Source organism: Peromyscus leucopus, chromosome 15, assembly GCF_004664715.2.
Source record: "Peromyscus leucopus breed LL Stock chromosome 15, UCI_PerLeu_2.1, whole genome shotgun sequence".
Lineage (NCBI taxonomy): Eukaryota > Metazoa > Chordata > Mammalia > Rodentia > Cricetidae > Peromyscus > Peromyscus leucopus.
In genome coordinates, this window is record NC_051076.1 from 9389875 (window position 1) to 9461963 (window position 72089).

A 72089-nucleotide genomic window follows, 5' to 3' on the forward strand; every position below is an offset into this window, starting at 1 on the left:
AATTCAAAATAAGGCTTCTAAGGCCTGACAGTAGTTTGTGTTGGGTAGTCTTTGTCTCTTGGGGTGTAGCATTGTCATCCCAGATGAAAAAAAAAAACTTTATTTAAACTATATATGTATATTTATATGTGTGTGGGGTATATTCATAGACTTAGATGTATCATAGGTTTTTATGTTAAGTAGTTAATAGTATGATTCCTTATGAATTTTCAGACATCTTTACTGTTATTTAACCCTCTTTCCTTCTTCCATATTTATCTACCCCCCTTTTACCATCTCCTTGAACAGACCTCTTGCATCCTGCTATTTTCCTCTCTAATCCTCTCCCATCTCCCTTACCCAGGCAATGGTCCCTTTTTAATTCCTGGTTTCTGAAAGTAGTCCAGGATATGTATTTACATCCGAAGATTTGGAGCAAGGAGCCTCCAATTAGGGAGAACATGTGAAATTTGTCTTTCTGGGTCTCAATTACCCCACTTGGTATGTATTCTTCCAGTTCTAACCATCTACCTGCAAAGTTCATGATTTCATTTTTCTTTACAATTGACTAGTACTTCAGAGTGTATATGGACCACATTTTCATTATCCATTCATCGACTGATAGACATTTAGATTGCTCCCATTTCCTAGATATCGTGAATATAGCAAGTAATGCACATGACTGGAAAGTAACTGTGGAGTAGAATGGCAATCTTTGGGCATCTGCAGGGAGTGGTACAGCTGGGTCATATGGCAGAATTGAATTTTTTGAGAATTCTCCACACTGATTTCCATAATGGCTGCATTGGTTTGCAATCCCACCAACAGTGAGTGAGGGTTCCCTTTTCTGCACACCCCCTACCTATGCCATATTTGCTGATGGTTGCTTTGTTGGTCTTTGCCATTCTGACTGGAGAAAGATGGAATCTCAAAGTTGTTTTGATTTGCACGTCTAGAAGTTGTCTGGTAGAATTTTAAGTTTTCCAGCACAATGGAGTACAAGTTTATAAAGTATTCACTTATAATATTCCAAGTTTCTTTGATGTCTGTTGTAATGTTTCCCTATTCGTTTCTGATTCTTTTAATTTGGCCCCCTCTTTCTCTTTTGGTTAGTTGGCCCAAGGATCTGTCAATCTTGTTTATCACCAGCTCTTCAATTCACCCATTCTTAGTATTATTTTCTCTGTTTCTATTTCAATGATTTCTACTCTGATTTTCCTTCTTTCTTGCTGCTGACTGGGTTTGGATTTGGTTTGTTCTTGGTTTTCCAGCATTTTTAACTGCATCGTTAATCCATTTATTTGTTCTGTTTCTGATTTTTTAATGTGGGCACTTAGAGCTATAAATTTCCTTTGTAGGACTTTCAACCTGTCCCAGAGATTTTGTTGTGTTGTTCCAGGAAAGTTTTACTGATTTCTTGATCACTTCTTTGGCCCATTCATCATTAAGTAGTCAGTTGTTTAATCTCCATAGGTTTGCATATTAACTAGACATTTGTTTGCTGTCAATTTCAAATTTTATTGCATTGTGGTCAGAGAAGTTACAAGGAGTTGTCTGAATGTTTTTGAATTTGTAACGACTTGTTTTGTTTCTCAGGATGCAGTCTATTTTTAAAAAGCTCCATGTGTAGACTGAAGTTTCTCGGTCCCATCCCGTCCTGCCTGGGCAGCAGCCATTTTAATAGAATACCTTCTCAGAGGCTTAGTATTAATTACAAACTGTTTGGCCTGTGGCTCAGGCTTGTATTAGCCAGCTCATACATCTTAAATCAACTCGTATTTAGTAGTCTATAAGTCGCCACATGTCTTGTGGCTTTACCTGTGTTTGTTACGTCTTGCTTTTCCGTGACTCTCAGCGTCTGCTCTGACTCGGCCTTTCTTCTCCCTGTATCTTTGCTTGGATTTCCCACCTGGCTATAACCTGTCTTTCCATTGGCCAAAACAGCTTCTTTATTAACCAATAGTAGCAACACATATTCACAGCATACAGAAAAACAATCCCACAGCTTCCATGTGTTGCTCAGTAGAAGGTGTATTCTTTAGTATTTGAATGAAATATTCTGTAGATACTTGTTAAGTCCATTTGATATATGATGACAATTAATTCTGATGTTTCTCTAGAGAAAGTGTGGTATTGCAATCACCTACTACTAGTGAATTGATATTAATCTGTGTCTTTAAAATCCAGTAGTACATTTTATTTTATGAAACTGGGTACTGCAGAGTTTGGTGCATGTAAGTTGAGGATAATAATGTCTTCTTGACTGTTCCCTTGATTAGAATGAAGTGTTTCTCTTTAATTCTTCTGATTAGTTTTGCTTTGTAGTCTATTTTGCCAGATATCAGGACAGCAATCTGCTTGCTTCCTGTTCCCATTTGATTAGAGTACTTCTGTCCATCCTTTTACTCTAATGTGGTGGCTCTCTTTAGAGCTATGTTTCTAGTGGACAATGGTGGGTGGATTTTGCTTCTTAATCACTCAGTCATCCTGTGTCTTCTGATTGGAGAATTGAGGCCCTTGATATTTAGTTATTTTTGTGATATGTTCATTGCAGTCATCGTGTTGTTGGTTTTGGTGGTGTGTGCTTGGTAATACTTTGTGTTTCAATAATTATGGCTTAGTAGTTCTTTCTAAAGTCTCTCTGCTATATTTATTGCTCTATTCACTTTGGAATATTGTTTCCTATATTTTCTTTAGGTTTAGGTTGTTGGGTATATTTTTTAGGCTGTTTATGTCATGCAAAGTTTATATTTCTCCTTCAGTTATGGTGGATAGTTTTGCTGGTTTCAATGTTTTTAATTGAAATAGAATTACATCACTTTCTCACCGCCCCTTTTCTCCTTCCAGCCCCTCCCAGCTACCCTTCCTTAAACTCCTCCCATGACCCCCATTCTCAAGTTGACAGCCTCTTTTTCATTTGTGATTACTATTACCTCCATGTATGTGTATGCACAGATAAGCATAAGTAGAACCTACCGAGTCTGCTATTTGTGTGTGTGTATGGTTCCAAGCTGACCACTCTGCACTGGACAACCAATAAGAGGCTCATCTCTGAGGAAAGCTAATTCTTCTACATGTCATTGGTTGGCTGTAGTTCTTTGTCTAAGGGTGGGACCCCACAAAAGTTTCCCCCTTCTGTGCTAACATACCTATTGATATTGCCATTGTTTTAGCAGGTTTTTTTTTTTTTTATGCAGCTATTTCTAGGAGAGACTTTCACAGTAGACTTCCTGGTGTTCTTGCTTTTACAATCTTTCTAAGCCCTCTCCCATGATGTCTCCTGAGTTATGGATGCGGGAACTGTAACACAGACGTGTCCACTGTGGCTGGGCTCCCACAGTCTGCTGATCTCTGCATTGTATCCAGTTGTGGTTTTCTCTATCCATTTGCTGTAAAGAGAGGCTTCCTTGATGAGGTCCCTGTGGGTATCAGGATAAAATTTGGAATGTAGTAAGAAAGTACCGTCTAGCAAAGTGACAGTAGAGGATTCTCTTCTAACGTCCATGAGTTCATTAAGCCCAGGAAGCTGGCTTGGTTTCTGGCACCAGGTGTGACTTCCCTTCTGCTGAGCGGGCCTTAAGTCCACTTGGACAACCGTTAGTTGCTAATACCCAAGTGCCACCTCTTGCCCCTTTATGAATATCTTGCCATGCTGATATTTGCTGTACCTTATGGGTGTTGTATCTGGGTAGGACTGGCTAACTCTTTCCCTCCATTGGCTGCTTGCTTAGTATTTTCTGGAATCTAGACTTCAGGAAAGAGACTTTGCAGTAGAATCACCCGAGTCCTCTGTCCTAAGTGTGTGCTGTCTTCAGCAACAGGGGCCACCTTCAACCCTGAGAGGCAACCAAGGCAACAGTAATAGTCTATTTGTTCAGGGAGTCACTCGGACTACCCTGACCAATCACTAGAAAGGAGGTTTCTCAGGCCTGATAACTGGAACTTTTTGTAATCTGTAGTTCTTGTGGGGAACATTGTCAGCCCAATAGCGATAATTAAGTTGTTTAACTTCCTTTATGATAAAGAATATATATGAATATATAAAATATACATATATGTGTGAATATAGCTTATATATACATATATGTGTATGCACACACACATATATACATATGTGTGTATATGTGTGTGTGTGTGTGTGTGTGTGTGTGTGTGTATGCACTTCCAAGTATTCATTAGTTGTCTATAGTTTTTTTTTTTTCTAAGGATGGGACGCCCACAAAAATTTCCCCCTTCCATGCTCACATATCTATTGATATTGCATTGTTCTGGTCTTGTTTATGAAGCCATTTCTAGAAAATACTATTTCATAGCAGACTTTCTGGTGTGTATATGTATGTGTATGGATTTATATGTGTATACACATATGTATATATACATACATGTATATGTATTGAGTATAATTTTAGGAAAATATAAAAGAATATGATTCCTCAAGGCTTTATCAAACAGCTTTGATGTTATTTCTCCCTCATTTTTCCTGTATTGGCCAATATAGAAGGTAAAAGTATTCTAATTGGAAGGATAAATTAATTTAATTATCATCAGCAGCTTTATAAATTCAGAACATTCCATATAATTTATTAAGAGGAATCATAAATTGAACAGCTTTTAGTACTCTAGTTGAAATTGGACCTTATCACTAAGTTTATCATTTATGATCTTGAAACTTGATCCTGTAGTGTAAACTTTTTCCTGAAATGACCTCATCTTTAAAAGCAAATAATCTCAAAATTCCAGGAAAGGACTCTTTCCTGCCAAACTCATCATAAATGCAGAAGTCACGGTGACACCATCATTCTAGAGTTTCCGAGGTCTTGAAGTCTCCTTGAGAACTAATAATCACATAGGTACAGCTGAGCACAACCTGAAAATGTGGATGTAGGTTTTTACAATTATTACTGCTATATTATTACTATTATTATATCATACAAGAATGCAATGTACTTAGATCATGTCCACCCTCCTTCCCCCACTCCAGATCTTCCTGGACCCTCCCACATCTTTCTCCAATTTCATTCATCCCTCCTCTTCCTCTGAGGTAAAAGTATAGTATTTGGTTTTCTGGTTCATTGTGATGAATTAGCTACATGAGCTGAGCTGAATTTGTGACCACCCTTCCTTTCCCTTCTTTATTCACAAAACCAGAGAGCCTTTGAGACTCTGATAAGGCTGAGTTGGCTCTTGTGACCTCCTTGCCCCAGATTTTCCCTAGCAACACCATGAGCCTCTCTGTGGAACTTAGGGGTTCCCATACCACTGACTACAGCTCTTCTAGAATACTCTATGGTCCTGTTACCATTCCCTAAAGCTGTGTGTGTCATTGTATCCTAAAAATTAACTGCTATGCATTTTAATTTATATGATGCTTTTCAAACATTTGCACAATTACTTTTCTTTTTACCTCAAAATTTTATTCTCTTGTGAGGGGTCTAGATAGTTTCCACTGATGGCATTTAGAGAATTCCACTCAACATGGAACCTCACTCAGTATTCCTGCCCATGTATTCATTACATTCCCCATGACTTTGCTCAAATGCTTGACAAGAAACAGCGCCAAGAAGGGAAGGGTTTATTTAGGTTCCTGGTTTGAGGATGCTGCCCATCATGGAGGGAAGGCATGGCCATTGGAGTGGCATTAGCCTCTGCTGGTAGGAACGTGAGACTTCTCTTACATAACTTGGCAAAACAAAACACAGGAATTAGAGCCAACAGGAAACAGGAAGTATAGCCCAGCCTCAGGACCCCTGAGACCTACACTCAGTGACCCACTTTTTCCAGCAAGGCTTTACCTCCTAAAGGCCCTACAATCTACCAAATAGCACCTCTATCTGGGAATGAGTGTTCAACATGCCAGCCTGTGAGACATTTCATACTCAAAAGGTCATACTGTCCCATCTATTTTCAATTTTCATCTAGTCTCAATTTTTGCTGCCACTCAAATAAACTCCCCCAAAGCTATATCCAAGCCCCTATGATTACACACATGGACCTCATTGCCTGTAGTTATTTCTCTGCTAGCCATCTACCTGCATGTGGCTTTAAACAGTCATACTACTCTTTATATAGCCATCTTCCACATTCAAATCAATTCTCAGTGGACTAGTACACATCCAGATTTCTTAGGCAGAAGGAGTAGCTTTAGTTCAGCTTTGAGCGACTCTGTAGTAAATCACACACAGAAGCCTATGATGAGGTGAAACTGAGTTCACGCAAACCCCCAGATGGAGCTAACAACGTCACTCTAACCACAACCAGATCTAAACGCTTCCCTGATAGATCCAGCATGGGGAGGATGGGCAGGAATGTGAGTTGAGTGTGGAGAAATTTTTGCCATTGCTGCATTGAAGTGCTGGGAAGACTTTCCCTCATAAAACTTTATTTCTGTTTAGACTTTTATTTTCTGGGAAATTGGGAGCTCTTGTTTGTTTGAATTTTTTTTTTTTTTTCCTGGAGTACCCACCATGGGCTTGAGCATAATGTCCTGGAACAAAACATTCCCAGGAGAGACTTGAGTGGAGAGACAGAAGCAAGGTCATTTTTCCAAACAGCCTCAGCAGTTAGCCTGTCTCCAAGTCTTTTCCCAGAAGCCCAAAAGAGGTGATTCAGGTTAAACTGCAGACTCTTGAAATGCAGCCCAGCACCCTGCATGCTCCCCCCTCATTATTAAAATGGACAACTCATTGACTTTTCGGAGGGGGGAGGGGGGAGGGGCTGTAAGGTCAGCTTGAGTGCTCACTACAGGTTGCCTTGGAGCTGTCTCCAGCACAGAGAGATACATTTGAGGTCCTTGACAGACAACTCCCTGGGCATTCTTTGTTTCAGCAGTCCGCGAGTTTTCTTTTTTACTAGCAGAGGAAGAACAATTTGTTGAGGATGAAAAAAATTTAAATTGAAAAATGAGAATGATGTGGTTCTCAAGGACAGGGCCGGCCAGCATCTGTTGAGGCTACGGGCTGAGAGCATCAGCATGCTGCTTGAAGGATCCAAATGCATAAAGGAGGCAATGACTGTGACAGATTCAATAGCTTCATGTAAGCAGGGAACAGTCATGGGGGGCGGGTGGCTTCCAGACAATGGGAACACAGGGCCACGTTCTCATTCTAAGGGTTGAATCCTCCACACAGTTCAGGAATAGGTCTAGGTGGAGCCTCGAAGCTCTGTGTTCTAAAGAAAAATTTTAAACCATCTAAATCTGAAAGTTGTATGGTTAAGTAGAAACACAGTGAAATTCAGTAGCCATCAAATCACCAGCACATGCATGTTTGGTAACTTGGCCTCATTAAGCTTAGGCCCATTTTTAAGGCAACTTATTTTAATTTTTTAATTAATGTTTGTGCTGTAGGCTGGCCTTGAACTCACTACATAGCTGAGGCTGACCTTGAACTCCTGATTCTTCTGCCTTCATTTCTCCAGTGCTGGGATTATAGGCATGCCTGCACCACCACAGGTAGCTAACAAATTTATTCTTCAAAGAACATGTTAATCTATTCAAATGGGCTCGATTCACCCTATGTTATGTCTCTTATAATAATAAAAAGTGTCAGGCCCTGACTGAGGACTGTGAGTGTGGATTATCCTGTTTGACACTCACAACCAGTGAGGTTGGGACTGGTCACCTGCTGTGCAGATTAGAGACAGAGTCCTTTATGTCAGGTCACAGAACCAGAAAGAGCCTAAACTCAGGCAGCAGGACAGCCAAGCTGAAACTTGGCTGTTTCTATAGGAGACATGAGAAAGATACAGGAAAGAAGTCCGTAAGGACTTCTAATGAACACATGAAATGAATCTTAGGGCCTACAACCATTTAATAGTAATCTGAAAATTGTTCAAGCAGTGATACACAAATGATTCTAACCACAAAGGAACATGGAATTTACTCTATGAGTGTCTTTTGATGCACAGAGGAGACTGAGCAGCAGCTTGAACATGACAGTCCTCCTCTCAGAACATTGGGAAATGATGATGTAGTAGATGGGGACATGATTTAACATAGGAAAGTCTTTTATGATCTGAAAATATGTTCACATTCTGAAGTTCTAGATTGGACCCGAGGTGCATGTATTTGGAGAAATTAATGAGTCTTCTTGCCTTCCTCAAGCCATGGAAAATAAGGTAGCTAGACTCCAGGATTTCAGAAAAAAAAAAAAAAAAAACTGAAGATGAAATAAATAATACCCCATATTATTAACTTCTCTATGATTTTGGAAAAGAACATCATGTTTTATTTCCAGTCAATAAACTCATTCAACTTGGAGAACATTGCTATTTCCCAGCTAATGGGCAGGAAGCAAGGATAGACAAGTATGCCGAGAGAGTTTCCTATAATGCATTTGTTGTTTATGTTGAAACTAATTTTATAACTAATGGATACTTACTGGAAATGCAGGGAAATGAAGGGTACTCAGTACCACTACCCAGTTATTGTGAGATTTCTTTTATCATTTTATTAAAAAATAAAACTCTGAAGTAAATATTAGGAAATAAACCTGAGCTATCCACGTTGCAATGAAGACATCTGTTCTCTCCCCACTTGTTGGCTTGAAAGGGCCACTCAACTTCTCAGCTCCACCCCTTCCTCCTTCGTGTATCCTTCTATCTCCCTCCAGGAAACTCTATGATCCACTCCAGCTGACTGTGGACTCTGCCCTCAGAACTAAGGTCCAACTCCACTGGTGGTCCTTGGAGCAATCAACACAATGTCTCCCCCAATGCCAGCAGCATCACTGACTTTTTCAGCACTGTGAACAGAGACTAACTTAGCTCATGGTCTCACAGGGTCTGTGGGCGCTTGGCCTCGCACACTTGGGCAGAACATCATGGTGGCAGGAGCGTGAGACAGGAGACAGCTCTTCACCTCATAGCAGACAAGAAGCAGAGGGAGGAAAACAGGAATGGACTAAGGACAAGATAGCCCCAAAACCTGGCTGGGCCCAGTAACCAATATTTTCCAACGAGGTTCTATCTCCTACAATTTCCAGAACATTCTGCAATAGCTCTTCCAGGTGAAAAATGAAGCCTTTGTGCAGGATGCTTCATAGCCAACCCACAATATCAGATTGGCTGTTGACACTTGCAAAGAGTTGTACTTAACAGACGCCTTGTCCTGTTTTCAATTTGGCCAAGTATAGCAGAGGTGCTCTAGACTTTAAATCCACACCAGGCTCCACCACAAACATTTCTTCACTCCAACACCATCTTCCTGGTCTCAATAGAGAAATGGGAGTCATCTACATTGCTAGTACTAGTGCTTCTTAGGCATGGACTCTGATATTCCAGATCTACTTGCTCTGTAAGTAATGATGACCTTGGATTTCAGCTAATCTGTGTCCACCTCTCTAGTACTCAGATCACAGAAATGGGCTTCAATTGTGCTAGGTAAACACTCTACCAATGGAGGGGTAACCCTAGCCCTACATGATATGTGTGTGTGCTTGTGTATATGTTTGTGTATGTGTGTTTACATGAGATGAGAGCCAGAGCTTTTTTAAAAAGCATATGACATAAATGTCCATATCATAATTAATGGCAGGCATTCCCTATATAGGTGAAACAGTTTCTTAATTTCTTTTTACTTATCTCTATTTACTTATTTATTTATTTATTTATTTATTTATTTATCAAGACAAGATCTCGCTATGTATCTCAGGTTGGCTTTGAACTCATAATCCTCCTGCCTGTGCCTACGGACTACTGGGATTACAGGCAAGCATAACCATACCTGCCTGCCTGCAGCCAAGTCAGAGGAGCAGCAGGTGGTAATTGACTTCAGGAGTTTGGTCCACCAGAATGCAAAGCACTGATGGGTGAATCTCAGAAAGGCAAAGCCCTGAGGGCTTCAGCTCCAGAATGCCTCTTGCTACTGCTGTGCCTTTAAATGTTTGCTGCTGCCATTTTTTTCTCTGGTATCTGGCATGGTGTGAATGAGTGTTGGGGAATCCCCATTGCCTTTAATGTAGTGTGATTATCTCATGGAAATATCCCATTCTAGTGGGCATTTTTACCTGTGGATTATTATGAAGATGATTTCCTCCGAGTACTGTTATTTAAGTAATAATTTTATACAATAATAGTGTTAGTTTAAATAGAATTTTGATGATTAAGGATTTCTAACAAATGTAATAAGATTATGATAGAGGTTAGTGGGAAAATTAATAGAGGTAAAGTCAGGATATAGTGTTGCCTCTACCCCTGATGAAGCAGGGGCTGCAGAGGGTAGAAAATAGGACCCAGGAAGTGTCACACAGTAGAACGTATGAGTCTTATTTGAGAAGCCATATAGACTGTGGCTTAGGTTAATGATTAAGGAAAACGATCGAGTCCCAGGAGTTAGCTCAAGTTCTTTTTGATATTGTGAAATGTGTTCACAGTTTTCAGCATACATCATAGCTTAAACAAAGCTTCAAAAAATTGACTTCATGTAACTAGAAAACAAAGAATTAGATGGTTAGTTAAGATAACCGGACAGGACTCTAAAAAGTGAAAAGTGAAACTAGTAACTTTTTTCTTGCAGTTATAAAAACTACTGCCTATGTAAATGGTTATGGCTGAAAGGATTCTGATCTATGAGAAATCTAAAAGGGAAATGTTTAACTATATGTGGGTCCTTGGGGATAATTTGATTTTTACCTGTAATGTGTAAAATGTTTAATCATGCAAGGGATATGGAAAATGTGATGTTTTTTACTTGTATTCATTGTAATTATTCACTTAAAAGATAGAATGTAACCACATTGTAATTTTTATGTTGCTTAAAAGATTTTTCTGGGGTGTATAAGTTGTAAGGGAGAAAATAAAGGCACACAGAAGGAAAACAGCAGGAATGATGTAGAAGGAAAGGAGAAGGAAGTCTTCAGGAAACAACAGAAGGGAAACACCCGGATAGAAGAACAGAATGGAAAAGGAACAGAGTAGAACAAACAATAGGAAGAAGAATAAAATGAAAAACTAAGCCTTGGCCCTCAAAAAAGTCCAAGTGTGCCTGTTTGTCTGTCCAGCAGTTTGCCTACTCTACATCTCCTCTTCCGTTTCTCTGACCTGTTGAAGGCTTGCCATTTATCAGCACTCTAGGTGAGATCCTGACTTGTTGGAGGTGTGTGTGTGTGTGTGTGTGTGTGTGTGTGTGTGTGTGTGTGTGTGTGTTTCCCTTTTTCAACAGCCCCCGAGAATTAAGTTTTACTCCCTCAGATAGAAAAGCCAGTTGAGTGATTAGTCCTCCTACTCCATGGCTCCTCTTCAATTCCTGAGCTTCGGAGGGCTGCTCTGTACAGCAAGCAACATACCATGTGACTTGTGGGGAACCCAGTTTCTCAGACACACATGCACACACACACACACACAGAGAGAGAGAGAGAGAGAGAGAGAGAGAGAGAGAGAGAGAGAGAGAGAGAGAGTCACATACCTAGGGGAGGAGGGATAAGAGAAACTCATTTAAAATGTTAGAAATCTTCCAGAGCTGACCAGCTAACTATAAGCCAATAGACTGTCCTGTAGCCGTAGCTACCACAAACTTCACTGGTATTGTTTATGAGGTGAAAGAAAAGGAAAGATAAGACACTTACTATCTGACTCACCGTTCTGTGTCCATTTTTTTCATTGTTTACATCTGGATTATACATTTTGGGAGTCAGAGGAAACCTCTGATCCCCATCCATAAGAAATGTGGAGCCACACACATAAGGGAATGCAATCTGAATTGGAGGGAGTCTGGTCTTTCATGTAAGTCTGAATGTAGAAAATCTTGGGCTGATACCTCATGTGGCCAGCTCTAGGGCATATCTGTTTCAAGTTTATTCATGCTACCTGTGTGTTATTCTATAAAGGGATGCTAACTCAGGCTTAATTGAGGTGCTTACTGAGACCAGCTTGGTTAGAAAACCATTGATTTCACCAGCAACCCTTCTTATGCTCCATGTTCATGCCACAAAGAACATACCAAGTTATGTTTTCAGATTTGATATCAAACTGTAAGACATCCAGATATGGTCCAGATTCTCACACTAGGTTATATAATTCTGAGCAAGCAAGTTAACATTTCTGAGTCACTTACCTCATTGTAAAGTGGAGAAAATGAAGATAACAATGTCCCCCTCCTTCTCATCACAAGAATTTGTTGAAGGTACAGAAGTAGACACATCAGTTTGTGTCTATTCACAGAAGCATAAAACCCTGTAGATATTTTAAACATGGAGGCTTTCACGCATCTAATTTGATTTTATGGAGTCATATAGGACTGTCCAGCTTCATCCTGTGAATGGGGTCCAGTACAAAATCATAAACTGACTTAAAGCATTGAGACTTTGTATTCTTCTTGTGATTTGATTTGTGGTTCTTGAATGTGAACTTTTTAGAGGATGGCCTTATGTCGTAACCTGCGATGCTGGATCTTTTACACCTTGCTTTCCATGAAGGATAAACTAGTGTGTCAGACTCTAGGGGTTGGTGTGTTTGACAGCCCTATAGACTGACTATTCAGGCATTGATGGTCCAGCATTAGTATCAACCCAAACTCAAAACAAACTGGGAACCATTTCTAAAGATACTGTGGATATTAGTAGATGTTGCCACTCCCCTCCAGGATGACTCAGGGTTTCTTCTAGAATTTTCCTATTCCAGCATGTCAGAAATTCTACAGAGCAGCCCAATCTGTGATAGACACTTGGATCACTGTCATAAAACTCCACTCTGTGTGTCACTCCACTTGGTGATTTTACAGGTTATTTGGTGACTTGATAAGTACAGCGTGCTGAAATTGGGGTGGTGTTTACTTCAAAATCCCCGGGGGTAGCATAAAGCAGTTGCAACAACTGGCTTACTCGGGACAAGATACCCCCAAACATCAGCCCCTAGGACTGTCAACAACCCACACCCTTGAATTTTTGTGATCTCATACACGTGGCTTCCTAAGAATGTTTCTCAAACTTCTGTAGACTTGTCAAACTTCCATAATATTGTGTAAAAAGGAAGGTTGAGCTCTACCAAGTTTCTAGTTCGGTAGGTTTTACATGTATGTAGCTGAGGCTGGGGGATTTAAAAATTGTTTGAGTTCCATACATTTATCTAATGGACTTAAGTCATTTTCACCCCCATCCCTGCCTTGTCCCCTCCATCTCCCTATGGAGTCCTTGTTCTCAATATGTCATCTGCCTCCTACTTCCATGCCATCTTTTTGTGTGTGGACCCCTGTTTTTAAAGAGTCTGGTTCTTGTCTGGGTGAGGAGGCAACAAATGGTAACTAGACCATTGGAGAAAGGTGACCCTTCTTCCCTCAGCAACCATTCACCCAGCTGCCAGTAGCCCTCACAGAGTGCCAGGGCCTCACAGGAGGCTCCCCTAGACTGCATGGATTTTTGTGCAGGTCTTTGCAGACAACTGCTGCTGCATTGGGTTCACAAGCACATTGGTCATATCATGTTTGGGTGACATTTTTAATTGTACATCTCCCTATTTTCAACTCTTACATTCTCTCCAGGTCCTCTTGTGCAATCTTCCATGAGGCTTAAAGATGGACACAGCTGCCCAGTTCAGGGCTGAGCACCCACTGTCTTATGCTTGGCACTTGGGCCTGTTCCAGGCTTCTGCATTAGTAGCTACCTGTCAATCTGAAGCAGTCCTGCTGAAGGCCGAATGCAGCACTGGTCTACTGTAAACAGGAGGACTTTAAAGGAAGTTTGACAACATGACCATTTAGTGGAACATGGCCTATTCTCTACTGACCAGGGGCCTTGGCCAGGTTTACAGAACCGGGTATTGAGCTTCCATCTGTGGAACAGGCCTCAAGTGTTCCCAGATATCAATGTCATTTGTCTAGGGACCATACTTTGCAAATGAATGCTTTATGAGGCATGCCTAACCTGTTGACATTGTGAAATGCTGTAACCATCTGTGAAGTTCAGAAACCATGCAATGGGATCAGGTTACAAAAAATAAATCACAAACACACATGTACATGTACACACCACACACACACATACACACACACACACACAATGCTATAATGTTATAATGTTTAGGCTAAGTTAAGATTTTGTGTTGGGTCTCATTCATAGCTGTCCTTAGCCACATGTGACCCATAGGCCACAGGTTAGATGTACCTGGTACTTACAGACACTGAGGGGACAAAAAACTCTGCTGCTGGGAAAGCAGTGTTGATGCTGTCATCAGAGTGCACTGGTAGGTTGACCTCATCCTGGATTGTGTTTGTAACAGGAATTTTCACCTGATTACATTTACTAAACTCACCTCCTCGTCATCCTTTCCTCACAGGTATGACAGCAACTAGATAGTGGTGAACATCAGATGCCTGCATCTCTCTAGGTCTTGGCAATGAAATTAATCTCTGATTTGCAGATCAAAGTGCCAAGCATAAGACAGTGGGTGCTCAGATGAGATGTTAGCTTACATTTCCATCTAGCGAATTCCTAAGAGCGACCACTTAGTCTTAGGTATAGTAGAGACCCCAGACCCACAGTACCCATGTCAGAATTCTGCCTATTGCCAGAAAGTTTATTTCAACTATGTGTCAGAGAGCTATAAATACAACAGTAACCTGGGACCCTGCAGGATGATCTGACTGTACACTGTGAATATGTATTACTCTCATTGGTTAATAAAAAAGCTGACAGGCTGATAGCTGAGCAGGAAGTTAGGCAGGAAAGCCAAACTGAAAATGCTGGGAAGGAGAAGGGCAGAGTCAGGAGTCACCAGCCAGAGGCAGAGGAAACAGGAAACAAACGTGCCATGCTAATAAAGGTACTGCCACACATGGCATAGCATAAATAAGGGATATGGGTTAACTTAAAATGTAAGAGCTGGTTAGTAATAAGCCTGAGCTATCAGCCGAGCATTTATAATTCATATTCAGTCCCTGAGTTGGTTATTTGGGACTGGGCAATCAGGACAGGAGACATCTGATTACACTGGGACCCTGTGAGAGACCAGGGGTCATCCAGATCCAGGAAAGAGAGGTTCTAGGTACATTCATGTACGTATATAAGCACTTAACTTCCTTCTGCTTCCTCTCCCTTTGTGAGTTTTTCTTCCCACTGGAGAAACTATTTGGCTGAGAGGGAGGGGTGTTCTGTGATGGGACCCAATCAGCATCCCTTTCTTTGGATTACTCAGTCTCTGATCTCACTGTGTGTATTTCTTTCAGTGAAATTTACCTGAGGGTTGGGGCCTTGCTTTGCTTGCATTTTTATTCTTTCGATCTGCAGAGAAAATGAATCTTTTCCTGCACCCCTAGACAGCCTCACCCTGATGGAGCCACCCGCCAGGGTGATGTAATCCCATCAGCATTCTGTGGTGATTTGGGTAAGATTGGCCCCCATAGCCTCATATATTTGAATGCTTAGTTACCAGGGAATGAAACTGCTTGATGGGATTATGATTAGAAGGTGTGGCCTTGTTGAAGTTTGTCACTGAGGATGGGCTTTGATTTGAGGTTTCAAAAGCAGAGACCAGGCCCATTCTGACTCTGCCTGCAAATCAAAATATAGCTCTCAACTTCTCCAGCACCACACCTGCCGCCACGCCCCCTGCCATGCTAATCATGGGCTAAATCTCTGAAACTGTAAGCCAGCCCCTAATTAAGTGTTTTCTTTGTCTAGGTCAAGTGTCTCTTCACAGCAATAGAGTAGTGACTAAGACATTCTGTGAGCACTTAGCTGGATCAGGATGGCATCTGAGATTATCAGCTGTACAAAGCCAAGGAGTCACAACCTCTAAGTAACACCTGCAGATGCCATCTCTCCTCCAGCCATTCTGCTAGATGAATTCAGGTCCTTGCGGGAGGGTTTGCAGAATCCACTCTGGCTGTATCCGAGAGACATGCAAGGCTATCCATCTTTGCCTTTGTTCCAAAGGGCCTTGGTCTGTATGCTGTGTACCTCATACTAAAAATTAAGAGAACATGAATACATGTCAGTGTTTTCTCCCCAGCTCTAAACATTTACTGTTATATAGTAAACTGCCAATATATTTTATATGTAAGAACTTGGTAAAAAAAAAAAAAATTAGGTCTCAAAATCTCCATCACTGAAATTGACTGTCATTCTATCCCCATTTCCAAATGTTCCTAGTACTAAGTATTCTGCTGACCTCTGCTCCAGCCACTGGGTCCCATCACCCAAATTAGCAGGACTCCTCACTGTGTTTGGTCTTTGTGGGATACCCATATAGAAGCTGTTCCCACAGTTCTCTAGTTTGTTGTTGTTGTTATTATTTGTTTTTTGTTTTGTTTTCCCTAAAATGATCAGGCAAAATGTTACTCTTAGAGTAGGCTAGATTCTAGCAAAGACAGTGGGTTACTCAGGGAAAGAATGATCTAGAGGCACATGGATTCTGTGATAACTGAAGCAGGGTAGGCCAGAATCTTTAGACAAGAGGGAGGAACTTCTGTAAACAAAGGACCTTGAGGAGATTATAGGGACTTTTATGCACTCATTTGAATCTGTTCAAATGTCTCCAGTGTCATTTCAGTTCCCAGGTTCTCCCTTGAGACCCACCAATGACCCTGGGTTGTACCTACAGTACCTAATAAAACACTTTGGTTACACTGCAGCCCTATGACACACAAAGTAGCTTCCTTCCAGCCCAGCAGCATGGCTCTCTGGTTGCCTAAGCACAACCCCAGAGCCCAACATTCTATCAACTTCTTATTTTCTCTCTTTAACTCTCCAGACAGGCAAGCAGCCACAGCAGCATTGCTAAGAGTCTTCACAATAATCACTTTCAACCTGGTTACAATGGATAGTTTCCCCTCCCTGAACTCTCACATATGAGAGATGATTTATCCCCAGGCCACAAGCCTGGATTTCTAATGTCTTGCTTTTCCATGACTGGGGCCTCCTCTTGTTCAAGTGCAGTCTGGTCTAGACAAACCTCAGACTACAAACACTCCAGTCTGTTGTCCAGGGTTCTGTTTGGGGTCAGCTGTTAGCTCTAGACTAGCGAGCAGAGAGAGTTCGCTTTAGATTTATGGGACAGAAAAGACTGAGCGTCTGGAGGTGGTTAGAAGTGAGGTTCAGGAGCTGAGAGAGCCAAGTGGTAAGGGAGGAGCTTGAATTCTGGGAGGCCACTGTGGACTCTGACCAGAGTCTGCCATGATCTGCAGAAGTACTGATGCACTAGTGTTGAAGATGTAAGGCCACAGCTGGACGGGCACTCAGGGGCCTGCACCTCCACTAGGCAGCCATGCTCAGGGCTCACAACTGCCAGCTAAGTACCAGCACAAATAAGAAAAACATCCCCCTTCTTTCCACTGTCCTCTTTCCCACTTAATCCGCTAGTTACTTTTCCCATTGTTTTTCACACACACACACACACACACACACACACACACACACACACACACCTGACAAAAAGAAACTTAAGGCAGTAAGTATGTATTTTTGCTCACATTCAGGGCAATTCAATCAGTCACAGTGGGTTGGCCATAGCAGTAGGAGAGGGAGATGACTGGTCACATTGTGTTCACCATGGGGACTAGGTTGTAGACTAGAAGCCAGGACTGGTCTTAAAACTTCAAGGCCTGGCCTCAGTGACCCACCCCCTCCAGCAAGGCTCCACTGTCTCAAAGTTCAACGACCTCCCAAGCAGCGCCACCAGGTGGGGACCAAGTGTACAAACACTTGAGCCTGTGGGAACATTCCTGTTCAGACCTTAATACCCACAAACCTTTTGTAAGATCCAGTGGAAGCCACCTTGCAGCAGAATCTTGGAAATATAGCCCGATAGTTAGCTGGAATCCACTGCATTCCCTGACTCACGGGCAGTTTGCACTTGGAAGTGGGGAGGTTCAGCAGCAGACAGAGGCCACCAAAGAGGAACTGTGTTTATGTACGCTGCCTCAGCTCTCCTCCACATCAGGTCATGATTGGCAGGCTGTAGAAGTGCCTTCCTTCAGCTCTGATACCTTCCTTCACCTGGGGAAAGGTGGGAGCAACGGCATGGGAAGAACAGAGTTGCCTGGGCTGTGTGGAAGCATAAAATCCCTGGGTGTTTTCAAGCGATGGAATTTTAAAGGCATCTTATACATGAGTAATGAAGGTATTCCTTGTCAGCTTCATAGGGCACGGCCTTCGCAGGGCACGGCCTTCGCAGGGCTCAACCTTTGCAGGGCACGGCCTTCGCAGGGCATCTTTGGGGTGAGTGTTTCTTGAGACACTGAAGCATACTCTTGTGGAGTTTTCCAACAAATAATTGAAACAAATGAAAACTACCAGCTAACATCTTTTTAATTTATTAGGGAATAACTAATATGATCAGTATACAAATTTTATATAGCTTGGTAATCCTTTGCAACTCAGAAAAGATCATAGTATATTCTAAGTTTGTTTTTTAATTATTATTATTATTTTATTTTATAATTAATTTAATTTTACATATCAGCCATGGATTCCCCTGTCCTCCCTCCTCCCACCCCCCAGCCTTCCCCCCCAACCCACCCCCCATTCCCACCTCCTCCAAGGCAAGGTCTCCCCTGGGGATTCAGCTCAGCCTGGTAGCTTCAGTTGAGGCAGGTCCAGTCCCCTCCTCCCTACACCAAGTCTCAGTATAGGCCCTAGGTTCCAAACAGCCAGCTCATACACTAAGGACAGGTCCCGGTCCTACTGCCTAGGGGCCTCCTAAATAATTCAAGCTAATCAACTGTCTCACTTATCCAGAGGACCTGATCCAGTTCCATGGGGGCTCCTCAGCTATTGGTTCATAGTTCATGTGTTTCCACTAGTTTGGCTATTTGTCCCTGTGCTTTTTCCAATCATGGTCTCAATATTTCTTGCTCATATAATCCCTCCTCTCTCTTGCCAATTAGACTCCTGCAGCTCCCCCTGGGGCTTGGCTGTGGATCTCTGCATCTGCTTCCATCAATCACTGGATGAGACAGTTAGGATGTTTGGCCATCTGATCACCAGAGTAGGTCAGCTCAGGCTTTCTCTCGACCATTTCCAGTAGTCTATTGTGGGGGTATCTTTGTGAATTTCTGGGGACCTCTCTAGCACTTTGCTTCTTCCTATTCCCATGGGGTCTTCATTTATCATAGTATCTCTTTCCTTGTTCTCCCACCCTGTTCCTGATCCAGCTGAGACCACCCACTCCCCTAAGCTCTCTTTCCCCCAACCCTTGCCCTCCACTATCCCCCCCCCCACATCCAGTTTGCTCATGTAGATAGATCTCATCCATTTCTCTGTCGTTGGGTGATTCCTGTGTCTTTCTCAGGGTCCTCTTTACTAGGTAGCCTCCCTGGAGTTGTGAGTTGCAGTCTGGTTATCATTTGCTTTACATCTAGTATCCACTTATGAGTGAGTACATACCATGTTTGTCTTTCTGAGTCTGGGTTACCTCACTCAGGATGATATTTTCTAGTTCCATCCATTTGCCTGCAAACCTCACAATGTCTGCAAATAGATTCATATCTGTTACCATGCACAAAACTTAAGTCCAAGTGGATCAAAGACCTCAACATAAATCTAGTTACTCTGAACCTGATAGAAGAGAAAGTAGGAAGTAGTCTTGAACACATTGGCACCGGAGATCACTTCCTAAATATAACACCAGTATCACAGACACTGAGAGAAACAATTAATCAATGGGACCTCTTGAAACTGAGAAGCTTTTGTAGGGCAAAGGACACGGTCAACAAGACAAAATGACAGAATGGGAAAAGATCTTCACCAACCACACGTCTGACAGAGGCCTGATATCCAGAATATATAAAGGACTCAAGAAATTAGACATCAAAATAACCAACAGTCCAATTTAAAAAAAATGGGCTATAGAGCTAAACAGAGAATTCTCAACAGAAGCTCAAATGGCTGAAAGACATATAGGGAATTACTCAACATCTTTAATCATCAGGGAAATGCAAATCAAAATGACTCTGAGATACCATTTTACACCCATCAGAATGGCTAAGATCAAAAACACTGAGGACTGCTTATGCTGGAGAGGATGTGGAGCAAGGGGAACACTCCTACACTATTTTAAGTTTTATTTATTTTTATTTTATATATGAGTGTTTTGTCTGTACATGCACTGTGTGCATGCAGCGCCCATAGAGACCACAAGAGGGTCTGGAATTGGAGTTAGTTGTGAGCTGCCATCTGGGTGCTGGGAACCAAACTCAAGTCCTCTCTCTGTAAGAGCAGCAAGCGCTGTTACCACTGAGCGTCTCTCTAGCCCCTAATAACATTTTTAATGTAATTGATACATGAATAAGTGCATATTTATGGAGTGCCAAGTGGCATTTCAGTACATACACGCATTACCTAAAGTTCAAATCAGGGTGAATATGTCCAGTTCCTCAAATAAAGTGTAAGTTTGGTTGGTTTAACACATAAAATTTAGGTGGGATTTCACATCTCCTAATTAATTTGGCTATCCACAGTGTCTGAGAAAAACTATGTCATGTTTTTATGCCTGGAGATGTATAAAACCTTCAGTGATCACACAATATAAAATTCTTTCCTTTATAGGCATAAAATATGACTTACTGTGCCACAGTTCACAATATAAGTAATTCTATGGTTTGAATAGAAATCATAGGTTTCTGATTCAGAATTGGCAAAATTTGTGCTTAGTTAGACTTTGGAGATGTAAAAGTATGTCCAGTCTGTATTAGAAGCATGTTCTTTTCTGATCAGACAGCATCAAGCAGACACATGTTCTTCACTATGACATCATGTGGAACAGAATTCACCCCAAAAAAGGGAAAGAAGGAAAGATAGAAAGATCAAATTCGATACACAACATTTAAAAAACAAAAGGATTCACATAAAGTCGCCAAGTCTTAGTCCAGAGGTTCTTCTCCCTGTCCCCATTTGTGTTACATTTTGTAAATGCCCCCTTCTTCATCACAAATATTAAGTGCTACTTGTAACTGGCACCATTATAAACATTTGTGCTGTGTTATTAAACAGAACTGACATGTTTTCTCATACTGTGTCCTTGAGCATTTATGTTGGGGCTGGGATGGGAGGGAACAGGGAGCACATGATTCATGGTAAGGAAATTGAACCGTTCCATGCTATACTTGAAAGTTACAAGAAATGGGTGGGGTTCAGCAAGGGAAACCGATTAGAAGTGTTAGATATCCCACTTCACAATTTTAACTGGTTTAAGTAGTTCACAGAGGAAACCAGAAGAGAAATATTTTGTTAATATTTTAGCCCACTGGAAGTGACAGTGTTGCATCCAAGCTTGAAGACATGAGAAACTGGCTGGAGATGGGGAGTTTCACAGCAGCAGACACCAGTGTCAGAAAAGAGCATTCTAAAACCAAACCAAGTGTACACCCTCGAAACTATTCGGGGGAGGATTTGTGTCATCTAAGAGGAACAGGAGAAAAGAAAACCTGGAGCTAAAACTAGTGAAAGAGGAAAGATCCAGGGGGAGGGCTGGGGGAGGGCAGGGGGAAGGCCAGGGGGAGGCCAGGGGGAGGGCCAGGGGGAGGGCCAGGGGGAGGCGGGGGGAGGCCAGGGGGAAGGCCAGGGGAAGGCCAGGGTGTAGATGTAACCGTCTTATTAAATAAGAAACACAGAGCCAATACAGAGATGAAAGCCAAGATGTCAGAGCAATAGCTAAGAGCTAAAAACCTTACCCTTAACTGCCGCTGCTGTCCTACCGCTCCTCAAGAGACCTACTTCCTGTGTGTTTGTGCTTTTTATTGACTTTCTATTCTGCCTTCTCATTGGTTGTAAACCTAACCACATGACCTCCTCGTCACTGCCTGTCTGTACAGACCTCCAGGTCTTCTATGGTTGGTATTGAGATTAAAGGCATGTGTCTCCATGCTGGCTGTATCCTTAAACACACAGAGATCCGCCTAGCTCTGCCTCCCAAGAGCTGGGATTAAAGGCGTGCACCACCACTGCCCAGCTTCTGCTATGGCTTGCTATTAGCTCTGACCCCCAGGCAACTTTATATATTAACATACAAATAAAATCACATTTCAGTACAATTAAAATATCACCATAGCCAAGGGAAGGGGGGCAGGGAAGGGGGGGCAGGAGGGAGGGAGAGAGGGGAGAAAGGGGGGGAGGAGGGAAGGGAGTAAGGGCCAGGGGAACCAGATGAGGTTCTGTGAACAGCAAACCTCAGGGAGGGTAACCAGGAAAAAAAAAGAGAGGCGATGTGTGTGATGGCTAACCCTCGCTGCCATCTTGACTGATCCACACTCTGGGGGGTCTGTGAGGGCCTTTCCAGAGAGGTTTGACCAGTGAAGGAAGACCTTTCTACACAGTGGAGCCACAGACTGAAGAAAAAGGAGAAAAAGAGAAAGTGGTCTGACCATCCAAATTCACCCGCATCTGCTCCCTGACTGCAGACACCCTGTGACCAGCTGCCTTGTGCCCCCACCACCGTGGATAGAGCCACTGTCACTGCCAGGGCTCGGCTGTCATGCTGGAGGGTACCCTCAAACTGTGAGCCCGAATGAGCCCTTCTTTAAGTTATCACTGGAATAACTTAAAACAGTGATTGATACAGCCACTGTCTCCAAAAGAGGGGTAAGCATTCTTCATCCCTGGGCTGGCCGTTAAAAAAGCCAAAAATGCCAGTTTCCATGAAGTGAACCGACTTCTTGAAATAAACAAAATCCAAATGAACCTCATGGAGCACTGCTTCCTATATACCAATTAAAGAAACTGAGTCACCAGGCCTGGTGGCTCACACCCTTAATCCCAGCACTGAAGAGACAGAGGCAGATGGATCTCTGTGTGTTTGCAGCCAGCCTGCTCTACAGAGTAAGTTCAAGGACAGCCGGGGCTGTAGAGCAGGGGAAGAAAAAAGAAAAAAGAAAAAGGAAGAAAGAGAAATTGAGTCAGTTGTCAATATCCTTCCTAAGCAGAAAACAGCAACTCTGCCTCTTGCTCAGATCAATCTCCCTGAACATGTGAAGAAGAGACAGGGCTCCTCTCTACAACCTGCTTCAGAAAATAGGGGCAAAGAGAGCGCTCCTAAGGTCATTCAGTGGTGCAGGACTTGCCCTTACTATGAGTCCTGTTAGTGACTTGACTTGGCACTCTCCCCACGGAGATTTTAATTGGGACACTTAGAGTAAGTCTACAGTAGTGTGACACCCCTTCTCTGTGGCACTTTTGTAACTTTGGATCCCCTCATCCATTTGCAAAAACAACTGGACAAAATGCTTTGAGTTGAAGGTCAGGGATGTGTGGAGAATCTTGACTGTCCCAGGACAGAGCTGATGAAATTACTTTTGCTGGTTTAAGATGGTTAAAGAAACTTGAAGATCTTGTGTGCCTGATGGCATTGGAGGTGTCTAGTCTTCTCCTCACCAGGCCTAGCTCTAAGGACCTCTTGCTGTGGCCCTCCATACTTCCCACACTACCTCTGGATACTCTGTGAACTTCCTGCGTGTGGTCTGTCAGCCCTTCCACAGTTTGCTCTTTCTGGGCTCCCCTCCTGTTAGCCCTGGTCCTTCTCTCTCTCCGGACCCCTGCTACCACCCACAGTTCTGGCAAACACAGCACCATCCAGATGTGTTAATCTCCTCATATCAAGCATCCAGACATCTGGAGGCCAAATAATGGACTGCATTTTCCACCTGAGAGTTTGCCTATGATTCAAACAGTCTTTGTGTTGTTGGGACAAGCTCTGGGAACCATCATTTTATCTATAAAGAAGACTAAAACAGACAAGAAGGTGAAGGGATCCAGGGTGGGTCAAAAGTTCACTCTGAGCTGAACTTGAAGTCAGGTTGAGATAAGAAACATGTGCACAGACCCATCTGTGTCTTGAGATGCCTTTTGTTTAGAAATACACTCTGGGAGGGGTGAAGTCATGATTTCCTTTGTAATATGCTTGCATTCAAGAGGTAGAAGTTTCCTCTCACACGGCCATTAGTCACATGCTTTGGGAAAAGAAGAAATGTGGATAGAATGAAGCACAGTAGAATGCCACGTACTTGGATAACCAGGGGAAATATCCATTCTGAATATAGGCCATGGGTCACGTCCATTGGACTTTTCCAATGATGCCACATCCATCTCTGAGAATGGAAATTATATTTCAGACAGCATAGGATCTAGACATTGCAAATTAGATATTCATAAACTTAAAACCGATAATCCAAAGATGTGTATACGAGCTTTCTGATCCAGGATTTATGACCATCAGATCAATTTAATCCTTTAGAACTTGTTAGGTGTCACAGAAATAATGTAGCCAAAAATTTTTATGCCTATTCTCCCTCCAAAAATCAGTGCACCCACATGCAGACATGGAGCTCAGGAAATATTGAAGCAAATTCTTGATCTAAAGCACAAAAGAAATGTCTGCCATTGTGGTCTCCCTGGTACTGAGGATGCAGGAGTTGTGTCTGATTAATCTCCAAAGGTTTCAAATTTTAATGTTAGGGTGCTCTGTGCTTTGCCCATAAATACGGATATTTTAGTCAAAAGATTGCATTCAGTTTTCCTATGGGAACCATTCTTATTCTCTGTGCAACTTAAATTTTTAGATGAGTTTGTTGAACATCAACTGCAGAGAAAGGAGCCAGGCATCTTGGCACAATGCCTATAATCTCAGAATTCAGGAGACGGAGGCAGGATGGTTGTGAATTTGGGACTGAGCAAAGGCAAGTGTGAGAGGAAGTGAGACTGGGACAAGGAGGTTCATGATAGGTTGGTGAGCTTGTGAACGTCCTGGAGGTGTTGAGTTCTATTGTTCCATCAGGGTGCCGATTGGAAAATATCTTCTGAGAGATTCTAAGTTCTCTGTAGACAGACTTGTGTATTAAATGTCTGAGATCAACACAAGGGATGTGTTTGCAAGCAGAGCTTCTCAGATGGGTGTCCTCTCTAACTTCAGAGCAGCCATTACTGTAAGATAATCAACATTTTCTTGCTTTATGTAGGTAGATCCTTCTACTGTGATGTGGGCTGTAAATGTTCCCCAGGATATGTGTTACAGGCTCAGTTCCCAGCAGGACCCCACTGGGAGGGGTGGGTCTTTGGCTGACCCGGAGGGCTTGAGATCATTGAGGGAGGGGTGTGCCCGTGGCAGAGATGGTGGGCTGCAGCCTCTTCTGTCTTTTTCCCTCTGGCCTTAAAGTGAGCAGTTGGCTTCACAGTGTGACCCCACCACAGTGGGCTACCTATCCGCAAGCCGGAAAGCAACAAGTTCATGTGTCAAGAATAGAATCCTGCAGAGGTATGAACCAAGATAACATTCTGCTTTTTATAAATTATCTTAAAAAATTGTGATTGCAACAGAAAGGTAACCAACACACCTGCTCTAAGTTTATTTTAGACTTACACTCATGAAAAAAACTGACTACAAGCTAGTCCCCAAACATTGTGTGTGTGTGTGTGTGTGTGTGTGTGTGTGTGTGTGTGTGTGTGTGTCTAAAGTGAGAATACTGACAAACCTCTTTTCAAACCTGAGTCAGTGAGTCATTATTATGGCCTCCTTGTGCTGGGGGGGGGGCAGCGGTAGAGTCCTCAGCTTTGTGGAGTTCTGCTCTGTTTTTACTATTTTTTATTGTTATGAAAGAAACACAAGTTAAATGCACCCTTTCAGACAGATTCCATGTGTGAATTATGGTCTCGTTAACTGCCTTCTCATTGCCATACTACATCACTAGAACTTTCTCAGAGGGTGTGAAAGCTCCATGTTCTTCATTGTCTCACCCACCCAACCCCTGGCAGCCACAGTCCAACTTCCTGTTTCTATGAACGAGCTTGTGGTTTCCCACATAAAGTAGACATAACTCTCTCCGTGACTTTGGGCCTTAACAGTCGGTATTAGGGACTTGTGCTGTGCCTTTGGGGCTCCAGCTGAGGTGGCTATCGGAGCCTGATCTCCTGATTGTGGTTTTTGCTATTGTGACATTGATGTCCTACACTTACAAGTGCCATGTGGCTTGTGGTTTTGATTGTGCTGGTTTGATCCAGTCATGAGAGTTGTCTCCACAACAGGAGACTGCTGTGTCTCCAGTGCTCTGGCAGGTTGCATCAGGGAAGCCTTCCTCTACAGACATGCTGATGTCCCCTTGGTAGCTCTGTGGTTGTGGTCTGACTAGCATTGGTCACTAGTGGCATCAGCCTTCTAGCATTCAGCTGCCAAAGACGTTGCTGTCAAGAGGTGTGGAGAGGCTCTGGGCCCTTTCCCAGCTCACTAGCCCACTTCCACTCTTGGGGGTGCCTTTTCCATTCGTTTTAAATATTAAAAAGCTTTTTAGTTGTATCTTGTGCATTATATCTTTCTGTGTGTGTATGTCTATGTACATGTGCATATGAATCCTGCAGAGGCCAGAAGACGTTGTCAGATCCTCTGGAGGGGAATCACAAGCTGTCATGAGCTGCCATGGGTGCTGGGAACAGACCTGGGGTCCTCCAGGAGTGCAGCAGCTGCTGCTCTGCGTCTCCCAGCCAAGTCCTTTCTTCCTAAGCTCGCTGTTTCTATTCTGTGCCTGACTTAACATGCAGGAATCGTTCTCTATCTATCTTCTTGGTGGCTGTCAGGGTTTTCACCTAACCTGGCTTTTTTCTTTTAAACTCACCTTCTGGTTTGTTAAGGAGGGGCAGGCAATAAGAAGGTGCCATTAAAGCTGCAACAGGTCACTCCAAAACCCAGTAATTCTTGGGGTCCTTCAAAGTCCCCATCTCCTGATGGCAGTGACAGGAGCTACTGTGCACACAATCAGTTCAACCATTTTATTCTAGGAACTTTTTGTGGAGCCACAGAGTAATGAGCATGTTTCTGAATTTGCAATGTGTCTTCCTTCCTTCCTTCCTTCCTTCCTTCCTTCCTTCCTTCCTTCCTTCCTTCCTTCCTCCTTCCTCTCTCTCTCCTTCCTTCTCTTCCTCTCTCTCTCTCTCTCTCTATCTATCTATCTATCTATCTAATTTTTATCTAGTCTTTCATTACTATCTATCTATCTTATTTATTTTTTTTTTTTTTTTTTTTATATCTATCTCTCCCTCCACCCCTCCCTCTCTCTCTCTCTTTCAATTTTTATTTCTCCAACCAGCCCTTGGCTGAGGCATTGACTGGGAGGTTCATAGCCTATTTTAAACAGGCTCCTGTTCATGGCTTTGCCCTCCACCCTGGTTTATGAGCCACTTTTGGCTCTAACTAACAATAAGGAGAGTTGGAAACTCAGTCACTCATTTTGATGTTGATCCATCCAAGTAATCCTCAATTACTGCAGACATATATCAAACTAGTGTCTTAGTATTTATCCGTTATAACTATGGACCAGATCAACAGCATCTCATTGTACTCACAACTCACAACATTTTAAAAGCCAATGAAACTAAAACTGTAAAAAAATAACCTCTCACACAAAGTTGCAAATTTATGTATATGTAAATAAAGCAAAATGATGTATTACTTTAAAATAACAAGCTAAATACACACTTTGATGTGATAATAGTGGATATCTTAAGATAAAGTGTTATCTCAGTTATTTTTTAAGATTTGAGTTTTTTTAGGTTTATTTTCAGCCAGGCATAGTGGACACATGCCTTTAATCCTAGCACTTGGGAGGCAGAGGCAGGTGGATCTCAGTGAGTTTGAGGGTAGCCTGGTCTACACAGTGAGTTCCAGGACAGCCAGAGCTTTACAGTGAGGTCCTATCTTGAAAAAAAATATTTTATTTTTAAATTTTGTGTGTAGAATGTGAGTTCTACATGTGTGTAGACATGCCAGTGCAAGAACCCACACAGTCTAGAAGGGGGTACCAGGCGTTCAGGAACTGATGGTTCAGGCAGTTGTGAGCCTCCTGATGTGGGTCCTGGGAACTAAACTTAGATCTTCTGGAAGAACAGTACTTGCTCTGAACCTCTGAGCCATCTCTCTAGTCCCTATTTCAGTTATTTTTAGTGTACGCTTAAAGGCAAAAAATTGATTGTATGTACATATGTATGTATGTGTGTATGTGTATGTATACACATACATACATACACACATACGTGATGCCAAGTGTTTTGTGTAAAACATTTTGAGCTTCACCCAAAAGTTCAGATTCTTTGCTTACAAGTTGACTGTGGGTGATCAAGTGTACCATGATCTAAACAGGTCCTCAGCTCCGATGAGCTGAGCCACCTCACGAGCCTCAACAACATTCAGTACCCACAAAAATGCAGGTCTCCAATGCACACCACACAGAGACCCTGCACACCCGAGTCCCCGTTCTTCCTCTTGCTTGGTGCCGCTCCTTCCCCTTCTTGTCCCAAAGAGCCTTCTTCCTTAGTAGAAGAGGGATGGACTCCCAGAAGAGCCTTCTGCTCTCCATTCTTACCATGCCTAGCACTGGCTTCACCCCTTTCTTCCTTCCTCCTCCTTCCCTCCCTTCCTCCTCCTCACCCCCACTCCTTCCTCCTCCTTTTCTTTCCTGTTGCAGAGGTAACAGAATCCTTGCTTCTCATCTGCCGGTAGTTTTCACCTCCTGCCTCCTGAGAGAACTTCCTTCCATTAATTCTCCACTGCTTTCCCTAAATCTCCAGCATCTCTAACTTCTTCCTGTTCCAGATGTAGTCTGCCCTCAGTGTCCCTGGAGGACTGGTTCCGTACCCCGCTACACACACAGTGACACCCAATCTGTGGGTGCTGTGGACCCTCCAGTAACACAGATTAGGGTGATCTCTGAACATCCTCCCGGATACCAATCGCCCCTGCTCATTTAAGACCATTTTGATCTGAGCTTGCTTGGCTGAATCCTAGCATGCAGAGCCTGCCAAACTAGGTGACTTTCAGTGCTCCTTGTGTGTGTGTGTGTGTGTGTGTGTGTGTGTGTGTGTGTGTGTGTGTGTGTGTTCAGGTTCTCTTGATGCTCCTGTTTCCCCGTGCACAGCATCTTCATGCTATGGTAGCATGAACTGTGTGTGTGGATGCCCTGTGTTTACAGGGGTTCTCCCTGGCTGTGCAGTCTGGCTCCACCTCACCTGCTGTTTAATGTTCCTGCAACAGACCTTCACTCATTTGAGACCGCGTTCCCAGTCCACAACACATGACGCTGACATTAGCGGCAGGGAGGAGGCCTGTGGTGCCGCAAGCAAGCTTGCCTTAAACCTCCACTGTGTGTGCTACGTTGCCTTTAAGAGAGCAGGAGGGAACTGAGCGGACCTCGAGGCTCTCCGGCTGAACAGGAGCCTTAGAATTAGAGAGAAACTTTTACCCTCCACTTCAGTTACGATTTTCTTGATGAAGGTGAAGCTTGTGGGGGGTATCTGGCTACAGCAATCGATCTGGGAAAACAATTTTCCATTTTTATTACTCTTCCCTCCATGTGACCTGTGAAATACCTGTGAAAGAACTTGGAAGGAGCCGGAGTTTGCTGTGGGGCTTCAAGGTTTCAGTCTGTGGTGGGCTGGTTCTATCACTTTGGGTCCAGGCTCCGACTTGTCACCAATGGTGGAGATAGTGTATGGGGATGGGGGGTGAGGAAGCTGTTCACTTCAAGGCCCTACAGCAGGCAGGAAGCGGAGAGAGAGGAAGGGGTCATCTTTAGAAGTGTGCCTTGCTAACTTCTGCCTGCTCATTTCTGCTCCTAAGGTTTCCAGCGCCTTCCAAAACAGCGCCACCTTGCTGGGGATGGAGTGTTCAGCAGTATGCACCATTTCCCATTTAAACCGCCACAACCCTGTAACTGGCTGTGTTTCTTCCTGGGGGATAGGGGAAGGGGAAGGTACTCATGACGGGATTCTATGTATTCACAGTATTCTACCTGGATGTCTGCTTTGCAATATCACTAGTATGCATTATTTTAACATACGTGTAGAAATCTATATGTACACTACAACAAAAAGCTTGATTTATTCCTTTATTTATTAATGGAAAGAACATTAGGACAGCATAGTATTAAGAAGTCTTGGTGCCAGTGCATTCTCCGAAGTGGCTGCTAAGTTGACATTTGATCTGTGTGGTAATTTGACACGCTCTGTCCTACGGCTTAGATGTTAGGAGTCACACTGAAAAAGTAGGCAAGCATAAATCTGGAGATTAGGTCAGGCTGCTCCGGGGTTTCACAGCACAGCATGTGAGGAGGTCGGAGATTTCATTTCTGTAGCCTGCTTTTCATTGGCAGCATCGGGTCTTAATGCCTTTAAGTCACTGGAGTAGAGCCTCAAGGAGAAAGGCAGGCTAGACCCCGAAGACAGCTGTGAGCAGGTAAGGCTGCTAGAAACCCCGCCAGGTTTAATGGGATTGGGACTTTGGCCTGAAGGACTCAGGGTGTCCAGAGACAGGTAGGAGGATAATGGCAGCAGATTTTTTTTTATTCCTAATCCAACTATGGCGTTCTGTAGCCACTTCTCTCCTAAACTCGCTCAACCCCCGCCCCATCCCCTTCCCATTTAGCTCCACAGAACACTCACAAATCCCCACCTCAGAATGAGTTAGGTAGATGCCCATCTGAACAGTAGCAGGTGCTGCGCTAGCGAGCAGAGCTTGCATGAGAAGGAGGCCATCTGGTCCTCTGGGTCACTGTGACACAGCCCAGAGACGAGAACATGCCGTGACACCAACCCAAACTGATGGCCAACCGGTAAACTACGGTGGACAAAACACATCTTCAGGTTGAGTTGTAATTGCTGTGTCTTCCTGTAGGCGTGCAAAAGGAAGTGAATGCTACGTATGACAGGAATCTGAAAAGTAAGCAATTTGTGTACTAAGAAAGAGCAACCAGATGGCTCCCTTTAAGGTTGGCAAAGTTTTTGTGTTACATTAAATATTGGTGTTTTTTTCCCTCTGATGAATATGCTGATTAAATATATTTAATAGTGAGCTTGCTTGTGACTTGGAAAACTGAATCTGTGGGCCTGAGCTGGATCCTTTGGTCTTCTTGGACCTGGGCAACAGGCTCATCGCTAGCCAGAGCAAGTGGGAGAAACACGTTGGAGAGAAGCCTTTGACCTCTTGTGTTGAGCCCCCTGGGACATAAATGCTGAGAAAACATTCCTTCTGTGAGATGTTGGTGACTCGCATCCTGCTTCTGGTAACTACAGACTGCTGTCACACACTTTTCTTACACTCTCCAGTCTCCACCCCTCTATGCTCTCCTTCCTTAGCCTTCACCTTTAAGGGGACATTTAAAGGTGGAAAACCCACTTTAAAAGTCAATCCTTCCAACTCTAACAGTCCCGAGCTTCATACTTCATCAGGTAACAAGGCTCTAACAACTGAAATTCCACTACTAGGAAGGGGCTGAAGTCATCTGTGACCAAGCTCAAGTCAAACTCAGCGAGGGATGCTTTCATCCGTACAGTACGTGAGGACTTCTCACTGGCAAGGAGTGATCCAGGAAACCAAAGGCAGTGGAGACAGTAGGAAATTGGCTGGGGAATGTTGTTTCCTGTGGAAATCGATAGTTTACTGCATATGACCCTAGTAGAAGACGTCAAAGCCATGCTCACTGCACTAAACAAAGAGGTCTGCCTGCTGTTGTTGACAAGTGGTAACAGACAGACACAGGAGAAGAGAGATGCTTTCCCTGTCCGTCTTTGATGATGTTGTTGTAGGGGGAGGGCAGAGGGAGGAGAAGCTGGCACCTTCCACATCTTAGGCTGTTTAGTCTCCTTAGAGTGCAGCCAGGGAACCCTGTGATTGTTGCTGACACATTAGAAACTGATGTACTAGGAGACCTCAATGCAGGACTGACAGCCACAGTCTGGGTAAATAGGAGTGGAGGTGCTCCTGATGTCACCCCATGCCTCACTCTATGATTTCCTCTGTGCTGGAATTCCCTGTTCTCTTGCAAAGTGTAGATTGCACAGTCAGAATGTCAGTGCAGAACACATAGAAGGCTACAACGATGAATTCGGAGCCAGTTTACAGGGTGATAACCAAGGGAAGTGAAGGAATTCTGCATTGTAGCTAGAGTTTTCCTGCCTTGCCCACAGTCAGGACAAATCTTTGTCACCCTCCAGTCCCACAGCCACTCAGACCCAACCAAGTAAACACAGAGACTTATATTGCATACAAACTGTATGGCCGTGGCAGGCTTCTTGCTAACTGTTCTTATAGCTTAAATTAATCCATTTCTATAAATCTATACCTTGCCACGTGGCTTGTGGCTTACCGGTGTCTTCACATACTGCTGGTCATGGCGGCGGCTGGCAGTGTCTCTGCCTCAGTCTTCTGCTTCCCAGTATTCTCCTCTCTCCTTGTCCCACCTACTTCCTGCCTGGCCACTCGCCAACCAGTGTTTTATTTATTGACCAATCAGAGCAACAGATTTGACATACAGACCGTCCCACAGCACTGCATGATTGCTTCAGTTCTAAAAACAATGTGAGTGAGGGTTTCAGAGCCATGCTGTGAAGGTCTCCCCAACCCTGCTGCTGAGGATGACTGTGGGCTTGTGTCTGTATCTGAAATCTAGGTTTCAGTTGTGGAGTCCAGAAAACTTGAAGAGAAGAAGGATTGCTTACATATGTACATTTATAGCTTAAAAATAGATATTTGTTTAAAAAATAGATATTCTAAAATAGAGTTCAAAGCAATTGAATCTGGTTGATATGAAATAAGTACTAAATCATACAATGCAAGATTTTTGATAGTGAAATTTTGTATATTTTAGTGAATACATTTAATGAATAGATGGAGGCTTTCCTCTGTCCTGCCCCATCCCGCAGTCATTTCCAAATGATCACTCAGAGGCTTTTATTAATTATAAATGTTTGGCCAATGGCTCAGGCTTATTACTAGTTAGCTCTTACATTTAGATTAATCCGTATTTCTTAACTATGCTTTGCCACATGATTTGTGGATTGTTACCTCATTTTGCATGTCTTGCTTTCTCAGTGGCTGGCTGGCATCTTCCCCGACTCTGCCCCTCCACTTCCCAGAATTCTCCTAGTCTGGCTCTCACACTCAATCTCTTCCTGCCCAGCTATCAGCCAATCAGCTTTGTTAATAACAATGAGTATAATCCACATCATATGTTTTTGTTAAAAATATCTTACCTACTGTTGATTTGTGTATTACTTTCAGTTATCAAATTTCTCTGTAATTTTTTGAAGGGCTGAATTTTCTCTGGTGTGTACATGGCAGATTGTCATAATTCCTAAAAATTATCATATGGTGCTATATATATTTTTTCCAGTAGATTTCTGTAGTTGTATATTTCCTTTATACAGAGAGGAAGGTGGGGTAGGATGGTCCAGATGCTAGTCTCAGTGTGCTCTGTCTGATAAGTTGACTCTTCCCATGCAGGATACCTTTCTGTGTTTTCAGTAATTCTTGTTTTCTTAATATCTTTCATTTAGTATGGCTAAATAAAATCTTTCAAAAAGATTTTGTTTTCTCGTGTGTGTGTGTGTGTGTGTGTGTGTGTGTGTGTGTGTGTGTGTGTGTGTGTGTGTGTGTTTGTTTATGTATGTGTATACTACATGTGCATGGGTACCTGTAGAGACCAAAAGAGAGTCCTGGATCCCCTGGAACTGAAGTTACAAGTTACAGGTTGTGAACCTCCTGACGGCAGTGCTGGGAGCTGAACCCAGTTCCTCTGGAAGAGCAGTGAGTGCTCTTAACCGCCAAACCATCTCTCCTTGAACTTATTTCTTAATAAAATATTTATCTCTCACTATTAATGGTGCTTTAGAAGAGAGAGTATATTGAATGGACTCAAGGTTTGGGCTGTCGAGGGCATGTTGAATCAGACCTCTATTACAAGTAGCTATACAAGTTCAATAAAATTCAAGAAAGAAAAGAATTGTAAAGCCCCTGATACTCAGATTTATTATAAATTAGTAAGTACAGAGGGCATGGGGTCAAGGTGTAGAAGAGAAAGAATGGGCTTTGAAGTGCGCAGTGCAGACCCATAGCTCTTTCCTCTCTCCAGATAACCCACTGATTCACAGGAGGCATGCAGAGGATAGGAGGGGCAGGAAGTGGAAGCCAGAGGTGGTAGCAAGCTAGTTGATCTGGAAAGGTGAACACTAGACTTCATAATGACCAGAGCAACCAGGACCTGAAGAGATGGAGGAGGGAGGTCTTCACAAAAGTCTCCCTTCAAGGGACTTGTTCAGGCCTAAGCTACTGCATGCTAAGAAGGAGGACAGAAGATGAACAAGAGTGCCTTGGGGGGCTAAAATCCCAAAAGGCTTTGTTTGCTTGTTTGTTTTGAAGTCCTGTGGTGTGAAGGAAACACCTTAAAGTTCACAGCTGATGATGAGCCAAGAAAGAGGCTGGTGAATGGCCAGGTTCAGTTGTGGTGTCTTATGGTGATATTTTATTTGTACTGAAATGTGATTTTATTTGTATGTTAATGAATAAAGTTGCCTGGGGGTCAGAGCTAATAGCAAGCCATAGCAGAAGCCTGGTGGTGGTGGCGCACATCTTTAATTCTGATCACATGACAGATAGATCTCTGTGTGTTCAAGGATACAGCCAGCATGGAGACACATGCCTTTAATCTCAATACCAACCATAGAAGACCTGGAGGTCTGTATAGACAGGCAGTGATGAGGAGGTCATGTGGTTGGGTTTATAACCAATGAGAAGGCAGAACAGAAAGTCAATAAAAAGACAGGTAAACAGGAAGTAAGTCTCTTTCTGAGGGGAAGGATGGCAACAGCAGCGAAGGGTAAGAAAGGTTTTTTAGTATCAGCTCTTAGCTACTGCTCTGACCTCTTGGGCTTTTAACTCTGCATTTGGCTCTGTGTTTCTTATTTAATAAGACTGTTACATCTACATTGTCTGGAAAGCTATTTGCCTTAAAGGTCTCTGTCTGTGCACCTCCACCCACATGCTCACATTTGATCACCCATTCCCCTTTCCCTCCCTCACTGTCTGAGCTAGTCTATGAAGAATGTGCTGGACTTCTTTGAGTTAGTGAAGGTAGATGGCCCATCCTGATGTGTCCTAGCTTCGGTTCATTGAGCCGGTGATGGTGGATGGCACAGATGGCATGCCCTGACATGTCCTATCAAGGTTCTTGGAGCTTATCTGTAGCTTTGTAGGAGTGTAATCCTGGGCGACAGCCATTTGTTTAAGACTTTAAAACCATGTTTCCTTTGTCTTGCAGCTTCCAAAGCTGAGGCTGCATTCTTCATCCCCATTTTATCCCTTCAACAATGAACCTTTACTTTTCTTTGGGTTGCTCTTTACAAGTTCCTTTGTTAATTATATAAAATATCAGTGCTACAATGTGCCTGGTGTGTTTCTCTTGTCTTTTATTCTGTATGGGAGTTGTAGAGTTTATTGAACATTCTTGACATTTATAATCAGATTTAGAATATTTTTATCCAGTTTCTCATCAGCTGTGATGCTTCTTCCTTCCAGTGTTTGTGGGATTCTGTCTATATCAGATTATGTATATTACACCCACGCCCACTTGTCTTGTCTCTTAGTGTTTCTCTGGACATGCACATGTGGATATTTTTTATGGACTTAATTTTCAGAGGCTGGAGAGGTGACTCGGTGCTTAGAAGCACTTCCTGTTGTTGCAGAGGACCTGGGCTGGTTCCTAGTGTTCACATCAGTGGCTCAAAGCTGCCTATGACTCCCGTTCTAAGTGTTCTGATATCCTCTGGCCTCTGCAGGCACCTAGACCCACATGATGCACATAAACACATACATACATACACAGACACACAGAAATTTTTTAAAGTTTTAAACATTTTTTAAAAGAAGTAAAATAAATTCTAATTCTGCTTTTAAAAGACATTTTATTAATATGCATGAAAACCATATTGTTGCCAATATCTATTAATCTCTGTGTTTTTATTGTGTCATATAATAGAGATAAATTATTAAATAATAGAGATAAATTATCATATAATAGAGAAATTATATAATAGAGATAAATTATCAAGGATTCTGTCATGAGAGATATTTTGATTTTTGTCTAAATGTAAGTTATAATTTTCCATTTCTTTTGGTATTAACTGTGTTTCTAAAGAGGAATTCTCAGTGTAAGATGAAGCTGGAGAGATGGGTCATCAGTGGAGTGCTTGCCTTTGGGGCTGGATGTGAGGATTTGAGTCAACCCCAGAACCCACAGGAAGGAGGCAACTGTGGTGTCACTTGTTTACAACCCCAGCACTGGGAGTGTGGCAGGGGACAGACACTGAGTCTCAGCAGTTTGCCTGGCCCAAGTGACAAGTTTCAAGACAACGAGAGACTCTGAGTAAGAAAGGTGGACAATGCTAGTGTGGCTTGGGAGGTTAATTTCTGGTCTCCACACACAAACTCACATTCATGTGTATCACATATGTACATACACATACTTGCGTGTACACGTACATGCAGACACGCAGACACAAAGGAATAACAGTGCAGTTTGGATGACTGTTTGCGTGGTGTGGAAATCATGAAACTAAACCAGTCAGTAGATGACGAAACCTTTGCCCTAAACTTCCTGTCACCTTTCTTGGATAACAGAAAGTGAGGGAATATTGCAAGAGGAAAAACACTTAAATTTTCATGATTAAAAAATCCACAAATGAAAGAAAATCAAGCGCACGGTAAGAACACCTGGGATGTAGCAGAATGGCAGGTGGCACACGCGTGGCTGAGACACTTAGCGAAGACATCTGCACAGCTGTGGATCACGTTGGCCTCCGTTGTCTCCTCTGAGCAAGGGAGCAAGGGGCGTCCTCAGCAGCAGCGAGGCTATTATTAGGATAATTAGCAGCCTATGGGATGTGGGTTCAAATACCATTCTTCTCAGGCATTCACTTAGTCTCTCAGTATTTAATGACGCTTTCTCTTTGGCGGGCACTAACTGCAATGGGGACAATAATGTGGAGAATAAAACTGAAATAGTCCCCATGATGGTGATATCAGTTGTCAGCCTGACAGGATCACTGAGAAGCAAAACCTCTGGGCATGATGGATGGTGTACCCGTAAACTGTGAGCCAAAATAAATCTTCCTTCCTCCCTCCCTCTCTTCTTCCTTTCCTTTCCTTTCCTTCCTTTCCTTTCCTTCCTTCCTTCCTTTCCTTCCTTCCTTCCTTCCTTCCTTCCTTCTTCCTTCCTCCTTCCTTCCTTCTTCCTCCTTCCCTTCTCCTTCCTTCCCTCCTTCCTCCCTCCCTTCCTTCCTTCCTCCCTTCCTTTCCTTCCTTCCTGAAGTTGCTTTTATCAGGCATTTTGTCAAAGCAATGAGAAAATAACTAATATAGTCTCTGCCACGATAACCAAGAACCTGAGACCGTCGTCATCTTACACAGAGAGAGGTTTATTCTGGTTCTCACATTTGCAGTTACAGTCTAGGATTTACTAGCCCTGTTGCTTTGAGCCTGTGCATGTGGTAAAGGAAGAGGCTGAGATTCCACAGTCCCTTCAGGGACATCCCTCTTATTTCCTACAGAGTCTCCTTTAGACCACACCTCCTAAGGGGCACACTACCTCCCATCAGTGCCCACCCTGGAAAAGAGCCTTTAACACATGGGCCTTTGGTGACAATCAAGCTGCCATGAATCTTGTGTGCCCTGAAAAGTCCAGAGAACAAATAAAATAACCATGATTTGCAGTGATAGAACCTATGATGTGGGGAGTGTGGGGCCCAGAACAAAGGGCCAACATGAAGCTGTGAGCTGGAAGAGGAGAAATGATCGGGAAAGTTCTTCCAGAAAAAGAGACCTCTAACGTGATGGAATAAAACCAAGGGCTGGGAAAGTGAAACCTGCCTGAGCAGTGGAGAGATCATTAGGGGTAGAAAATAGGAAGATAGCTGCCGAGTGGCCATAGGTGAGGCTAGACCTCTCCAAGTCTATACTGCCACACTGCCACACTCAACAGCAGCGTCGAGCTGCCACTTGTGGGTCTTCAAAGGCCTACAGCGGGGCTGGGAACAGTAGATGTCATCGCACATGTGTTGTCAAGGCAGGTTTGTATAATTTCACATTGTAACTTGAGTGATGAGATGTCCTCCAGATTGTACTCTGGTAGTTTGGATACCTTGTGATGGTGAACAGAGATCTAGCAACTTTCCAGACATAGTTGTGTTGAATTATCAGAGATTTTTTCCTGCGTGCCAGAGATTGGAGACGGGACAAGATTATACCTTGAAGGCCCAGAGCCAGACTCAGCAGTGCTGTGGCCTGAAGCACATTCTAGAACATTACACCAACCAGCCAAAGGAGGCTGGGAGTTTAGCTCAGTGATTAAGCACTTGTCTAATGAGGCCCAGGTTCAGTCACCAGCACTGGAAACAAACAAACAAGCAAAAATGCTAATCAACTAACTAACCAACCAACCAACCAACTAACCAACCAACCACTAACCAACCAACCAACTAACTAAACAATCATCTAACCACCCAACTAACCAAATAACCAACTAACCAAACAACTAACCAGCTGACCAACCAACAAACTGGAAGTTACCCAGCAAGGATGGAACCAGGTCCTCCTGGGAGCAAAGCAGAGGCTGGACTGACGAACAGCTCTGTGTACTTGCACTTCCCAGGGAACCGGATGTAGACTCAAGCAGGCCTCTCCGACTGCCTCTCTGGAGTGAGCTGCACAGTCCCCACCCTCCACCAGCCAGGCCTTTCAAGTCCTTGTTTAGAGTTCAGAGAAAACTTGGGCAGCTCTCAGTCCAGGATTGGCACCTGACATCTGGATCCTGGCTCGAAGGCACAAAGTAGAGAAGAGTTTTTTTCAGTCATCCTGGGGCAAGAGCTCTAAGAAACTGACAAAGGAAGTGGTCTCTTCCTGGAGCAGCTGTGGGAAGGTGTAATGCCAGACCTGGGTCACGTTAGTCTGAATTTCACCAAGGTCAACAACGTACCAGGAAAATGAACAAGCCAGGAAACAAGAATGTTCCTCCAGTTCCTGGGCACCGACTTTGCCTCTGAGCTAAGGCCCCTCTGTCACTCAACAGTGCACTGACTGCCTTCCAAGAACTCTACAGCAAACTGATACTTGCCCCCTGCCAGCCTCCCAGCATGTGTGCTGATGCCACCACCAACATCCATCCATTGGGTTCCAAAAGCTTCCTTTAGCTTACTTCTGCCATCGACTGTGAGTGCATGCGTTTCTTAGGTGTGTGGGAGTATCATATGTTTGACCAAATACATTAGACCTTAAAAGTCCATATCCTGTGAGTGGTTTTTAATAAATCCAGATGATGCCTGTTCTCTAAAACTATGGCTCAGCCTCATCCTGTGACCTTTTATCTCTGGTGGCCGTGCAGTGTATACTCACATCCTCCATGGACTCAGGCCACATAGGAAGGGATAATAAGGCAAGTGACTGAGATATTGAAGGGTACCTGAGACTGGCTTTCCCACTGGTGAAGTTATACTGGAGTGTTGCTTAAACTGTCCCTCAGTCACTTAGTGTCATGACCTAATGTGGTGGGTCGCCTTCTGTGTAACCACCAGTAGGTGGTTGGTTAATTGCTCCATTTTCCAAATGCTATTAAAACCCCTTTGGGGTCCATGTTGAGGCATTAAGTGGCATCATTGGCAAATGTAATGTGAGAACCATTGCCAGGAAGCAAGTTAAATTTCCCCCCAGTGATGACAGAATCAGTTCCCTCTGTCTCTGAAGTCATGTTACCCTAATACAGTATCAGCAAGGGCCTGGACGGGCCAGGTCTGAAAGCATGAATGCTATTCCCCATACAGCACTGTTAGATCCACCTCCATCTATTCAAAAGAAAGCGTGCTGTAGGTAGCTACTTTTAGAAGTCAAGGTGGGGTCAACTAAGTATCTGCAATGCTCCAAAAAGAACTCAGTGCACAATCAGCAGAGAATAAGGTTTTGTTTTGTTTCTGTCAGGTCTGGGATTAGAGCCTAGGGCTCTCTCTACCTCCTTGCCTTACACACACACACACACACACACACACACACACACACACACACCTCATCCCAATGCCGTCCCCCATTTTCATTTTTTCTAGTTCCCATGGGTCATGTAAGGGTGTTACAATGTATAGGTTCAGAAACTCCTTACCCTACCTAGTCCCTCTGGATTTCTAAGAAATTAGGAAATAAAAATTGATCAGAAAGACATATTTATTTTCAGTTTGCCCAAACCAGGGAGTGAAAGAATTGTTTCCATTCCCATTTTTCTGTTGTAGAGGTAGGGCACTTGCCCAGCAACTGTAGGCCCTGGGTTTGGTGCCTAGCACTGGAAACAGAAATGATGAACCAACAGGCAGACCATATGCATCCGTCAGTTTGTGAGATAAAACTGTAGGAAGTCTCTTTGTGGGGAGTTTCTGCTCTTCCTTTGGCCCCAGGGCTTCAACCTGTGCTGGGGACATTATTCTTGCAGTCGGTTTTTGAGGCTTCCTGTCCCCACCTGCTTGTGAGTTCCTTTAGACTTTCTCTCTGCTCTGCTATGACCTGTCTTCCTGTAACTCTATTCTCTGCTTCTCCATTATTTATTTCCTTTATTTGGATTATATTTAAGTATTTCTCACTTCACAAAACTAAACAAATAGTAAAAGGCTCCTCCTTGGTCTAGAGTCCTCCATTGCATCTAATACTCTTTAGTGACCAGAAAGCCCAAAATGACCTGCCTCTAGGCCAACATACACAGAAGCTGAAGAAGTTGGAATTCATACCTGGACATTATTCAGGCTCATGGAAAATCTCTCTCCCTGTGTTTAGCGTGTTACAGAGTGAGTCAGCTCCTTCTCTCATATAGGAGAGAGAAAGAAGATCTGCTTCTAGCTTACGAAAGCCTCGTGGAGCTCTGGTTGTCTCCCATGGGATCCATAGCAGGGGACAATGGAGAATGAGGTTCTGTGACAGGGGTTTCCATTGTTTCTGCCCATACCTGGGGTCGCATGGCCACAAAGACCAAAGAAGATGGAAATCATAGCTGTGATGTGTTTATTCCAGGAAGACAGAACTATGAGGAGTGTGCAGTGTTGTCTCTGCTGGACATTATGACTTGTATTATCCTTTTAATTACTATTTATTTTGCTAGTTTGGAAACTCTTAAGACATACATGCATGCATAGTGCGCAAATGCTCATCTTTATTCATCATGTTTCTGCGGTTCCTTAACACAGAGCAATGGGGCAGGCATTCTGCAAATGTTTAAATTACTGTTTGATTCATCGACTAAATGCCTGAGTACTTATTCACTGATTGAGTGAATAACTGAATAGTTGATTATCTATTGTAGTTAAAGTCAGGTCCCACTGGCTAAGACTAGAACCTCCCAAATGAACGCTTCTGCTAGGAGATATTCTCTATGGATGTTAACACTTCTATTTTTCTCTACGCCACTCACTATTTCTGTTTTAAACTATTGTTTTGAGTTTGTTCACACAACAAGCCACCATGGAAGGTAGGCATAGTGTATCCCTCCATGGTTGGTTACACACAAGCTTTAGAAAATAGACAGACTGCTCAACAACCAAGAGCAAGCTAGTCTTTTATTGGGCACAATAAAGATTTTTTCTCACTCAAGAGCCAATCAAAGCATCCTTGCCACTCTTTCTGAAAGATTCCTGGACCAGCGCTCACAATTTCCTCTCCTCCCAAGCAGGTGTTATTTTGACTTTCTTGGCCTCACTGTGAGAAACCTACAGACCAAGTCCAAACAGTGGCTCCTGCTGTTGCTAACACAGATTGGCCTTCACTCTGGCCCAGCACGCTTGTCCTCCATCAGCACCCATGACGTCAGCTGTAAACAGAGGGAATCCTCAGGACCCTCACGTCTTCACCATCCCTGTACTAGATCGCTTGTCTTGTTTCTTGGTACTGACTTTACTTCACGTGCCCTTCATACCCAAGCCTAAAAGTTCAGCCCTCCATAAAAAATGTTTTGCAAATCTCTGGTTGTTTTGGTCCTGTTTCTCAGATAAGTATGAAAGCAGTTTCCTGTATTTACCCTTCTCCCTGCAGATCTGCTTGTCCTTGATGATGTGGTGGTGTGGAAGAAGACAGCTCCCAAAGGGAGGGGCACTACTAGGAGGTGTGGCCTTGTTGGAGGAAGTGTGTCACTGTGTGGGCGGGCTTTGGGGTCTCATATGCTCAAGCTTCCTTCAGTGTGACAGTCTGTCGCCTTCTGGTTAAAATGTAGCACTCTCAGCTCCAGCACCACGTACGTCTGCCTGCATGCCACCATGCTTCCCATCATGATGATAATAGACTGAACCTCTGAAACTCTCTTTCTCTGAAAGAGAAACCTTAACTAAGATGACGACAAAACATTGATGACAGTTCTATATTTTTGAGATGGAGTCAGAAGCTGCTACCACCTTTATTTCCCCCACTAACGTTTCAGAGAGTCCTGTTCTCTAAAGGCCAGAAGGCATCGGCAGGTACTGTGAGTAAAACGATCTAACATGAGGAGTTCTGCTGATAGACGGTGTTCCAAGCAGATTGGCATGTTTCAGAATGTCTTTCTGCCTCCCCTTTGTTCCAGGGAAGAACACAACTTGCTAGAGCACAGGTGTGTTCCTGAGACAGCTTCCTTGAAAGGGAACAGGCCCCGGGCTGGAAGCCAGTGGAAGCGTGTTTTCCAATTATCTAGAGGAATGAGCCGATGGAATGGTAAAACATTTGAAAAGCCAGATCAAAGCGATACATTAATGCATGGATTTGTCCTGCTCTGGCTTTTCTTATCCACCTACTAGTTTGTCTTCTGCTACGAGTCGCCCACTGGCACAAAACAGTCAAGAAGGAACAGGATGTATTTCTGAAGAATCAAATGAGTTTTCCCTCAGAATGCGTCTGTGCAGGCATCATCTCTATAAAACTCCCCAAGTTTTCATCCTTCCACTCCAGATCTCTCAGACTCCTATAGACAGAGTTATTCCTCCACAGGGGGATGGTAGTGTCTCAACAGATATGGAAGTTTACAAGCTCTGACCGACAATAACTCGAACAGCAGGGAGAATGTGTTGAATTCTCTCTGCTGTTGGCAAACATGGCTGAGGGCACAGTGACTTCTGTCTGCTGCTTTACAATAGAGAAATGATTTCCCCCACTTATTGCAAGATTTTTTAATGGATTCATCTATTTGTTAATTTCCAGCAAGGACAACTTTGCTTTCCTAAAGGAAATTCAATCAAATCAACCATTAAAACCTAGTACTTTGGATATTGTAGAAAATCTTTCTCTTTTCATTTCAAATAAGAAATATGCATGTGTAATATGCAACAAAAAAGACACAAAAGGGAGTATCCAGTTTAATTTTCCAGAGATTAGGTTTTGTAAATGTATTTTTAAAAAAAACAAAAATAAAAACATGTCTCTATCAACGTCTTTTGTTGCTTCAAGTCACCAGAAAATGAACAAGCATTTACAATACACAAACAGTGAAGACAGCCTTTTCAGACTCAGAAGGGACTAATACACATGCAGCATCCATATGCACACTAGGCTTCAGCAGCAGGAAGCCTCCATCGTCCTGCAGTGGTTTCGTCCAGGCTTCCAGTGAGTCCAGCTCCTTGCCCAGTTCTAGAAGATAATCAGGTTTTGATGTGACTCAAGTTTGTGGCATAAGAGAAGGTAGTAAAACTGTGTGAAGAAGTCCAAACACAAATCTCTCGTTGCAACTTAATGTGAGAAACCCGAACTGTCCTCCCCCATCTGATGTTGCTAGCCACTCTCATGACACACTGATTTGGAGCAAAAAAGGTGGACAGGGTAAGGCATGTGATGTGGACAGGGTTAGGCATGTGATGTGGACAGGGTAAGGCATGTGATGTGGACAGGGTAAGGCATGTGATGTGGACAGGGTAAGGCATGTGATGTGGACAGGGCAAGGCATGTGATGTGGACAGGGTAAGGCATGTGATGTGGACAGGGTAAGGGCTTCAATGTGGACAGGGTAAGGCATGTGATATGGACAGGGCAAGGCATGTGATATGGACAGGGTAAGACATGTGATGTGGACAGGGTAAGGCATGTGATGTGGACAGGGTAAGGGCTTAGATGTGAAAAGAGGATGAGACCTTCTTTGGCCTTTCTCTAAAGCTCAAAAGATAACAATTATTTGATTTGGGTTTTTTTTCTAATTTAGGTCCTCTTAGTTTGTTGTGTGTCCCCCCCCACCCCATCCTTTACAACTGCCATTTAGTGTGAGTTACTTGGGTGGACATTGTTTATTGTATGTATGTATGTATTTATTCCTTCATTTGCTTTGAAACTGGGTCTCACTGTGTGGCTCTCACTGGACTAGAACTTGCAATATAGCCCAGGCTGACCTTGAACTCACAGATCCTCCTGCCTCTGTACACCACCATGCATGGTTTATTGTTCGTTTCCATAATGAAAACATACTTAGTATAGAAGGACTGGAATATGCAAAAATCCCAGATAGAACACACCAATTGAATGCATGTAGGTATAATAAGAACCATCAAATCTCTAAGTGATTGTACAGTGGCTTGAGCCTCAAACTCCAGAAATTCCAAACCTTGCCTTCAATCCACTTCCCTGCTGATCTGCTCATCTGCATCTCTGGACTCCTCCCTGCACACAGCCTCTGAGGGAAGGCTGAGCCTCCCTGTGTAGGGGGGTCAGTCCTGCCTGCTGTGTGGAGATCTGTGGCTCCAGTGCTTCTCTTCAGTTCCCATCTGATGTGAGGACCCAGCCTCCTCCTGAAGGATGACTGGAGCCATCATCCTCCATTCTCTCAAGATTTCGCTCTGTCCAGAGCTTTTGGCAGAAGTTTGCTTCGCATGGTGACTAGTATTCGAGATCTTGCCTTCTGCCTCTAATTTCTCCTTGGTCACATGAACAGACAGGTACATACACAGTACTGTCCCAACCCCATGTCCCACTGTTGAGTTTGGCTCCGAACAGATGGTGGTGCCAGACATGAGGGCTGAGCAGGTGCTAGAACCTCTGATCTTGAATAGTGTTCAAGTTAAGCTTGTCTCCTCGTCCTGTGCCAACCACAGGAGGCTGCCTCTCAGATATCTGTTTGTGAGCTTCCTCACAGCAACCTTTTTGATGCCCCCTACTTCCTTATCCTCTCCTCTGCTGGATCAAATCACTGATCCAGGACTTTCTCCTTAGGACCCAAACCCAACACATCAGTTTGGACGAGATCTCCTACAGTGCTGTGGTGTGGCTCTGCATGTCCCATCAAAGCCCAGATTACAATGGATTTGCCTATTGCTGCTCTAGTCAAAATGGCAGGAAGTAGAATTAGCCGAAATGTCCACTGACAGATGAACAGTTAAAGAAAATGTAGTACGTAGATACACAATGGAATTTTATTCAGTCATAAAAAAATGACATAATACGATTTTCAGAAAAATGGGTGGTATAGGAAGGAAAGAAGGAAGGGAAGGAAGAGAGACAGGCAAGAAGGGAGGGAGGAAGGAAGGGAGGGAGGGAGGGAGGAAGGGAGGGAGGGAGGACGGAAGGAAGGCAGCTTTGAGATAGGCAGCCCAGCTTCAGGCATCATCAACCTCTGACCACAGATGTTTTACTTCTGTCTTCACTGCTGTCTCCCTGGCTTCTTCAGTTACCCAAGGCAGCCCTCCACAGTAGAGACTCTCTAGTCTTCATTTACCTTACAATCTAGCTGTAGCAAAACTTGCCCCACCCTATGATAAGGTCTCCTCTGGGTCAATTACCCTGGCAATGCTGCTGGACCAAAAAGGGAGGAGACAGGAGAAAACAGGCGAGAGAGCTGGCTGGCACCACCCCCATGTCTGCGCCACTGGCTGGGCAACACACCATTCTCTCCCAATCTTTGAGAACAAGGTGACGATGCCTTAGTCTAAGAGCAACCCAAGATCTCCTGTCCAGCCAAAATCTCACCTGCAGAGTACAGGCTTCTCTTTAAAACGAATTTTCTGGGGCTGCTCACAGTTCCAGTACTGCATGCAGTGTGTGTCCACTGCCGATACAGGTCTTAACTGGGTCTATCTCATACTTGTGTGAGAGATAAGACCTTCATAATGACACACTCAAGAGACCATTGAGAATGAAACAGCGTTAAATACAGGATTTCACAGAAACACAGCACAGAGGAAAGGCATCCCAGGTGAAGGCATTGACCCCTGGCTCGAGGGTATATTTATAGAAAAACATACAAAAGTGTCATTTTGCCAAAAAGGGTCACATAGCAGATTAGATCGTAGCTGTATTTTCTGCTTAGTCATGATTCCCTGGGTGTCTGCGGTCCCCGCATCTTTAGCTGACTCATGGTCTCCGTATGTCTGGTAGCTGCAGGCTTCAGCTCATTCCAGATGTCCACACCATCACCATGTTGTCTAAGCCTTCATATGGCCCCTCTGGCCTTCTAGCCTTTCACATGTGTGTAGGTCTGAGTGTGGAGACCTAAGGTTGACAACAAGTGTCTTCCTCCATTACTCTTTACCTTATTCACTGAGGCAGGGTCTCTCAGTCAAACCCAGAGCTCACTGGTTGGGCTTGTCTTGCTAGCCAGATTGCTCCACAGAACGCATGTCCCTGCCTTCTAAGTGGTGGAGTTGCAAACAGGCCACTACAAGTGCCTGGCGTTTCACAGCTCTGGACATCGGAATTGTGGCCCTCAGGTATGGAAGCATGGCAAACACTTGACACACTGAGCTTCACCCCAGGCCCCTTCCATCTTTTTACTCTACTTTTAGTAGAGCTTTTAGGTTTTGTTTTGATTTCTTATATTCATATTATTGCTTATGTGTTTTTAAATTGGGCAATCTCTTTAACTTATGTTTCTTTTTTTATTGCCCTTCATAACGTTCTTCTCCACTCTTGTTCCTCTTACTTAGCCCTGCTTTTCTTCTATTTTCCCTTTGCCCCTGCCCCTTCCTTCTTCTTACGTTCTTCAGTGATTCTATATTGTATATGCATGTGTTCTCATATATGCATATGTATATTACATATACTCTAAACATTTTTCAATCGTAATGCACTCTACATTGTTTCTGTCATTTTCTGCCCTGTGGCCAGGGTGGTGTATCCATGGGCTTTAGCTGGTTTGAAGGCGTTTTTACATCTTGTTCTGCTCAGCGCGGTTACAGCACTTTATTCTCTTCTTCCTGTGCGATGCTAGGCAGGGATTGATGCCTCAAGAAGACACTGCCTGGAAAATGGATAAACAAGGAGACCATCGTGTTAGTTAAAATAAATCAGACTCATGTTAGTTAAAGTAAATCAGACTCTGAAAGGCAAATACCATGTTTCCCTTCCTGTGAGAGATCCAGATCTGTGTGTGTGTGTGTGTGTGTGTGTGTGTGTGTGTGTGTGTGTCCCCACACAAGTCATACAGGTAGAAAGGGATTGTGAGAAGGCAAGAAGAGATATTAAGTATGAGCGTGGGTTGAAAGAAAGTGTGGTAGAATGAACAAGAGAGGAAGGCAGAAGGAAGAACTATTTTGGCTGAATAAGGCCACCATACCAGCCATAGTGAGCTAGGAGCATGGGGGAGGGCAAGAACAAAGCAGGAGAGCAAATGTGTGTGAAAATGACATAATGAAACTGTCCCTTTCTGTGCTTAATTAAAAATAAATAAAAGGAGTGGGCTGCTCCCTGTAAAACTGTAAGAGAGAGGCAAACCAACAGGTATGCAGGCCACAGCAGAGTCACAGAGAGTGTGACAAACAAAGGCAGTAAAAGTGACTCCTCCAGGCAGATCTCTGTGAGTTCGAGGCCAACCTGGTCTACAGAGTGAGATCTAGGACAGGCACCAAAACTACAAAGAGAAACCCTGTCTCGAAAAACAAAAACAAAACAGAGGATCACAACTCCTTAACCTCTCTTACTCAAATAGGTAACAAAGTAAGAATTCAAAAATTCAGTGGCTGGAGAGAGGGCTCAGTGGTGAAGAACACATGCTGCTCTTGCAGAGGACCTGGGTTTAGTCTCCAGCACCCATGCAGCCACTCACATCCACCTGCAACTCTTCTTCTAGGGGTTCCAACACCTCTGGCCTCTGAGGGCACCATGCATGCATGTGGTGCACATGCGGACATGCAGGCCAAACCCTCCTGCACATAAAACAAAGATAAGTTAAAAATAGTTAAAGACTTAAAAGTTCACGTGGAAAAATTAACAATGACCTCAACAGAGATGAGAATAACCAGGTGAATAAGAAAGGACTACATCCCAGACCTGGAGAGAAGCCAGCTGTGTAGAGGAAAAGGGAAGCAAAATGGATGAGCAAAGGGCAACATTTCAATTAGAAAACTGAAAATTTGAAAAAATAGGAGACAACTAACTCTCAGACTGTCCTCTGACATCTGTATGCATGTGTTATCATGCATGGGTATGCATGCATACACACACACACACACACACACACACACACACACACACACACACACACAACATTTTCTTGAGACAGGAGAAGGCAGCCAACCTCACTTGTCATGGAGGAAATGGAATTGAAAACAGGATACCACTTTCATAAGCAAACTAGTTAGGAAAGGGTTATACTACTGCCCTGAGATAGGGGAAGACCTATCCCAAATTGCTGGTAATAAATGTTGCACTTGCTTTGGAGAGGAATTCTGTGGCATTTTTTAAATTTCTGAAGTGTGTGGATCCTAGATTTCAACACTTCCAGTCCTGTAGATATTCCCTCAAAGAGCAGCAAATGAGTCTATAAGGAGGAGTAACACCACAGTATGAGAGCCACTTGGTTTAAAAATGCAAACAGAAACACATCTATCAACACAGGATGGCAATTAGATCAGCACAGTGGATTCACTCTATGAACCAGAATATTATATGAAAAATTTGTTTGAACATAAAAGGTCTAGTATATTATTGTTACTATTATTATTAAGATAGATAGATAGGTGGATGATAGATAGATAGATAGATAGATAGATAGATAGATAGATAGATAGATAGATAGATAGGGTTTTTTCAAGACAGGGTTTCTCTGTGTAGCTTTGAGCTATCCTGGAACTCGCTCTATACACCAGGCTGGCCTTGAACACACAGAGATCTGCCTGCCTCTGCCTTCCAGTGCTGGGATTAAAAGTGTGAGCCACCACCATCCAGCTTATTTAGATATATTTTTGAGATATTTTTTTAAATGAATGTGTATGTGTGCCTGTGTGTGTTTATATATACTGTATGAGTGCAGTACCTATGGAGGCCAGAAGGGGGCACCAGATCCCCTGCAGTTGAAATTACAGTCAGTTTTGAACTCCTAGATGTGGGTGTTTGGGACTGAATTCTGGTCCTCTGCAAGAGCTTCAAGAACTATTAGCCCCAAGTCATTACTCCAGCCCCTACCTGGATTATCGAATAGCTTCTATTCCATCTCACACACAAGGATGTTAATCTCAAGGTATGTTTAATGAAAGTTTCCTATATAGACATAGCACATCAAAATATCAAGTAATGGAGTAAATTCAATTTATTGGCACCGGTAAATATTTTCCTGAAGAGTAATTGTTTATTATGTTGTTGTTCCTCAAGGTAGTTTCTGGTGATGTTATCTCACTGCTGGTCAAGTTGTGGGGATACTTTGTAGTATTGTTTATGAGGGAGTGCTCTTTCATTCCTAAATACATATATGTACATGCATACAGCACAAATATTATATATATATAATTTTCCAGCTTCTATATTTTATTATATCTTAATTTCCACTGAAAATTAGACTGAGTATTTCTGACTTTCCCCCTGGTCTCATTCATAAGCAGCATTTTAACCCTCCACACAAGTCACAGACATGCAGGACACTCACAGATGTATAATATGGCAGGCAAGAAAATAAATACCTTTACAACTGTTGCAGAACACTGATTTTATATTATCCACTAAGATCAGAAAAAGTAAAATCAGTTTTTAAAATACCTTAACGAGGGCCAGAGACAGGGCTCTGCAGGTGAGGACATCTGCCACCCAGCCTGATAACTTGTGTTCAGTCTCTAGCACCCACATGGTAGGTGGAGAGAACTGGCTCCTGAAGGTCGACCTCTTACCTGCACGTGCACACCTGTGTATATGTATACACACAAACATGCAAATAAATATAAAAAATTTCAAACATATTAATGAAAAGGACCTTCAAATTCCCATTTAGTTCTAGCTTTGGCTGTAACCACACAGATGTACCCATTTTGCCACTTACATTTTCCCTGAGGGTATTTTTTCCATATTAGTGTCTCCTGATTTATTTTCCATTTTCAAAAAGTACTTTAAAAGCCAGTGACCCTATCCAAATTTTGTTCCTGGATAAGAGCCCCTAACGGTCACTAATCGACTGGGTTCAGAGTGTATCTTTCATTTATTCTATTCAGTGCTACCTCCCAATGTAAGAGTTTCCAAAACATTACTTTTTATAGAATACTTTGACAGTCTAGTGGGAGGAATATCATCTTTATGAGAGAAATGAGATGGGGAGAGAAGAGGTTTTAGGCAAGCTATTGGATGGAGCCAATCAGGCAATTATCGTGAAATGTAATACAAACGACTTTCCTTTCCACTTTTGTTAACATCATCCTTTGTCTGCAAGTCTTAAGGTTCTTGGGGAAAGTGCTTTTCTGAGAGTCGTTGCTCAGGAAGAAATTGCACAAAGCCCAGGGAAGCAGATACACTGTGAGGACCCTGGCGTAGAGCGTGGAGATGGGCTGAGGTACAAACTTCGAGGGAGAATGTCTGAACCAATCACTTTCTTGAGCCCTTTTGTTAAAGTCCCCTGGAACATGTAGGGTTTTTCACTTAATGTTTTCAGCATCAGTAGAGCTGCATGTAGGTCAGCAATAGATGCTAGAGCCGCAGTGCGTGTTAATCCAGAGTAGATGCTGGAAACAGCTGGAGCCAGCTGGAGCCAGCTGGAGCCAGCCGCAGCGGGTGTTGAATCCAGTTCCTCAGAGTCCTACCTGTTGACTGTGGGCAGGCTGCAAAGCATTATTTAAGTCTTGGCTCCTCAGCTGTCAGATTCAGTGCACAGTGAAAATTCACACGTGCATTCCTTTATTGGACTGGCCCCAGTGTTACTCGAGAGATAAACCTCTTCCCACTGTAGCTGGTGAGTACCAAGCTTTCACTGAATTACAACACTTAGTATGAACCCCACACTTTTAGAGATAACCCATGAGCTCAGTTGATTCACTCAGCTTCTTGCTTAGTTTTCTCCAGCCCTAGTTTGAATGTGTGCAGTGTCAGCTACTTAGCTGTTGGTACGGACATCCAAACAGTATTTGTTTACATGGGAATAAAGAGGGACCGACCGGAGATAGAGCTCAGCCTGCAGAGTGCCCAGCATGCGTGACACGCTGGGCTCACTCCACAGCGCCGCATACACTAGACGTGGCATTGTGCATCTGTAATCTCAGCATTTGGGAGCAGGAGTAAGATGATCCTAAGTTCAAAGTCATCCTCAGATACATTTAAATTCAAGTCCAGACTAAGAGTTATGTGAGATTTGGAAGGGAGGGAGGGAGGGAGAGAGGGAGAAAAAGAGAGAAAAAGCCAGCCAATAAACACTTGAAAGCATTAAAGCTAAGCTGTAACAACAACAACAACAAAAAAAGAGAAGAGTAACTATATGTCTGACTTTAATATATCCCACTGTCAGAAACGATGCAAAGTGGGGTTTGCATGGCATGCCAAGTGTGTAGTAGGAATGAAGGAGTTGGGAGAAGCCTTTCTGAAAAGAAGATTAATGACCCCATGGGAGGTTCTGTGTATGCACCTGAGGATAGAGTGTCCTCACCCTGTGGTGATATTGTGTTCCTCAAAATATTGTGCACCCTAATAAACTTATTTGGGGTCAGAGAACAGAACAGCCACTAGATATACAGGCCAGAAAATGGTAGCACACACATCCTTAATCCTAGCCTTCCAAAGGCAGAGATTCGTCTGGATCTCTGTGAGTTCAAAGCCACACTGGAAACAGCCAGGCATGATGACTCACGCCTTCAATCCTAGGAAGTGATGGCAGGAAGCAGAAAGGTATATAAGGCGTGAGGACCAGAAACTAGATAGAGCCTGGTTAAGCATTTAGGCTTTTAGCAGCAGTTCAGTGGAGACTCATTCTGGATGAGGGAGGACACAGAGGCTTTCAGTCTGAGGAAATAGGATCAGCCGAGAAGTTGGCCAGGTGAGGTTAGCTATGGCTTGTTCTGCTTCTCTGATCTTTCAGCATTCATCCCAATACCTGGCTTCAGGTTTGTTTTTATTAATAAGACCTTCTAACAATTCATGCTATATCAGCCAGAATCCTTGGATTTGCTATGAGCATGTGTTTCATAAGTTAAAGGTAGCCACTCAGTGAAGGATACAAACCTTCCAGAAAATGTAGAACACATTTCTGAATTCATATATATGGCTTTAAATGCTAAGTTTTAACTTCCTGCTGCGGTGGCAGACAAAAATCACCACGTGTGAACTCTTAGGTAGGTGTTAGCGTCTGATACTTCATGGTAAATCTGTGTGCAATGGGGTGTGGTCTGAGCTCAGGAGCTGAGGAACGATGGGTTGAGGGAAGCTGGGCCATTAGAGGAATGCTGAGGAGTCGTAGGCAGATGTGACATGCTGCATTCTCTGTAGGTGAAGACAAACTGGCACGTAGGCAGAAGCAGGCACACACACGGGTGTCTCTTCCAGTTCGAATGGTATATTTATATAGAACCACACAAAGGTGTCGTTTTTTTCTGGAAATGATTATATAATGGATCACATCACTGCTTACTCAGGGTTCCCCATATATCCAATATCAGCCCTCATAGCTAACAGCTCCTCAGGGTCCAGTGTTAGAGATTTTTAGCCCTCTGTGGATATTCACCTCATCACATATTGTCTAAATGTACACACTGCCCTTACCACTTTATTTCTTCCACGGAGCGTAAAGGGTTCACTTACAGGACAGTGTCCACTGAGCTATGTGACTGTAGATGAAAGAGAAATAATCCCAGCTGGAGGCAGGAGCCATGCTTTAGCAGAGCGTGTGGATAAACAGGAAGTTGCTGTGACGACAGGACACTTGATGGCTGCATTGTTTCAAATCTTGAGGCCAAGTAAAAAAGAAAAGTCCTAATTAACCACACCAGGTAAGTATAGTCATTGATTAAAAAGCAGGCTGCACGGATGCCTTGGTTTCTTTCTGTGATTAAAACAAACAAACAAAAAGCATGATGAGAAAAGCAACTTAAAGAAGGATGACGGAGTCTTGGCTCACAGGAGGGGAGGACAAGGCACGAGGTCACAGGGCGTCTGGTCACGTGACATCTGCAATCCGGAAGCAGGAAGCTGCCAGTGGTGGTGCTCAGCCTTGCTTTGCCTTTCTAGTCACAACTCCAGCCACAAGATTGTGACACCCACAACTACCATGGCCACCTCAACCCAACCTAGCACCCGTCATAGATACTCCTGGAGCTTAGTCTCCCTGGTGAATTCAGGTTCTGTTAACACATTTGTCACCATATCATAGTAAGAAGAAAGAAAATTAAGACAGTGAAACCTGTCACAGATATCAAAACCCAACTTTATATCCTCCATCAATCAGCCTTGATGTGAGAAAGCCTCTGTGTGAGTTTAGCCTTAGGCTTAGAGCTGGAGATGCTGTGGGCTGGGTTTCACTGTAGTGGGGCTGGCTGCCGACGGGACGCCTGCCAATCGGTCTTCAAACGCAAAACTTAAATGGCAGGATTTTGAGCTCTGTATGTGTCCATATTAGAGGGTTCGAATACCTGGTTTCATGGTTTCCCTTCTCCCTGGACTAATGTTTGGGTTTCTTCCTATTCAGAACTAGACTTTTGAACCATAGGCTTCTTGGGATGTTCTTTTCAAAACAGAAGCAAAGTCAGGTGTTTGTGTTTGCTGTGGGTTTCTAGTTTGGGAGGCAATTTATACTCGACAAGTTTTATGTTAAATATAAAAAACAGCATCAGCTAACCAAGACCCTTCACAGATTAATAAAAATGAAGCTGAATAAAGGTGTTCATCTAACCAAGACCCTTCACAGATTAATAAAAATGAAGCTGAATAAAGGTGTTCATCTAACCAAGACCCTTCACAGGTTAATAAAAATGAAGCTGAATGAAGGTATTCATCTACTATTACATTGATTTAAGTTCGTCAATATGCTATATAATATAATATGATAATTATAAGTATAAAATATCATATTATAAAATCAAAGCCATATTGCAGGTTAAAAAGGGAAAAGAGACTTTATACCAAATCATGGGTGAAGAAAAGGTTATCAGAATGTGGACCCCAGTCCCTTTTGTTACTCAGTGGCAGGTAATTAATTATTTAGAATTGTATTCTAATATCAGATCTCACAGCTTGATTATAATAAATGAGGAAGAAAAACTATCACTGAGATGCCCTTCAGCAAATGCAATTTAGTTAAACGTCGTGTTTGCGATGACCTTGTTCCAACAGGTCATTGGCTGTGGTTTTAATGGGGTGTTCCCACAGGCTTAGGTGTGTGAATGGTTGCTCCCCAGTTGGTGGAGCTATCTGGAAATGTGGAACTTTTAGGGGGCAACTTTGCTAGAGGAAGTGAGTCACACGGAGGCAACCTTGAGCTCTCTAGCCCCGCCAGTTTCTGCTCACTCTGACCGTCAATATGTAATCAGCCGCTCTTTCCTGCCTCCATGCCTTGCTTCCAGCCAAGATGGGATGAGCCCTTTGAACGGCTGCAATAAACCTTACACTGTTCCTGTTGGGGACTTGGTGACAGTGAGTATAGCCATCAGAGAAATCACTGATATATCATTCTAATACAGTAAAACCTGAAAACGGGGGAGAAATGGTAGGAAGATGGGGCAGAGGGCATTTTGCTTCATCAGCTGGAAGGGATGCGGGCTCCACAGATACACTCGTGTTCCTAAAACACCCAAATTTCTCTTCAGACTTGGAGAGCCTGAGCTTTCAAGCCAACAGGCAGGGGCATGTTTGAGAATCAATTAACTGCACCTGAGGAGTTAATTGACTATTAAGGCATGTCAGGTCAATCAATTCCAAGGTGGTTTTTATGTTCTTCATGGGGGTTCTCTGGATAGTTAAAAAAAAAAAATGTTAAAGCATGTTTGGTGTGGGTAAAGCCTACAGAATTGGAGTAGAATTAATGCAGAAGGTGAGGAAACATTTTTTTAAGTAGCTTTCTTCTATCAAAGGAGAAAGCATGGATTTTTAAAAACATAGTTGATTCAATCCATTATCTTGAATTGTATTTAATTTCAAATATGCCAGTTAATATTGAAAGGGATTTCACAACCCAATAGGGTTGGGGACACACTAATTTAGTTGGCCAAAGATTAAGAGCATCTTACTATGTGTGTGTGTGTGTGTGTGTATGTGTGTGTGTGTAGGTACGTGTATGCATGCATGTTGAGGCAGAAGACAATTTTAGCTGTGGTTTCTCAGGTGCTATGAACCTTCTTTTCTGAGGCAAGATCTCACTGATTTAACCAGACTGACCAGCCAGGTCCTGGGGATCATCCACCTCCTCAGGGCCAGGATTACAACCACATACTGCCATACCTGGCATTAAAAAAACAAAAACAAAAACAAAAACAAAAAACATGGGTTCTGGTTTTGAACTCAGGTCCCAGCTGAGCTCTCTCTCAGTCCCCTCCGTTTACTCCTCACAGTGACCCTATGTCTGGTATCACCAGTCATCACCACACCAGTCTTGGCATGCTTGACTCCCACAGGACGGTGACTAACAAGTGTGACAAGGCACATTAGAGGGAGCAGATGGTTCTTCGGCTTCATTCAGGAGCCAGTACAGAACGATGGATGACATCGCTCTTATGTTTATGGTTCACAGTTGGCAAGAGAGACATGTTTAAACAGTTAATTATTTTCAAAACATTAAATTTGTACCAGAGGGAAATCTAGCAATATGAATAGAATATAAATCCTATAAAGCCAGGGGTTCAAAATGTCTTCCAGAAACCTAGCCACTACCTAATACACAAAACAGACACTCAGTAAATGTTTGCTGAGTGAATGAATGAATGATGTATTGATGACAACAGTGTGGGTTCAGATACACTGTTTGAATGTAAGTTTCCTGTTGTATGTGCACATGTTGGCAGCAAGGGCCCACAGTTTCTGTAAGATCTTGGAATGAGCTGTGAGATGAGCCATGTCCCTCAGCCAGAAGGCCCAAGGGGTCAGTAAGCAGGACTAGATGGCCTCCATGAACTTCTCAACTCTAACATTTGATCTCAAAACTGTCTTTTGTGTCAACCGCAGTTCAAACTTCACAGCACAATTGTCCCTGAAGCCTCACTTCCCACCATGACATTGAAGGGACATTCTTTCCTGTAAAAGTATAGATTGTACTGAACTAGCAGAAGCCAAAAGGAAGTCTGTGAGCTCTCCACAACTGAGAACCCTATTCTAATATAGAAAGCCCTCCTTCCTCCTCCTGTTCTTGCAAGGCCAGGCCACCAGAACAGCCCCCACAGCAATCCACGTGTTGGGACGTTCCACGGTGAAGATAAGAAGATGAAATGGGCCATAACCACCTGTAGTCCATGCTATCCTGTGCTCAACCACATTATATAGACTGATGGAGTAACTGGTGGTTGACACTTAGAAGCACTTTCCCGAGGTGTGACTGTATAAAACATTTCATGTTCATATAAAAAAAATCAATCAATTATAGTTGTATAACGGGCAGGTCGCCTTCCTTTACAAGGTGGATGCTGGAGGGATGGCTCAGTGAGTAAGAGCACTGGCTGCTCTGGCAGAGAACCCAGCTTAGGTTCCCTGCACCTACTTGGCAGCTCACAGCCATCTGTAACTCTAGTTCCAGGGGAATCTGATGCCCTCTTGTGGCCTCTGCAGACACTGCACACATGTAGTTCATGTACCTACACGTAAGCCAGTCACACTTATAAAATAAAGACAAATAAATCTTAAATTCTTTTTCTTAAAAGAAAGATGGATCTATGCTGATGATATGTTTCAAAACCCAAGATTTGGGAGACAAAGCCTAGAAAGCAATAATCCTCATCTGATATATATATATATTTAAATGTGAAATGCCTTACAAAACTCTGAAACTGAAACCACATTGAATCACCCTGTTAGGTCCCACGTGTATTGTGTTTGATGAGTGTTTTTATTGTAGCTTCATGTTATCTCTGTGTGTCTGGTCGGGAGTCTGGTCTTCTACAAAGGCTGAGAAAGAGGGAGTGATGGCAGGCAGGCAGGAAATGGAGACGCCTTTGAAGTCGGGCGGAATTGAAACAAGCCAGAACAAAAAGCAACACAGAAGGAAGACCTGGGCCCTGGAGATGACTCGTTAGAACGGGAAGAATTTCCCCTGCTCCTTGGCTCTGTTGAACTTCAATCTGTGCCTTGGGACAAGCTCTGGTCTCCTGTTTTCTGGATAGTTCTTCCCTTTCTTCCTCTTCTCACCTAAGCAAATGCTTCCAGCTGCATACAGAAGGCCCCTATTCACGGTATAGGCTCAGTGCACACTGTTCAACCAAACACATTTCATACCTGTTTAATCCTATTATGTAGTCTGAAGCTAAAGTCCTTATAAAGCTTTATGATTCCCACAGAGAGAAAGAAGTCTTGAACTTGAAGGCAGAAAGGAAAACCAGGTGAGATGATTAGTGTCTCATTATCTCAGCTAAGGAAATGAATGTTTTTTTATGATTCTCTACTATTCTCCAGCATGAGGTCTGGGTTTCATATTTATTAACACTTTTAGAGTTGACCTTCAAGCTGGTTGACAGATTTCCACAGTAATGTTTAACAATAAGAAATAAATCGCCGTAGCTCTCAGCAGTGGGCTGTAGACTGTTCCTGCTCCATGAATCCGTTTGCTGTAGCATTTATTACTCTCCACTAACACAAAAAACTAAGAGCAGATTAGTGTAACATTAGCCTACGAACTATGTTAGAAAAAGTACAATGTATTTGATACTGGAATTAGAGAAAATGAGCAAGGAACTAAAGGTAAGAAATTGATTCTCTAAGATCACTTTTGACTAAAATCCTTCTAATTCTGTATTTGATGTTTATAGATCCTGAAAAATGTGGACCAGCATTTACTAGTGAAGATTCTATACTAATTGCCTTTGTTAATTTTTAAAATATTTGTTCATTTTTTATTTTATTTATGTTGTGTATTTGCTTGCATGAGCTAAGGTGCATCACTGGAGTGTAGAAACTCATGGAGACCAGATCCCCTGGAAGTGGAGTGCCTGATGTGTAGAGGCTGGAAACAGAACCGGGGTCCTCTGTAAGATCAGGGAGCTCTCTTAACCACTGAGTCATCTCTCTAGGCCCTAATGTTCTATTCTCAGAAAAAGACAGATAGAGGGAACTTGCTGTGTTCCCCTTTCTTTCTGTAATACCTGGCATCTCTCATTTTGTGTTCCTTGTGCACAAACCAACTCCTCAGATATGTGCACAGTTGAGCTGTGTGTGCCTAGGGTTTAGATAGCTTTGAAGCATATTTTAGGACTTTTAGCACATTTATAGAAAAATGAGGATGCAAAATCATTTTTTAAAATCCATCAAAATGTGTATTTGAACCAAAGGACATAGTTTTGGAAGCAGTGAAAAAGATGAGGATATTTCAGTAGGTCTTATTTTATGTGATCGCTCATGAATGTGAGCTCTTCCCTGACCATAGTACTTTGTTGGTGAATATGTTCACATGAAACATAAGAAAAATCTGAGATGAATTTGAGTACCTGTTACAGTGGGCAGTTGTATTCAATTCAAATAATGGGGGCTGGCGAGATGGCTCAGTGGGGAAGGGCACTTGTTGCCAGGCCTACCTGACAACCTAATTCCCCCTCTGGAGCCCCCATAGTATAAGAAGAGAACCAACTTCTTCAGGCTGTCCTCTGACTTCCACACATGTGCCAGAGCACATGCATGCCCTGTCACATGCATATGCTTACACACAACAAATAACTAAACAAAAACCCGAATAATGAGTTAAAATGCTTGCTGAAAGCCTAAGCAGGGCCTGGAGAGATGGATCAGTAGTTTGATTGCTTTTCCAGAGGACCTGGGTTCTATTCCTAGCACCTCCATGATGGCTCACAACTGTCTGAAACTCCAGTTCCTCTTCTAATTTCTGCATGCCCTGCACACATGTGGTACACAGACATATATACAGGCAAAAATACTCATAGGCAAGAAATAAATAAAACTGGTAAATGCCTAGGCAAAGTCCTCTGGGTATTTTGCCAAAAGAAAGCAGAAAGTGTCAGAATGAAATTTTTTCCAAAATGCAAAAAAAGAGGTTATGAAAGTGGGAGATTGCAGTCTCATGAAATCTAAAAGTAGCTGGAGTTATTATACATTTCCAGTGTGTACTCTGACTAAAAATTTCAGCTCTCTTTATCCTCCCAATGTTAGAGACAATGTATATGAAATTGCTTCTTAAAAAAAAAAAGAAGAAGAAAAAGAAGAATGATGTGTGTCTGAACAGAACTTTCCTGGTTGTAAAATTTTGAAGAGCTTAGAACACATCACCAAGAGGAAGACAAAAGTAAAATTCTTTCCCTGGATGCTTTTTAAAGTAGCACAAAGAGCCATCTGGACCCCTTCCGGAGCACAGGGCATTCGTCTGCACACTTCTGAGATGCCTGCTCATTTCACTGTGGCACACAACTGTCTAAGCTCACAGGACTGATCCTGGCACCCCACAAGCTGTCATGCATTTGGACTTTTTATTTCCCATTTCTGAAGCAAGCAAAACCCAATCTGGGTTTAGTGATGCAGACATTTTCTCCTTATTTCCTTGCAGCCTCGCCTGGGATGAGTTACAATGTCTCACTGAAGGAAACTGTGTTGCATCCTGTTCCCAGAACAGAAGAATCTCCTCCCCCTTGGTGGCGCACTTTGGTTAGTGTCCACTCGTGCTTCTTGAGACTATAAAGAAGGATGGATGCGAAATCTCTATAAACTTACTCATGGTGATGGTCACTTGTGGAACCCGAAAGCCCTCGGGCTCCCTGACCAGGATGTGTTGAAGCCTAGGATATTACTTTTCTCAGTGCCGTGACAAAAATACCCAACAGAGCCACTTAAGAAGGGAAGGGCTTATGACTGTTCCAACTCTGAGGACATGTACAGTTCATCGTGGTGGGAAGGCACAGTGGTGGGAACTGGAGGCAGCATTTCGTCTGTCGTCAGGAAACAGAAAGAAAGCAACGATTGTGCTCAACTACCAGATCGCTCTATTCATTCTCGGACTACAGCCTGTGGGTGGCGCCACCACATTGGGGGGGGTCTCCCTACCTCAGTTAACCTCATCTAGAAATTCCCTCACAGACATGTCCAGAGGTTGCCTCCTATGTGAGTCTCGATCCAGTCAAGCTGATGGTCAACATTAATCACCACGCCTCTCCTTAGAGACATGACTTGTGTAGGATCTCACTAGATTCATCATCAAGAGGCAATTCTTTACTGCTGTTTCAATGAGGATATTCAGGAATAATGAGCCATGTGACTATGTGCTTGGTCAGTTACCTTGGACCATAATGACTATGCAATACACTGTCCAAACTGTGATCCTCTGGAGTATGAAGTAAGGAAGCTTCATTAGTGTCAGCTCCAGCAACACACAGACATGGACAGACTATCACAGAGAACCCAGGGAGTATGCTGCCCTTTTTGAACCCAGCTCCAGTGCAAAAATACACAGGAAAGCCCTCCAGTGGAACCATGATGGTGGAAACAAATGGTCCCCAGTCCCACTTATTTACATAAAAGGAGCTAATGGGAGTGGGGAACTGGAGGGTGACAGCTAAGAAAGAGCACAGCACTTGGTGCTCATGTGGAAGACCTAGGTTCCATCCCCGGCACCCACAGGGTGGCACACAGCCATCTGTAACTCCAGTCCCAGGGGGATATGACACATCTGGCCTCCAAGGGCACTGTATGCAGGGGCTGCAGCGGCATACACAAAGTAATCAAAGAACTTTTAAATCTTTTTTAAAAAAGCTAATGGAAAAATGAAGGCCACAGCCTTCATTTTTAAATGTTTCTTATTTTGACATAATGTGTAGTATTATTCCATTTAATATCAATAATGGATGCCTTTTCTACAACGGAAGTACTCACTTTTATTTTCATAGTCTTCACATGACTGGGTCTACTTGTAAAATTTTGCATAAGTCACTCCAAACACGGCAGCATCAAACTGCAACAACCGTTTGTTTTCTCTCCAATTCTTGGGCATTGACTTGGCATGGCTAAGCAGGTCTCGGTCTGTGAATGGCCATGAAGTTCCAGCGAGATGGCTTTAGCTATTGGTATCATCTCATGAGTGTCCTTCCCTCATATATCTGACAGCTAACTCTTCGTGTTAGTCAGGACCTTAATGGCCTGCCAACCAATACCATGCATGGAAGGTCTGTGAATGCAACCTGGGCTTTCTCATGGAGCAAAGTCTGGGTACCGACAGCAAGTGTCCTAAGAAAGAGGCAAGAGAAAACTGTCTCTGTTCTTGGCTGTCACCTAGAGCTGTGTTTATACTGGGTGATGGCAGTTTCAAAAGGATAGGGCATATGCTGCCTCCTAACAGGAAATGAAAACTCATGTAATATAAGCCTGGAAGGAGTTGGAAAAGATTTTCATGACGTCTCTGGAAAACATACTGTGTGCAAAGGGTGTCCAGGAGATGCAGAAGAAAACCAAGAATATTTCAAATGTTACTTGTAACTTTGTCATTCTTTCTAAATAGGTGAGATTAGACTGGATTTTTAAAAATTATTTAAACAATAAAGATCTTTAAAAAGATTCACATAATTGCATTGGTTCAAACTAACATCTAAAACTACAGTAGAGTACTGGCTGACTGCGTTCTCAGTGATTTTCTCTCCACCCCAGCCTTCAATCTGTTGCCTCTAAACGCCTGCCCTTGTCTCCGAAATGTCAGCCTCGCTTTTCATCTACTTTCCCTGCTGTCCATTCCTGACACCTGCTGAGTCTGCGCTATAACCCAAAGCAGCAAATTCAAGTCAGAAAATGTTTTACTCAATTCCCAGGTAGTGAAAGTGCAAGTATTGCTGTAGTGACACAATAATGACTAGAAAATATCTTACTTCCCTTTAATCGCTAAAGGGATTAAATGTTAGACAAAAACAGGTTTCAAGTTCACATCATTTTTCAGTACTTTATGACAACTTCTATCTTTACACCAAAGAAATTACCAATGTAAGAGCCATTATCATCTCCCTGCGTGGCCAATCCCCTGGATTCATGATGCATCCAAAACCAGGAGTGAGAGAAAACCTAAGAGATTCAACGAATTCATATCACTGCACCTTCAAGAAGACACAGTAGATGACAGAGAGCCCTTCAGTTGGTACAACTGTCCTCAGGAACAACCATAAAAATAACACTGATAATGTATTAGTATTAGAACTAACTTTGAAGTCCTTTATATGAACTTCAATTCTGACAATGAATTATAGGTCTCAAAAGAATTTGTCTCACTATTAATTTGAGTGTAGAAAGTAGCATTTTTGATTGACTAGAATTGGTCCATTTCTCCATAATGAATCTTAACTTTAACTATACTTAAAACCACCAGGATTTGACTTCTTGGGAATAAGCAAACCTAAAATTGTGATTCCTGGGGTATTTTGTGCAGACACTCCATTCCAAATTCCACATTCAAAGTCACGTTCAAAGCTCCAGAGTGCTGCATGCTGGGAAGGGCCCTGGCGGTATTGGTGACCACACTGCCGCAGCAAGGCAGGTTGAAGTGTGTGGGGGTTTGAAAGAAAACGGCCCCCAAAGGGAGTGACACTATTAAGTTCGGCCTTGTTGGAGGAAGTGTGCCACTGTGGGGGAGGGCTTTGAGGTTTTTTTTTTTTTTTCATCAAGCTTTCCTCAGTGTGATAGTCAGCTGACTTCCTGTTGCCTGCAAGATGTAGCTCTCTTAACTACCAGCACCACATCTGCCTACACGCCGCCATGCTCCCCTTCATCATCATAATGGACTGGCCTCTGAAACTGTAAGCAAACCACCCTCAATTAACTTATAAGAGTTGCCGTGGTCCTGGTGTCTCTTCACAGCCATAAAAGCCCTGACTGAGACAAAGTGCATATCGCATACTGGTGTCTGGGTCAGAGGAAGCTGTAGGACAGAGGTTCTCAACCTGTGGGTCATGACCCCTTTGGATCTTTTCCACAGGGGTTACCTAAGATCATCAGAAACACAGACATTTATTTATATTACGATGCATAACAATAGCAAAATTACCTTTGTGAAGTAGCAATGAGAACAATTTTGTGGTTGGGGGTCACCACAGCATGAGGAACCGTGTTAAAGGTCACAGCATTAGGAAGGCTAAGAACCACTGCTGTAGGACAAGAAGGTAGGTTAGAAATCACGACCCCCAGTACTGTGGGGCTGGGTGGGAAGACGGGTATGAAGTGCCTGGTTTTAAAAGATCCATGTTAATCTAACTCTGTTCCTTAAGGATGCACAGAAGTAGCTGGAAGCCCTGAAGCCATAGTTTTCTGTCTCCTCAATGGGGTTTGATTGGATTCTAATTGTTAAATCCTGTTATAGATTCTCTGACTTCTCTCTCTCACTCTATACCAGCTTGGAAAGAAAGTGATTGGAAATAGATCCTAGCACATTTTCCTGAATTATTTCAACATAGTGAGAAGATTGTCACCTGGTATAAACACCTTACCATTACTCTTTCTAGTCTAGCAATATGGTTGTGAAATGTATTTGTTCTTGACACTGCAATTTTTAATACAGCAATATGCTTTTATTTCCAGAAAAAAATCATTAATATGTCAGTTGCAAGAAACATGGTGCTAACAAGAGAGAGAGAGAGAGAGAGAGAGAGAGAGAGAGAGAGAGAGAGAGAGAGAAGGAGGGAGGGAGGGAGGGAGGAAGAAAGTGAAAGAAAGAAAGAAAGAAAGAAAGAAAGAAAGAAAGAAAGAAAGAAAGAAAGAAAGAAAGAAAGAAAGGAAGAAAGAAAGAGAGAGAGAGAGAGAGAAAGAGAGAGAAAGAGAGAGAAAGAGAGAGAAAGAGAGAGAAAGACAGACAGGTACGGTTTGGGATTCTGAATCTACATCTCCCTGGTTGTCTCACCAAGATGGATTGTCTAACCTCTTGGAGTCACTTTCCTCAATTTTAAGACCAAGAGAGCGCCGAGTGCCAGGTGACTGTCACTGTACCTGTCGACTGTCACTGTGCCGCTCACCCATTCGGTGTTAGCGGTTTTGATAGCAAAATCTGACTAAAATCTGTAATTTCATAGGAAAATGAGTAGTGTGCTTCCTTGTGCAGAGGGTAAAGAAATATTTAAATATGAAAAGGGGTTTCCTGTGCAGAAGTCTACTTAATACTGACAAGTGGGTTTGTGGACTGTCCATCAAAGAAAAGGGATTTACAAGTTTTCTCAACCTCGAGTCTCTGCCTGGAGGTGGGTTGGTTCCCTGTCCCTCTGTTCTAGGTCATGTCTCTGTGATTAGTGAGGACTTTGGCTTCTAGCTCAGTATTTCTCTCTAGCCTGGCTTCATCCATCATCCTCTAAGGAGATGCCACTGTACCTTGAGGACTCTGGTCTACTAGGCCTTTAATTTACAGTAATAGTGATAATGAATTGCCTTTTACTGGACTCACAGCCCAGTGTCAGCCTTTAAAGAACCTTGCCAATAAATATTATCCCCACTTAAAATTTATTTTAAGTGATAAATTGATTTTTTTTTCAGTTTGCTGTTTACAAACCTGTTAACTAAGGAAGCTCAATGAGAACCCAAGTCTGACTTCCAAAGCTGGGTCTTTGCCGACTAAACTCTACTCCACCTCGTGACCTTCACCATCCATTTGAATTTGCTTCCTTGTTACTGGCCACTATGGCTGTGAACTTCACCGCTGTCTGCTCTGACGTTCTCTTTGGACATTAAACTGTGACATTTCTAACAGCCATCTTCTTTCCTTGCACCTGTCGCCCTGAATTAGTCTCACATTCAAGTTCACTACAACTCCAATTTCGTGACTGCCGTTTCTTCAGTCTGTCTTCCCTACCCTCCCTTCGCTTGAATCTCACTAACAAATGGATCCCACCACTTTCAATTGAGACCCTCCTGGATCAGCAGAACTAGTTTACCGTGTCAGTTTCCACTCAACTGGTTTTTTTTTTTTTCTCTGTTGCAATCCGAGGGTGACAGGTTGTGCTGAAAGGTCTACGGAGTCAGCATGTTTTCCAACAAGTGTGTATTTATTTTGAAGCTGCTTTGCAGTCGATACTGTGTGAGGAGGGACACATCTAATCCCTATCTCAAGAAGGCCCTGATCTGATAGGAAAGGCTTGTGTTCACATCCTTAAGAGTTTGCATTTGGTGAAGCTACCTTCACCAATGAAGGATCATTGGCATCCAAGAGGTCAAGGGGCTGTAAAACCATGCTGTTAAGTGCTCACTGTCTTAGTCAGGGTTACTATTGCTATGGTGGAACACCATGACCAAAGGCAACTTGGGGAGGAAAGGGTTTATTTCACGCACCGTTCCATGTAACAGTTCATCATCAAAAGCAGTGAGGGCAGGGATTCAAGCAAGGCAGGACCTGGAGGCAGGAGCTGATGCAAAGGCCCTGGAGGCTTGCCTACAGCCCAGTCTTTTGGAGGCATTTTCTCAACGGAGGCCCCCTCCTCTCTGGTGATCCTAGCTTGTGTCAAGTTGGCATAAAACTAGACGGCACAATCACCTATGTAAACAATCGAAGCAGCAGAAATGTGGGGGAAGTGAGAAAAATAGAGTCCCTCGTCAAAGTCTTACATTGTTGGGGAATGAAAGTGAGCCCTTGGGAAGGGTGAGGGTGTAAGCACCACGCCAGGGTTATGGTGGAAACGCTGGTGAGAGCAGTGATAGGAGCCACCACAGATCTTCTTCTTCTTCCATAGCAACGCTGAATTTCCTTGGCAATTGATCTCTCTGCCACTCTGCCAAAAGTTGATAGCAAAGAAAAAAAAAGTGACTAAGAAAACTCTGACAAGAGCTCTCTGAAACTATACCCTCTTTTTTGCAACCAGACTTGAGCCACTGTAGTCTTTGGGCCATCCTGCATAGTCTGAGAAGAAAGTCTGTGCTTCATAGATGGCTTTTTGAGTAAGTTGGGGTTCTGGTAGAACTCTTGGAACCTGAAATTAAGCTGTGATTGACACCTGCCCTGTCCTAGGCCAGTCTTTGGGCTCCTGGGCCCTTGAATTTCTTGTTCTTATCCAGTTTGATTTGATTTTCTTCTGTTACTTTTGACTGAAAGAGAGCTGAGGAGACGTCAAGTCTAGCAAAGACAGAAGACAGAGTCAGGCCTGGTGAGCAGTAGCATTTCCCACATATCCACCAACTCCAACAACAGGCTAATCATAGATTGTCCAAATTTAGAACTCATTTACTCTGTGATCAGAGACAAGTCACTTAACATCTCTGTGCCTTCAATTCTCTTTACAATAGTTGAGAGTAACAGGAATTTCTACCTTATAAATCTGTTACTAGGATTGGATAGAATAATCTCATGTTGGTCAGATTGAAATAATCTGAGAAGTTTGTGTCACTGTGGGGGCTGGAGAAGCAAATATAAGGATTTTCACTAGAAAAAGAAGTGAATTTCTTTCTTTGGAAAATGAGACAATGGTATACAGAAAACAAATCGGGAAGAAAAACAGACCCGAGATTGACAGGCAGCAAGGATCTGAAGAAGAATATAGAATGAGATCCATCCTCAAGATCCATCCAATGGTGAGAGGAACAAAGACCGAAGATTATCGGAAGAAACATTTAAGCAGTGTTGACTGGGTCACAAATCAGTGTCCTGCATCCCAGAGAGACCGTGGTGAAGGCAGTGTTTGTGAGTGCGGTCTTGTGCTGGACCTGGAGCACCTGACAGTGGAGCTTAGATAGTCTGACACAGCTGATGTATAAGGAACAAAAGGACAGAGAAAGGGCTGGAAGCAGGGAGAGGAGAAGTGGGGGAGCCGTCCTTAGCTCTGGGAGAGCAATCCCGTGGTTCTCACAGGGAAGGACTCCACCCTGCTCATCTCAGGGCTCCTGGGCGCTTTCCTGTGCATTTGTTTTCTCCAGTCCTCCAGTTGGAGGAGAGGAGCTGTTTTGCATGCCAGTGTCCGTCTCTGGGTAGTAGGTGCTAAAATATGCTCACCATGATTGATTCTAAATCTCATCTTGTGATCAACGGTGAAAGACAGAGAAAAAGTTATGTATGCCTTGCTGCTGTAGATAGATCCATAGATAATAAGATGTATAATGGAACCAAAACATCTGAGGGACAAATGAGCAGAAAATATTCAAGATATAGTCTGACTCTATTAGAACATTAACACAAACCTCTCAGGTATTCTAAACTATGCATACAAAGATGTCTGCTACGGGAATCTTTTGTATTGGCAGAAATATGGAAGTATTCTTAACTGTCCATCAATAATGGAATGGTTAAATTACTTGGGGCATAAGAAGTGTATTTTAATGCTGTTTAAATGTCCTCTAAGAGTGAATTCATTTCATAATTAAAAAAAAAAAAAGTGCAGTGAGTAAATCAGGACCCAGGGTCTTGAGCATTCTGAGCACATTTCTCCCCCTGAGCTACATCATCAGCCCTGAATGTGAAGTGCTGCTGACGCTGCTGACGGGGTCTGTGTGCCCAGAATCCCGGCACTTGGTAGGAAGAGGCAGGGAGAGTACAAGTTGGAGACGACCTGGTTTATATAGTAAAGTTACCCCAAGAAAGGAAGTGGGGGAGTAGAGATAATACTTTAAAATATTGAAATATTCTACTATGTAGCGTTTGGAAAAAAGTAAGCTATGTATCTATTTTACAGAAAGACATCGATAATACAGAGCCTTCCGACAATTGTCTATGTAATGGGGGCATTGATTTTGTGTTTGTTTTGAGACAGGGTCTCCTGTAGACCAGGCTGGCCTTCAATATGTAGTCAAGGATGGCTTTGGACTCCTCTCCTTTGTCTCTATATTCCAAGGGCTAGGATTATGGGTGTGTACAGCCATACCCAGATTTAGAATTCCTTTTTTTTTTTTTTTAACTTTGAGGGTGGGGGATGTTGCTGAATCAGCAAAGTGCTTGCCTAGAATGCAGAAGCCATGCCAATTCAGCATAGGGGCGTTAAACCATCGTGGTGATACTTTATTTAAAAAAATGTGCCGGGCGGTGGTGGCACACGCCTTTAATCCCAGCACTCGGGAGGCAGAGGCAGGCGGATCTCTGTGAGTTCGAGGCCAGCCTGGTCTACCAAGTGAGTTCCAGGAAAGGCGCAAAGCTACCCAGAGAAACCCTGTCTTGAAAAACAAAAAAAAAAAAAAAAGAAAGAAAGAAAGAAAGAAAGAAAGAAAGAAAGAAAGAAAGAAAGAAAGAAAGAAAGAAAGAAAGAAAAAATGTGGGTGGAAAGATGGTTCAGCGTTTATGAGTGCTTCTGGGTTTGGTTCCTAGCACCAGCCAGGTGGCTCACAACCACCTTTAACTCCAGATTCAGGGGCTTTAATGCCCTCTTTCTGGCCTCTGTAGATATTGCATGTATGTGGTACATACAAGCATGCAGGGGAAACACTTATCCACATCTTTAAAACTAATTTCTTTCTATCCTCACTCTTTATTTAAAATGGCGCAGAATTGTATGAGCTAGATGAAAAATTTGCCAATTACTTTCTTCTCCCTGATTCGGTTAACCTTGTTGCCAACACTTACACCTGAAGAACCACATCTGAGCAGCCAAAAGAGTTCCCTACATCTTCTTAGTTAGAAGGTGCAGTGCCAACAATAGCCACAGAGCAGATGTGGACTGTTGTGGTCAGTTTGTGTCAGCTTGACATAAGCTGGAGTCCTCTGAAAAGAGGGAACCTCGGTTGAGGTTTTGCCTGTGGGCATCTCTTTGGGCATTTTCTTGGAAATGATTGAAGTGTGAGAGCTGAGCCCTCTGTGTGTGGTCCTGGGTTCTATAAGAAAGCAGACTGAGCAAGCTGTGAGGAACAAGCCAGCAAGCAGCGCCCAGCCATGACCTCTGCTTCAGTTCCTGCCTTCAGGTTCCTGTCTCAAGCTCCAGCCTGACTTCGTGTCATGGTGGACTTGGCTATGGACTGAAAGAAACCCTTTGTTCCCCAAGTTGCTTTTGGTCATGCTGTTTATCACATCAATAGAAAGCAAAGTAGTGCCTGGACTTTAATAATGAATTTCTTTGTTTACTGGAATCGTGTCTCACAAATCCTTGATGTTCCTGTACAGCTTAAATTAGCAGCAAGAATGAAACTTCTTCCTTAAAGTCAGAAACGAGACCTCACTTATTCTTGGAAAAGAGGTTTTCCTAGAAATAAAAATTGGAGTCAACGTGGGAAGTAAAAGCAGGGCTTCCAGTATAACCCTGCAATACATAGGATAGTTATATTGCTCCTCAGCTCTCCCATGCAGCTGAGGACTGTGACCAAACACTGGGTGCGAAACCAATGATGGTGGTAGAAGTCGGAAGCTTATATGATTTATATGTGAGTAAGCTGTGTCTGGAGCGCCAATTATTAAAGGAACTAGTCAGTTACCAAAACCACCAACTCTTATTGGGTTAATAAGCTGGACATTTTTAGATACTATCAGTCCTTTATTCAGACAAAGCAGTTGTGCTTGACGCTATGGAAACTGTTGGAGGGAGTACAGTAAATATTCCTCCTTTAGTTCTTGTTCAATGGAGAACCGTTTCCTGTGTTTTGAGAAATTTCCATCAAATGAAACTTTTCCCTAAATAAGGAAATTTAAGAAGAGAATAATGTTGCTAGACTAAACAAATAAAGGAAGAAATAAGATGTCCAGTTAAATCACATTTTATACAAGTAGCATAAGATACATGTGTATTAAAGAAGTCTGTCCCATATCAGTTCAAAATTCAGCTCTCCTAGGTTTCATTCTGTAGCCTTGAAAAGCAAAATATTTGCTCTCTAGTCTCCTGTGAGGACATGATGTGGGGGTAGGATGGGCATGTGACTTGGGTTGGCCACTCAGATGCATGGGTCCAGACTCGGATCAGAAGAAGCAAGAACAGTAACAACAGCATCAGTATCTGGTCTCCATGGCAACAGTGGCACCTGCAATGAAAGCTTCGTCATGCCATGTCCAGTAACACAGAAGCAGTGGCAGTAGCCACTTCCATGGACTCGGGGGCTCGTTGGCCGGCTGGCCTCTTCATCATGAACTTCCAAGTTCAGCCATTGGAAGACTGGTCTCTGCCTGGGTCAGCATCTCTTTAACACATTCTCTTTCTGCTTATATTGTCCAAAATCACTTTTTTTTTCTTTTTTCCCAATTGAAACTCTGTTTGCAGGTGAAGAGAGATTTAGGGAAAGAAAAAAAAAAGAATGCACACATTCAAATATAATACTATTCATTCTCCTCTCTGAGCAGCTCGGTGTTAGGAGCTTAGGTATTGAGCTCATACTCATACACTGCTGAGTGACCTGTTCACTTCTATGAGGTGACCTTCTTATCCTCACTGTCACTCTCAGAACGCTGCTTTGTATTTCAAAGGAGTCAGTACTGAGGACGGGGCCTGGTACAGATAAAAAAGCATATGCACGTTTAAAAACAAACAAACAAGATAACCCAAGACGTCACTTACGAGTTGTGTTCAGAGGCAAAGCCGGTCATCTGTGATATTACTGCATTGAGTCCTCCTCCAGGTGCTAGCGAAGGGTCTTGGAGGAATCGTCAATGTGAAATCCATCATCCTGTGGCTGGCAGGGGCTAGAACAAGTTAATTACCTGTGGTGGTATTGTGTTCACCAAAATATTGTGTACTCTAATAAAAATATCTGGGGTCAGAGAACAGACAGCCACTAGATACAAAGGCTAGAAAATGGTGGCACTCACACCTTTAATCCTAGCATCCCAGAGATAGAAATCCCTCTGGATCTCTGTGAGTTCAAGGCCACATTGGAAATAGCCAAGCATGGTGACACGCCTTTAATCCCAGAAAGCCAGCCTTTAATCCCAGGGAGTGGTGGTAGAAAGCAGGAAGATATATAAGGCGTGAGGGTGAGAAACGAGAGGCATTTGGCTGGTTAAGCATGTGGCTGGTTAAGCTTCAGGCTTTCGAGCAGCAATTCAGCTGAGACCCATTCCAGATGAGGACTCAGAGGCCTCCAGTCTGAGGAGACAAAACCAGCTGAGGATCCGGCAAGGTGAGATAGCTGTGGCTTATTCTGTCTCTCTGACCTTCCAGTATTCACCCCAATAACTGGCCTCAGGTTTGACTTTATTAATAAGAACTTTTAAGATTCCTACTACAATTACCTTTAATGCTCACATTCATGCACCTTGCACTGCAGAATCTATTAAGCTGGTGAACTTTGTTAGTATAATTTTGAAGTGAAATAGGGGATGTTCAGAAAGTCCATGTATCAGAAAACAGCCCCCTCCAGTTAATCAAGGTCCCACAGAGTCAGTTATTAGCAGACCACATAGAAAAGGCGTTCATGGGTAATCAGCTGGATTGAAGGCTGTTATCAGGTTAATAAAGGGAGTTGGTTTGTCGAGACAGTGTCACACTCAGGGTTTTTGGGTTGTTTTGAGAAAGGGTCACATGCATGTCAGGCTTTTAAGCTTCTGTCCCTTCTACCTCCACCTTCCAAGTGTTGAGATTACAAGGGTGTGTGTGTGTGTGTGTGTGTGTGTGTGTGTGTGTGTGTATGTGTGTGTGTTTATGTGGTGCTGAATATGGAGTCCAGGCCTATGCACGCCAGGAAAGCACTCTTCAGTTGAGCCACATCCCTAGTCCTCAAGAGGAGTTTTCTATTGAATCCAGTGATGTTCCACATCCCGGGGTGACTCCAACGGTGCTCCACATCCCGGGGTGACTCCAACGGTGCTCCACATCCCGGGTGACTCCAACGGTGCTCCACATCCCGGGGTGACTCCAATGGTGCTCCACATCCCGGGGTGACTCCAATGGTGCTCCACATCCTGGGGTGACTCCAACGGTGCTCCACATCCCGGGGTGACTCCAACAGTGCTCCACATCCCGGGGTGACTCCAACAGTGCTCCACACCCTGGGGTAACAGCTTACAGATGTGTCAATGGTGAGAAGCAAGGTGACAAGAAACCCTGAAATAAGGGAGAAGGGTGACCTGGGGACGAGTGAGGCTGAGAACAGGAGAGTGTGGCCAAGTGCCGGGGCTCACTTGACCTAAGGAAGATGTGAGGGATGAGCCCTGGACTGGGATCTCCTTTGCACTGACTCACTGGACAGTGCATGGGGAGAGCCACCTCTTCAAGTTTACTGGACTTACCCAGAAAACGGTAGTGTGTGTGTGTGGGGGGCGG

At 43.3% G+C, this 72089-nt stretch overlaps 1 pseudogene; it reads left to right on the forward strand.

Annotated features, from left to right (window-relative positions):
• Window positions 1-17927: 17927 nt before the first annotated feature.
• Window positions 17928-31741, forward strand: LOC114698236 (annotated as a pseudogene).
• Window positions 31742-72089: the final 40348 nt, after the last annotated feature.